We start from the raw sequence: 72,089 nt of genomic DNA, 5'->3' as shown, positions 1-72,089 counted from the left end.
CCTCTTTCGAGCATAAGAGCGATTAATTATAGGTTGATTAATTGAAATTTCTTTCTAATTAAAACCCCATATTATCACATTAACTCGTACGATGAATTCCCCTATTAAATTTTACTCTAATTCGATAGATTTATGTCATCCTATTTCTAGGATTGCATACAACTCCACTCAATTATGCAAGATTTAATCTTAAACAAAGTCTATTCAACCACTGATTTAAGCACATCAAACACGGATTAATACTCTAGAAATATCAAACTAAGAATTAAGCGACAGTATCCATCATATGGTTTATCTACCTTAGGTATTTAGAAAATTAGTTCATGCTTGAAAATAGAAAAAAACTCAAGATATAGTTTAACCGAAAGTAGTAAAGAAACTCATGATAACTTCCTAAGAATTCAACTAGAAATCTTCAATCTTGACGGAAATCTGCTTCAAAACCGCTTTAATGGTGTTTTTCGAGTTGTTTTCTTCATTATTCTTTTATAGCTCCCTCCTATCTTCTTATTTTTGTCATATATACTAAGTCTTAAAATGCTTGAAAAACTAAAAATCACGATTTTTCACTGTTCAGTACACAATCCCGTGAAATTGACATGACCTACAAGATGCTCACGATCGTGTGGTTTGGCAATGTGAAAATGTGTAGCTTGTATGGCTCCTTCAACTTGCTCCAATGCTTCGATTTTCGCTCCTTTTACTCCCAAGTGATCTATTAAGCATTAAAACATGAATTTAAAGGATTAGAAGTATAAAATTCACAATTAACATCGAGTAATTACCCAAAAACGTGTTAAGAATGAAGTTAAAACATATTACTTTTAGCACTTATCAAGAACCAATCTATGTTTTGTATTACATATAAGAAATGTATGATAGACATATATTAGCTAACAGTGTTGATTGAAAAAAAATTCAATTAAAGTATACTAAGTATGTCTTCACTCTGTAGGGGAATTTTGTTTTCAATCATACTAGTTTTTAGAGAGATAAGAAATGGCTTATCCAAGTTGGAATTGAGAATTTAATGTGAATAAGGATTAAGTATAATGATTTATTTGCCTCTCCAACTTTGTAAGAAGAAAAGCCATTTTAGTCTTCCATATATTTTATTTTTTATTTTTTATTTTTTATTTTAGTCCTTGAACTTGCAATATTATTAAATCTCTACAAAATAGATGGAAATATTAATGTTTGTTAATTTTGTAGACGTGGTGGTCCATGTGTATATCACATCAACAATTAATTAATCTTTTAAATATCAAAATTATTTTTATGCTTTTTACTTTTTAAATAATTTATTATGAATTTTTTGAATTTTTAAAATTTTAAATATTAATTAATTGTTGACGTGATAATTCACGTGTATGCTACATCAACAAAGTTAATAGACTTTAAATTTTTCATCCATTTTAGGGTGATTTGATAAATAACGTAAATTTAAAGGCTAAAAAGATGAAAAATTAAATGAATGGTTAAAATAAATTTTATGTTAGAGAGGATTATTATCTTAGTAACTAATTGATAAATGATAGTAACTTTTAGTATTATATGCATTACACAAGATTTTGTATATTTAATTTTAATTAATTAATTAATATATTCTTTTATATGCAATTAATGTAAAATTATTAAACATAATTAAAATATGACAACTATTTCGATAATTAATTCAAATCATACTTAAAAATTTAAATGAAGATAATAATGAAATTTTGATTTCTTTTAATTACTAATTGAATCAAAATATCTAAATGTAGAAGGTTGATGCATTCAGTTTATAGTGGGAAGTCAGGGGAGGCAGGGGTCACATAAGCACCTAATAAGTAAAATTCAATTTTTTCCTATAAAATAAATATTTAATTTAAATATTTTTAACATAATATATTTAGTTTTGTCTCTTCCCAAATTTTACAATTTTATTTTAATTTCCTAAATAAAATTCCTAGCTTGCTCCTTGAATAATTCTTAATTTTTTAAAAGGATAAATTTTAATTTTATAATATTGAAATATCAATAAAATGCACTTTGAGCAACTTAAATGATAGTGAAATTGTAATTTAATATATATAAGTGTAATTTCAATTTTATAAAATATTTTCCAATCTTCAAATTTTTGTAATAAAATAATATATTATTATGATCTAAACTTAGTTTCAAAATGGCCAATAAAAAACATTTTGTTGATTTAAAAGTTTTTTCAATCTCATGCTATATATATAATTAGATTTGATCATAGGTCGGGTTAACTTTTAAGTTCGAATACTCGCTCAAAAAGTGGGAAGATTTAAGCAAAAATATAGGCCTGAAAAATGAGCTTAAATAAAAGATAAGGCCCATTTTCTAAACGAGCTAAGCCTCAAGTAAGATTTTTTTGCTCGGCCTGACTTGAATTTGCCTAAAAAAATTTCACTACTATTTTTGTTGCCATTTTGGTGTTGTTTTGCTACAATTTTGCCATCATATTGCTACTATTTTATTATTATTATTTGGATATTATATAACTCTTATTTTATTATTAATTTTGTTACTATTTTAAATATTTTTGTTTGTTAAGTTGCAACTATCTTAATGTTATTTCAGTATAAATATTTTTAATGCTTTTTCAATTTGTTGGTAAATATTTATTTTAACATTTTTAGTGTATTTGATGTATTATATTTTTAAATTTATTTTATATTAAAAATTATATAAAAATTTAATACGGGTGGGTCAGTCGGGTCAAGCTCGAGTTTAACATTTTTTATCTAGTTTGGGCTTGAACAAAATTTTAGGCCCATTTTTTAGGGCTGAACCTAGAAAACGGGCCTCAAATTTTTCATTAGCTCAGTCCAACCCATGATCAGGTCTATATATAATCTATCCTTAAGATAAAATTCTTAACTGAGTTGTCTTGACTTGTATGGAACAATAATTAAAGTTCTTGTCAAACACTTATTTGCATGGGTTTGAACCGTATTACCCCTATCCCTACTCCTATTATTGTATAAAAAAGTTTTAACTAAGTATCATAAGTTAATTGAGTTCCATCTCAATAAAGGGAATGTAAAATAATAATAATAATAATAATAATAATAATAATAATAATAATAGATAAGTAAATACAAATATGATATTTTGGTAATTTAGTAGTTTCTATTAATTTTAAGGTAAACTTCACATATAGGGATTCAACTATAATTTTTTTTAGACACTAAAATAAAAAGTTTGTGAATCATATTTAAAATTTTAAATGAAAATTTGACATGACATTTTCGATTAAATTTTCATTTTCTACATAATTAAATTAAAATCGATGTCACTATTATTCATAGCAAAATTATCATTTTAATCACCCAAATTTCTAACTCATTTGAGAAGAAGCCCAAAGATCAAATTATTTGTTCAATTTGTGAGGTAAACGAAGGAAGTGAAATCAATGGCTTCTTCACGGCCTTCAAAGCGAAGGCGAAAAGGCAAACCGAAGACAAAAGAATCACCCTCGAAATCAGCGTTGATCCAAGACAATGCATCCCCTCTGGTAGTCTTCGCTCATGGCGCTGGTGCTCCTTCCTCTTCTGATTGGATGATTAGGTCCCCCTTCTCCCCCTTCTTCCTTCATAAGATTATATGTTTTTTTTTTTTTTAGTTTTTAAATGGTTAAGTGAGTGGAATTTATGCAGAGGGAAAGAAATGCTAAAGAAGGTTTTGAATGTTGTTGAAGTAGTGACATTTGATTATCCCTATAAGTTCACTTCTGAGTTAATTTTTTAAATATTTGATGTTGGGTATTTAAAATAAAAAACAAAAAAAAGGGGAGATCTTTTAATTTTTGAAATGTAAAACTTAAGGGTTTGTTGTGGTATTTGCAGATATGTCTGGGGAAAAAGGAAAGTCTCCACCAAGGCAGAAACTGACACTAGAGACCCACAAATGCAAATGTCCCAAATTTTTTAGGGTTAAATCTCATTTAAATTAAATTAAAAGTTTGGGTACTAAAATACTATTTTTTATGAATAGTAATGACATGGATTTTAATTTAATTAGGTGGAAAATAAAATTTAAAACAAAAATATTATGTAAGATTTTTGTTTGAGATTTTAATAAAAGTGTGATCAAAATGATCGAATTATATAATATGAATTTCTAAATTGTAAATTTTTTCATTTGAATGTCTAAATGTTTTTCTTATAATTAAATAAAATTTATCCTAAATTTTAAATAATAAAAGAGCTCTTTTAGGAAATTACTTATCTAATAAAAAACTACCCTAAATTCTCACAATTAGTCACTCCTTTTTTCTTCAAAATTTTCTTTAAACTATTTTTTGTTTAATACTTTTAAGAATGATGACTTTTTGGCCCTTTAACTTTATAAAAAATCATTTTAGCCCTTCATTTAATTTTCGCCTCTTTCAACTTTTGGATTTGGATTTTTTTTATCAAATCACCCTAAAATTAATGGAGAAATTAATATTTGTTAACTTTGTTGACGTAGCATATACGTAGACATAAGAAATTAATTAATTTTTCTAAATTAAAATATATTTTATAATATTATACTTTTTAATAATGTTAATAATTTTAAATTTTAAAATTTTTAAATTTAAAAATTAATTAATTATTAACATGGCAATCTATGTGCATATACCATGACAGAAAAGTAAACAAACATTAATAATTTCATCTATTTTGAAGTGATTTGAAAATAATACAAGTTTAATGCTAAAAAAGACGAAAGATTAAATGGAAGGTTAAAATGCTTTTTTTTTGTAAAATTAAAAGTCAAATAAATCTTTATGCCTATTTTTAAGTGCAAATAAGAAAACTAAAAAAATATATAAAAGAAATAATTATTTGAGCGTAAAAGACTATAACATGATTATTTTGTTTATTTTTTTGTAAATTTACAATTAAAGAGTTAATACTCACGCATCCATGGTAGGGACATACTCACATGACGTCCAACATAGAGTTGATCCGGCTCGACCCAAAGGCTCGTTTGAAAAATGGGAGAGTTTGGACAAAAATATAAACCCGAAAAATGAGCTTGAGTAAAAAAATAAGACCCGTTTAGAAAATGGATCAGGCCTCGGATAAGTTTTTTTTTTGCTCAACCCGACCTGAATTTGCAATAAAAAAAACCCTATTGTTTTGCTATTGTTTTTCCATTTTTTTTTTTACTTTTATCACTTTTTTGCTACCATTTCACTACTATATTGCTACTATTTTGTTGTTAATGTTTGAATATTGTATAACACTTATTTTATTGTTAATTTTGTTACTATTTTAGAGGTATTTGCTTGTTAAGTTGCACTTATTTTAATGTTATTTAAGTATAAAGATTTTTAATTTATTTTTAATTTATTAGAAAATATTTATTTTAATATTTTAATATATTCGTGTATTATATATTTTAAAATTTTTAAATAAAAATAAAAACTAAAAAAGTTAATACAAATGAGTTGAGTCGAGTTTGAGCAAAAATTTAAATTTAATTTTTGGGTCATGTCAAACTTAAATCTATTAATTAAGTCTAAAATTTTATTAGAGTCTAACCCGAATCGAACCCATGGACAACTAAGTATCCCAATATATGCTTACCATTACTCCCTTGGAGCAAGGGAAGTTCGAACCCTGAGTGAATTTTAAAACAACACTACAATAAGAGTAATGCAATTATTTTTAATTTAAAAGTAAATTTATGTTTGTCATTTTGTACCTTAGTTTTTATTATGGTTTTATATAATTTATTATATTTTTATAGATATTACATATTGTACGTTATTTTTGTTGTTTTTGTCATCATGTTTTACATTATTTTATATTCTTATATCACAACAATTTCAATTATTATTTATATTAGAAATTTTATTACACATATACATGGAAATTATAAATTTAAAATATAGATGTGTATTTAAAAATAACATAAAATAAATAATAAAACAAATACTTTGAAATTAATTAATCATAATAACACATAAAATATATACGCTATAAAATAAAACAATTAGATTAAATTGTTAGTTAAACAAAATTTAAATACATAAATACATCGATTAACAATACTAAATGCATTATAATTATTTATCATGGTATTGTGATTTATTGTAAGTTAATGTTGAGTTGATTGGTGGAGATACTAAATTGTGCATATTAAAAATGTAGAAAAAATATCAAAATAAAACTTTGGTTGAATGGTAAATTTAAAGTTTTATTAAATTAATTAACGCCAATTCAAATCTCACCGTATGCATATTTTTCTTGGTTTTTGTTAAAATAAAATGACTAAAATAACCTAAAAAAATATGACTTATTTTAATTACGAAAGAATATTTCTGTAATTTCTTAATTGAGTTGGTGCTCAATTAACCTATGACACTAACTTAATCAAAGATTTTATTAACAGTATAGATATCTATATATAAAAGGGAGATCATTTGCACCTTTCTTTTGTTGACACATGGCTTTCTCTATCTCATGCTTTCTTTTTCTTTTCATTTTAAAAAAATAGTTAAATTTCACCTTTGATCTCTCTAATATGTTTAAATTTGATATTTAATCTATATATTTTATAATCCTATTAATTAATCTAAAAGTTAATATCATTAACTTTTTAGTTAAAATATTACATGATTATATATAATTTGAATACTCTAAGAGTCTTAAAGACTTACATGTGGCCTTCTATTTCTTTTAGTTTCAGTGCTTGAACTGAAATTCTCCCACAAATGGCTAGAAAACAAACACACAACTAATGAACAAGTGGAGGTGAGGATGTTGAATAGGAGAAAGCACCACAGGCCTAAGAAGTACCAATTTCTTCAGGCCTCATGACCTCATTGCCTACATCAAAGAAAATGAGAGGCACATTGCCAAGTTAAAAGCACAGACCAAGGTTGTGAAGAAGATTCAAGACAAATAGAAGGCCTTGAGTGCTGATCTTTTGGCCCTTTCTGATGATAAATAACTTAGAAATATTGTTGATAAAAAAGGGGAGCAATGGTGCTGAAAGGGAGATGCTCGTACTAAGGGGGAGATACTAGTGTTGTGTTCTACCATGGCATATGTTGCTGATGATATTTTTTTTCGTCTTTTGAAAATTTTAGTGATTTTAGGAACTTATTGGTTTTTGAGGATTGTATTTTAACTTTGCTACTCTTGATGGTTGGATTTTATTTGATGGTGTTGGAACATTTTCAAATATTTATAATGTTCCAATAACTATAAATGAATGAGTGTAATTAATCAAAAGATAAATCTTTTGGTCATTAGTCAAAAGTTATATCATTTGATTTTTGAAAAAAATTATAACTATTTAAAAATATTATTTGAATAGTTATACTATTAAATGAATAATTATATGTTTTTGTAAAGACATTATTATTCGAAAGACGCCTATTGAAAGATGTCTCTATAAAGAGATATGAAAATTCCTATAAATAGGAGTGAGATTTCATTTGGAAATCACACCAACAAGTTCTAAAAGTTCTTTCTCTCCTTCCTCTTTTCCTAATATTATTAGATTGTTCTATAAAGAGTTACTGCAAAAATTCTTTATAGAAATTGAGTTTCCTATTATTCATTGCTCAGTGCTTAGTGGACTATTATAGTCAGTGCAAAACACAAATAGTCATTGGCTTCATTGTATCCTCGAGGTTAATTTACTTGAAACTCTTTTGCACACCGAATATAGGTAAGGACAAATTCAACCTTAAAGATAGTGACTTGATACACGCCTTAGAGCCTTGTCCTATTTCTTTATTTTCTATTCGAGTTCTGTTCGTGTGTTTGAGACTTTTCTCACCGGATATTTGTACTAACAATTTTAAGGTTATATAATTCATGATGACTTCCACAACAAATGAAATGGAACACTAAGAGAGAGTTGGCTTCCAACTTTGTCAAACTTGATCGTTTTGATAGTGATAATTTCTGACGATAACAGAAAAAGATGCAGTTCTTATTAACAACTTTGAAGATTGCCTATGTTTTGGATACACCAAGGCTTGAAGAAAATGAAACTGAATATGTTGCTGAAACCCAAAAAAGGAAAAAATAGGGCAATGTTTATTACATATGCATAGGCCACATATTCAATGGTTTATCTAATGGTTTGTTCGACACCTACCAAAACGAGGTCACCGCTAAGGAATTATGGGACAAATTGAAGACAAGATACATGATCGAAGATGCTACAAGTAAGAAATTTCTTGTCAGTCATTTCAATAGTTATCAAATGGTTGATGGTCATTCTGTTATGGAACAATTTCGTGATATTGAAAAAAATGTTAGATCAATTTATGCAATATAATATGAAAATGGATGAAATGATTGTTGTATCCTCCATAATAGACAAACTTCCTCCATCTTGGAAAGACTTTAAAAGAAGTCTAAAACATTAGAAAGAAGAAATATCTCTTGACGCTTTGGCAAATCATCTTCGTATTGAAGAAGAATATCGAAAGCAAGATTAGAACCTAAATTTGAAAATGCCAAAGTGCATGTTACGGAAGAAGTACAGACTACTAAACCATTCAAGAGAAAGTTCAAACAGACTGATAGAGCACCTATGTTCAAAAAGAAACAAAAGGGCTCATGTTATCATTGTGGTAAGCCAGGGCATTTCAAGAATAAATCTCGATTTTTAAAGAAGAAATCATCTTCTAAGGCTGATAATAACAAAAATTTTGTTGCATTGATATTTGAAATTAATATGGCAGAATATGATAATGCATGGTGGATTGATACTAGAGTAACGAAACATGTGTGCAAAGATAAAAGCATGTTCACAAGTTTACACAATGTGAAAATGGCAACAATGTCTTGTACATGGGAAATTCTTCCACCTCAACAATCAAAGGCAAAGGGTTTGTTGAACTACAATTCAATTCTGGAAAAGTTTTAATCTTGAATGATGTAATTTATGTGCCAGAAGTTAGGAAGAATTTAATGTATAGAAGTATGTTGAATAAATTTGGTTTCAAACTTATTTTTGAGGCAGATAAGTTTATTTTGTCTAAGAGAAGATTTTTTGTAGGAAAAAGATATATGTATGAGAGCATGTTCAAACTCAATATTATTAATAAAATTAAAATACCAATTATACTTATATGATTGAATCTTCTTATTGATCATTTTAATTATAGAAAATTGAATGACATGCATAACTTAGATTTAAATCCTATTTTAATAATAATATTGAAAATGCAATACATGTATGTTGACTAAAATCACAAGAAACCCTTTCCCTAAGGTTAAAAGGAAAACAAAGTTGTTTGATTTGATACATAGTGATTTATATGACATACATAATACTCCTTCATTAGGTGAAAATAAATATTTGTTACTTTTATTGATGATTGTTCTAGATATTGCTATGTATATTTATTATATTCAAAAGATGAAGAGTTTGATAAATTTAAAGTTTATAAATCTGAAGTTTAACATCAGTGTGAATCATTTATCAAGTGTTTAATATCGAATAGAGGTAGAGAATACTATAATCCAAGTTATTTTGAATCCACTAGATTATCCATCAAGTTTTAGCCCTTTATACACCACAAATAAATGGTGTAGCTGAAAGGAAAAATAGTCTTGATTGAAATGGTAAATTTAATATTATCATATACAGGTTTTGGACAAGGTTTTTGGCGAGAAGCTATTCTAACAGCTTGTCATATGTTGAATAGAGTTCCTAATAAGGAAACTAAAGTAACCCCCTATGAACAATGGAAGAAAAGGAAACCAAACCTTAATTATTTGAAGGTTTAGGGCTATAGAGCTATTGTCAAAGTTCCAACACCTAAACGTAAAAAGTTAGGTGAAAAAGGAATTAAATGCATATTTATAGGATATGCACATAATAACAAGGCATATAGGTTCATGGTAATTGAACCAAATGATTCAATTTTAATTAATACTTCTATTGAATCAAGAGATGTTATGTTTGATGAAAATAGATTTAATTATATTTCAAGACAATTATAACCACAACAATTGATTCATTCTTCAAATGAGAATGAGATTCCATTGGAACAAATTGATAATAATAATGAATCTTGTCAAGATTTAAAAAGTAAAAGGATTAAAAAGGTCAAAGATTTTGGATTAGATTTCATTATGTTTCTTGAAGAAGGAAAAGGTGAAAGTATATGTAATAAAATAACTTATTGTTATAATATGGAATTTGATCATATTACATTTGAAGAGGCAATGAAATCTCAAGACTCTGCTTTTTGGAAAGAAGCAATAAATGATGAGATGGATTCAATAATGAGAAATCAAACTTGGATCTTAGTTGATCTTCCACCGGGTTCCAAACCAATAGGTTGTAAATGGATCTTTAAAAAGAAAATGAAGGTCGATAGAACCATTGATAAATTTAAAACAAGGTTGGTAGCCAACGGTTCTACACAAAAATAATGTATTGATTACTTTGATACCTATGCTCCAGTAGCAATAATTGCTACAACTAGACTCTTAATATCACTTACCTCAAAATATAATTTGGTTGTTCACAAAATGAATGTTAAAATTGTATTTTTAAATGGTGAATTGAAAGAGGAAGTGTACATGGAACAACCAAAAGGATTTCTTGTTCAAGACAAGAGCATAAGGTATGTAAGCTTATTAAATCTCTATATGGACTTAAACAGGCACCAAAGTAATGGCACCAAAAGTTTGACAAGGTTGTTTTAGCTAATGGCTATAAAATAAATAAATCCGATAAATACATATATAGTAAATTTGAAAATGAAAAAGGTGTCATAATTTACTTATATATAGATGACATGTTCATTTTTGGCACGGATTTGGAACAAATAGAAAACACAAAGAAATTCTTGTCAAACAACTTTGCTATGAATGATATGGGTGTAGTAGATGTTATTCTTAGGATTGTGCTTAAAAAGTTTGATCTTTTCAATTGTATACCAGTATCTACACCCATGGATCCTCAAATAAAATTAGTATATAATGCTGGTAGGAAAATTGATCAATTGAAATATGCAAGTCTAATTGGTCGTCTTATGTACATAATGACTTGTACAAAGATCAAATATTGCATATACTATTGGAAAATTGAGTAAGTATACAAGTAATCCAAGTATTTTGCATTGACAAGCTTTTATTAGAGTTCTTAAGTACTTAAAAAAAACTATTAACTATGGATTGTGCTATAATGGATATCCTCCACTTTTAGAAGGGTATTCGAATGCTAGTTGGATTACAAGTTTGGAAGATCATGCATCAACTAGTGGATGATTCTTCATTCTTGGTGGATTAGCCATTTTTTGAGGTTTCAAGATACAAACATGCATTATTGATTCCACTATGACAGTAAAATTTATTGCATTAGCTGCTGCATCTAAAGAAGCAGAATGGTTAAGAAATTTACTTTATGATGTACCTTTATGGCTTAAGCCAATTTCACCTATTGATATTCGTTGTGATAGTAAGGCTACTCTAGCAAAGACATATAACCAAGTATAAAATGGAAAGTCTAGAAAAATTGAATTAAGACATAGTTATGTCCGACAATTAATATCTGATGAAGTGATCACTATTAATTATGTGAGGTCAAGTGAAAATTTGACGGATCGTTTGACAAAAAGTCTTGCTAGAAATGCAGTCAAAAAGACCTTTAAGGGGATGGGACTCAAGCCCATTAATTAGAGTGACCCATGATGGAAACTCGACTCAACGCTTGTTATAACATCAAGTTTTGAGTTCAATGAGATAAAATACATCATTAGTATGTGACTGTTAGCACTATAAATAAATCCATCCTAAAATTAAAGTGCTAGGTACCCGTAATGATAATGAAAGAATGAGTTATGTACTCTTAATGAATCCATAACATAAATATATTAGAGTGTTATAATTACAGGAACACTCTTGATGGGATTTACCTACTTGAGTGGAAGTGTGGCCGTTTCTAAGAGCTTAAGGGCTTGGCTCTGACAACACTTATGAAAAGAGGACAGAAACACATGGCCATAATAGTGTCTCTAGATACTATGCATTGACCGATGTTGAAATCATGTGTGAGATGTGTTCAATCAATCAAATGGAATAGTTGGTTCAAAGCTTAGTCTACCATGTAATTTCAATTAGCTTTAACATATTTTCACTAAGTGAAGGTTCAATGGTAAGACACTTTCATTTATACAAATTAATTTTCAAGAATATCAAAATCTAAAATATTTTGAAAATGGGGGGAGATTGTGGGAGAATTTTCAAATATTTATAGTGTTCCAATAACTATAAATGAATGGGTGTAATTAATCAAAAGATAAATCTTTTGGTCATTGGTCAAAAGTTATATCATTTGATTTTTGAAAAGAATTATAACTATTCAAATAATATTATTTAAATAGTTATAATATTAAATGAATAATTATATGTTTTTAAAGACATTATTATTCAGAAAGACACCAATTGAAAGATGTCTCTATGAAGAGATATGAAAATTCCTATAAATAGGAATGAGATTTCATTTGGAAATCACACCAACAAGTTCTAAAAGTTCTTTCTATCCTTCCTCATTTTCTAATATTATTAGATTGTTCTATAAAGAGTTATTGTAGAAATTCTTTGTAGAAATTAAGTTTCTTGTTATTCATTGCTCAGTGCTTAGTGGACTATTCTCGTTAGTGCAAAATGCAAATAGTCATTGGTTTCATTATATCATCAAGGTTAATTTGCTTGAAACTCTTTTGCACACCTAATATAGGTGGGGGCGAATATAGCCTTAAAGATAGTGGTTTGATACACACCTTGGAGCCTTATTCTATTTCTTCATTTTCTATTCGAGTTTTGTTCGTGTATTTAAGATTTTCCTCACCGAAGATTTGTATTAACAGATGGTTGAATTTTATTTGGTGAATGGATGGTGATTACTTGCATTGTATATTCTCTCCTTATTCATTGGCTTGCTTTGTTATAATTGTAGTTGGTTGATTATTGATGAAAATTTCAAATTTGGCATTAAGTTTAACATCCCAAAAGCCCTTTTAAGTTGAGAATAATGCTAATACGAGACAATACATGTTAGAATTTTTGAAATAAATAAACTAGGAATTATCAATGTTAAATAAGAAGGTAGTTGGATACAGAAAGGAATTGAAAAGACTCGTGTATTGAAATAAATAAATTTGAGGTATTGACTAAATTGTAAGAAAGTGAAAAATGTTGGGGCAGAAATGAGAAAATTAAAAGTATAAAGGATTAAATTTGTAATGACCCAAAATTTAGTGATGTGGAAAATGCGATTTTGAAACCCCATTTTCATAAACCGAGCCCATAAATATAAAATAAAAATATTTATGGAGTTATTATGAAAATATATTAAAGTTCGGTTAAGTAATTTAACAAAAAATATGATTAATTAAGGCTTAATAATTAAATTGTAAAAGTCTAATCACTATTAAATTTTAATCAACAAAATGCTTGAAGACCTAGGTAGCAATTACCCAAGGACCAAAATGATTATTTAACCATTTTATATAATGAGTGAGTGGATTATGATGTAGAATGGTTAGTTAAGTAAAATAAAACATTAATTTAATTAGTAATATAAAAAGCAAGTTCTTAAGGTTTTAAGGCCATAAGGGAACATAAGAAACATATGCATACCCAGAGTCGCTAAGATTTCCTCCCGTTAATTGTGATGATCCGACCCGTCGAGCAATATACACAAATCAAAATTATGTTGATTAAATTTAATTTGGGTGTGAATAGATAAAATTGAAAATGACGATGAGATTGAATCTTAAAAGAAACATAAAAGACTTTTATTTCAGGGTGATGTAAGAAAAAAGTAAACCACGTAATCTTGTGGTGTATTAAAAATGGTTGAACTTTGAAACTATTTTTTAATCTTGAAAATTATTAGGGTTTAAAACACCACAGTCCAATGGGCGTCAGCTTCCAACATGATATTTGATCAATCTTCCTCTGAACATGATCAGTATGAAACTAACATAGAGTCATTTTTAAAGGCTAATGACAGTACCTCTTTTTTGTTCTCCCGACAAAAATGATCCCTGTACGAACAAAGATATTTTCCTGACCGTACATGTTGGACTTTTCGCTTCTTTTTTTTTTTAAATTAACTTAAAAATTTTAATTAATTATATAAATGATATATTTTTTTATTAAAGATGTAAATGATTTAAAATTTACCGTAAAAATTAGTGGAGCTATAGAGTTTAGCACCACCAACAAACCAAAAAATTATTTTTTGATGAAACCATATAGAATACGCCAATACATATAGATATTAAATAAATATTATAATTTTGAAAAAATGAAAGGACTTAAAAAAATTTCTATTTTTGGTGGAGTCAAATAAATTAGCGCCACTAGTTTCCAACGTGAACTTTTTAAAAGTTTTTAAAATTTTAAATATATTAAAAATATTAAGTATAATTAATTTTAAATTTTTAATATATTAAAAATTTTAATATACTTAATATATATTTTTAATAGGTAAAGACAAAAAATTTCTTAATATATTTAAAATTTTAAAAACTTTAACAAATTAAATATATTAAAATTTTAAATATATTAAAAATGTTAAGTATAATCAATTTTAAAACTTTAATATATTTAATATATTTTAAAAATAAATATATTAAAAATATTAAGTATAACCAATTTTAAAATTTTAATATATTCAATATAGTTTTTAAAATATATTTTAAAATTTTAATATATTTAATATATTTTTTAATATGAAAAGAGAAAAAGATTTTTACTATATTTAAAATTCTAAAAACTTAAAAAAATTTAAAATTTAAATATGTTAAAGAAAATGTTGAGTATAACCAATTTTAAAATTTAAATATATTTAAATATATTAAAATATATTAAAATTTTGAACCTATTAAAAGATTTTAAGTATTAACTAATTTTAAAATTTTAATATATTTTAATAGGTAAAGACAAAAAAAAAAGGTTTTCTTAATATATTTAAAATTTTAAAAGGAAAAGGGTGGGCAACTTTAGAAATTGGTGGCACCAATTTATTTGGCTCCACTAAAAATAATTTTTTAAAGTACCTCCATTTTTCAGAAATTGTAGTATTTTCTTGGTATTTATACATGCGGTGTCATTCTACACGGTTTCACTAAAAAGTTGATTTTTTTATCCTGGTTGCTAACGTGGCATGTTGGTAGCGCCAAACTCTTTGGCTCCACCAACTTTCACTGTAGATTTTAGATTATTTACGTGTTTAATTTAAAAAATGAGTTATTTATGTAATTAATGAAAATTTTTGGGTTAATTTTATAAAAAAGCCTCGACTTTTTGATAGATCCGCTTCCAAGTTAAAAAGGTAGTTGGTAAACCATTCACATTTCTTGAGCTTTTTTATAAAAATAACCTAAAAAATTTAATTAATTACATAAATGACCCATTTTTTTAATTAAACACGTAAATAATCTAAAATCTACCGTGAAAGTTGGTGGAGTCAAAGAGTTTGGCGCCACTAATATGCCACGTTAGCAATCTACACTAAAAAATTAATTTTTTTGTGAAATCATGTAGAATGGTGCTACTTATATAAATACAAGGGAAATACTATAATTTTTAAAAGTATAAAGGAGACTTTAGCAATTTTACCTTTTTTTTGTGGAGCCATTGGCGCTACCAAATTTCGAAAATTTTCCTGAAACCCTATTACTTTGTTCTTTTTTTTTTTTACTTGTTTTAAGTTTTGTCCTATTACTTTATTCTATTACGTTAGATTTATCCTTATTTATTTTATTTATCCTATTCCTTTTTTATTTACTTTTTTAAGTTTTTATTTGTTCTTATTTATTTTATTTATTTTTATTATTGATTTTAAAAACTTGAAATGTATATTTGAAATGTTTTATATTATATTTTTAAAATTTTAAATATATATTTTTGAAATTATTTTTAAAATTTTAAATATATTTTTAATAATATAAAATATTTAAATATTTTAAAGGTATGACCTTTCAAATTTATTATTAGTTTTATAATATTTTAAATGTATATTTTAAATGTTAAATATTTTTATTTTAATTTATAATATTTTAAATTATGATTTTTAAATTATTTTTAAAGATATGACCTTTCAAATTTATTATTTTTATAATATTTTAAATTTATAATTTAAATATTTCTTAAATTTTAAATATAATTTTTATAAACTATTAATTTTAAAATTAATTTTAAAGATATTCAAACGTTTTTAAAATTAAATTTTAAATTTTAAAATTAATATTTTATTTGGTGGAGCCATTTAGAATGGCTCCATCACTTTATAGTGTACTTTTTATATGTTTTTAATATAAAAATTTAATATTTAATATTTTATTTTGGTGGAGTTATTCTTTATGGCTCCACCTCTTGGTTCTCTACCATATATAGAATGATCAAATTTTTGTGTTCATTAGGAGAGTTCAAAAAATCTATTCAAGGTGAATAATGAGGTGTTTTTGGTGTATGTTCTTTTTTATGGTGAAATTGTAGAAGGAGATGTTGGTTGTGTATTTCAAGGTCGACAAAGAGTAGGTTTGTGATTCAAAAAAACTGTGAAGTTAATAGAAATGAAAAGGAAGATCAATGCAGAAATAGCTATCTGTTGTGGAGGGGCGATATCCAAATTATTTTACAAGTTTCCAATCTTTACAGATCCGTTCAAATTTTGTGAGACGCAGCTGTTAGATGATGATGACTTGGGCACTATGATGGAAATATGGTGGTCGACTAGGAGTGAGAACCCCTAACCAGTTGAATTATTTGCCGAGTTAGCAGACTTAGAGCCTGTTGAGAATGTTAGTCCAATAAGTCAAAATCGCGAATTTGACTTTGATCTTAATGTTGGATGGACAGATCAATTAGAATGTGAAGGGACATCGCAGATACCCAAAAATCCTAACTATGGTGGAAGTTCGTATAATAACCCTACCCCTAGTCCCCATCTACAAATACATCCGGAGGTGATAATAAGCACAGAGGCAAATGTCAGAGAAATGACCAATAATGGTGAAGATTTTGATCAAGACGTTGAAGATTTTAGTGACCGGAGGAGGTTGAAGATGTTCACGGCCCTTCATTCAGTAACCTAAGTCGTGGCATTATTTTACGAAATGAACCTGGGGGCGACATGTTGAACGTAGATCCAGATACAACTCATTCATCCTTGAGTATGCCAATTTAGTACTTGCTCATAGATTGGTGTCAAATTCACAATTCGAGGAGTTGTTCGTTGGGTAACGTTCGAGAACAAGGCGGACTGTGTGTTTACCATTAAACAATACAGCATGAAGTTGTCGATTGATTAAAAGGTTGTCAAATCTACACCGACATTATATGTTGGGGAATGTTGGAAAGAACTGAGAGTGGTATCGTCGTTCGGGGTATAGCAGTTCACGGGCCTTCGTTGACAGGGTGGATATTGGGGTGTATTGTACACATCAGATGGATCGAGCGTGGCCTGAGGCAGAGTGGAGTACATGTTATTACCAAACATATCAAATGATATCGATGGTTACTTTGGGTGAAATGAACTCGAACCGCCTATATTCGGGTGATATGAACTCGAACTACCCATGTCCGGATGATATGAACTTGAACCGCCAATGTCCGAGTGATATGAACTTCTCTGCGACTCATCACAAAAAGCATCAACCCATTAGTCCGATGTGTTCAAAGGTTGGTCCTCCGAGTCAGGCTCCGCCATATGTTGATCCTCTAGCTCCCCCATAGGTTGATTTCCACGTTTGTAGCCGTGACTCGGTACTATCATAAGTTGTCCACCATATAAATAAACGTGCCATCGAGTCATGTACCACTGTATGTATTCAGTCGAGGGACTGAAGTCAAACATGCAGGAGTGCATCTTAGGCTACTTGTCGTACCGGACATTCCATAGTGCTATATAAGATTAATGTTCCACGCTCCAATCTGTTGTATGTTTCCCCCTCATGGTTTTACTATGGACATTAGCAAATTTTTGTCGCTCGACCAACACAAATTGTCTACACCTAAATTGTCGCATAACTCGATCACCGTTGTACCACTCAACGGTTGAGAAGTTAAGCATCGGCGTGTTAATGCACCACATATGGGCTTCAGCGTGAACCCGCTGAGGAATAAATGTTCAGTGTAGAATGCGGCGTCTACAAGAACTGCACAATATAAATAATGCAACAGTTTAATTTTAGTGAAATTGGAATAGTGGTTTCGGGACCACAAATTCGAGTCCGAAAAATGAAATTGTTTAAATTTCATAAAATGATAGGTATTATGATAGGAATATCATATGAAATTTTTTATAGAAAAATTTTATCAATTATGTGTCTAATTGCAAAAAGGACTGAATTGAATAAAATGTTAAAGTTGTATACTAATAGCTATAGGGATTATATAGCTAGAGAATTCAAAATGTGAGGTCCTTACATGGCAATTAGGCCATTGATAAAAAACATGTAGATATTTTTTAGTGACTCATCCATGGAAAATTGAAAAGATGCAAGGACAAAATTGGAAAGTGAATAAATTAATATATGATAAAAGATTAAATAGAATAAAACTTATTTTATATCATCATCTTCTCCATAAAATACATGGAAACCCTAGAAGAGAGAAAGGGAATTTCTCAAGCTTGAATTGGTAAGTTCTATGTCCCGTTTTTAGTGATTTTTATATTTTTAAGATCGGGAAAGATTAATCTCTTTATTTGGGGGATTAAATTTAAAAGAAATTAAAGTTTATAAAATTACCCATGGATGAATATGTTGTAAATTGAAAGTTTTTAATATAAAATGAAAGATTATTGATAGATAACCCACTTTTAGAAAGTGATTTTTAGTGAAAACATGTGCAGGGACTAAATTGCAAAGTAGTGAAATTCTTGGAAAAATTTTGAAATTTATGAAATACAGGTGCTATAAAAGTTATGTTGGAATTTTGAATAAGCTTGGAATAAGGAGTAAATTGCATGAATTTCAATTTCCGAACCTAGGGACGAAATTAGAATTAATTAGAAGTTTAGGGGCAAAATGGTACTTTTTCCTAAAATGTGAAATGGCCTTGATTGAATGTAAAAATCATAGAATTGATGATTAAATTTATTTATATAAATCTAGAAGTGTCGAACAAAGAAAAAGATCGAGGGAAAGAAAAAGTTTCCGATTAGTAGATACGATCAATTGTCAAGGTAAGTTCGTATAACTAAATTAAGCATGTAAATGTGTTGAATTGATTGTTGAATTATGTGCATCATGATTTGTAATTGGTATGTACATGAAATAAACCAATGTTGATTTGTGATTTACATGTAAATGATGAAATATTACATGAATCCGTTTGAATATTGATTTCCGATTGAACAGGTGATTACTGTGTATATGAGATCCTGCATATGTTGCAGTAAAGGTTGTTCCGAAAGGATAATCTTTTGATCTCATTATAAAAAGGAATGTAAACTGAAAGGGTAATACTTGAAAATGATTTGTATACCCAAATGGTACAACTTGAAAAGGTTATGTACACTTTGTGTGTACACTTGGAAAGGTTAGGTATACTTTGTGTATACCATATGAAAAGGAAAGGTATACTTTGTGTGTACCACTTGGAAAGGAATGTACACCTCAAGTGTACAACTGGAAAAGGAAAAGTCCATCGGAATTCAATAATTCAGCTGTAACGACATACATAGTGATATAAATAACGACATACATAGTGATATAAAGAGAAATGGCATGATGAGCTCATCTATGCATTTTAGTATTTTTGGAAACTAATCAATTGGTTGAATAATTGTGTATGGGCCTTAATTGCTAATTGACTAAGTTAATGGACATATTACTTAATGTATGAATTACTTGATGAACACGAATGGTAAGTGTAGTTTGGTTATATGAACTTACTAAGCATTAATGCTTACTAGGTTTATATTTTTTTTTCTGTTTTATAGTGCTCCAAGCTCGTGAAGGTTGGAATTGGGTCGGAGCTATCATCACATTATCAATCCCTTCATTTTGGTAAAAATGATAAATCTATTTTGTTATAATGGCACGTATAAGCTTTTGTGGCCAAATAACAACTTAATATTTTGGTTTGTAATCAAGTCATTAGAGTGACTAGTGGAGCATGTTTGATATTGGTATGTTGTGGATTAATATAAAAACATGTTGTTTTGAATGTTATAAATTTGTTGAATTGGTTGGTATATACTTATAAATTTTGGTACAGGAAAATGATTAAGTTTGGGGTGAGAAAAATGGCCTAAAATGGCATATTTTCATCCACATGGCTAGACACACGGGCGTGTGTCTAGGCCGTGTGTGACACACAGTAAGCCCACAGGCATGTGAAATGACCGTGTGTCCCCTGCATCCTTAAATATAAAGTCAGGATAGTACACGGGCAAAAGACACGGCCGTGTGTTTTGGTCGTGTGAATGACACGAGTTTCAAGCATGGTCGTGTGACAAAATCGTGTGAAAATAGCGTGAAAATGGTGAAAAATCAGTTTACCACACAGCCTAGCCACATGGACGTGTGCCCAGGCCGTGTGCCCCTTTGATGCTTAAGAAATTGCAAGTTAGAATTGCCCACGGGCTGGCCACAAGGCCGTAGGAGCCATACGGGCATGTGCCCCTAACTTCAAGAATTTTTTTTCAAAGTTTTTCAAAGTTACCGGTTTAGTTCCAAATCACTTCTAAATCATGTATTGGGCCCCATAGGCCCATATTAGGGACTTTATGGTGAAATTTGAAAAGTTTTGATTTGGAATGCAAATTTATGACTCGGTTATGTATAAATGCTAGTGTATAAGTTCGGTAATGCCTCGTAACTCTATTCTGGTGATGGATACGGGTTTGGAGTGTTACACATAAAGAGTCAAGTCACATTATATACTGCAAGTGGATAAGTTAAATCAACGTTACTTAAACCATATTAATATATATTACTTTCTCTCCGGCGTACGCCTCTATCATTTGACGGTAAATGATTAATGTTTGGCTCGCACTAATTCTCGGAGCCGTGGCCCATCTGAAACCGAAACAAACACGTTAGCAGCTAAACTTTAGAAAATATTATCCACACTTATGAGTCGTTAAATGTTAAGTATTATTTTGTTTTTACCTATTTATAAGTGGCCACGAATATGGTTGGTGTCTAACAGCCGCTAGAAATGACATCCTGTATAAAACCCAATACTGTAGTAGACCCAGACAACCAGCCATGTTACTAATCCCATGTTTTGTTGCTCGGCAAAGCTCATAGTACAATACAGCCAACACTACCGATCCCTAGCTATAACTACCGGCATGAGAAAAGTCCTCCAATAGAGGCAAGTACTTTAAGTAGACCCTATTAGACATGTTGTTAAGCATAAGTACCCCCGATCAGCTGTGTAATATAGGCTCGAGCAGCACACATCACCTCGTGCTTAGTGGCAGTGCTCGATAACTCCTTAAAATTTGCTCTCAACCATGCCAATGTCAAGCGCGTGAAATTTTGTTCCTCATCATTAGGGGACCATCCAAGCAATCTGTGGCATAGTACTGAAGGTTCCAACACTTTGCTTCGACTCGTGACCACAGCACCGTCAACTCGTAACCTAAGTTGTATAGCGACATCTTCCAATGTGATAGTGCACTCCCCGCACGACATAATGAAGGTATAGGTCTCCGTACACCACCGCTCAACAAAGGAGGATATTAAGTTCGCCCTCAGGTCAAACCTCTGGATCAATGCAACGTCCTTAAATCCCGCCAATTGTAAGTGTGACAAGATCTGCTCGTTTGGATCATACTTGGGAAAAATGAAACCACAACCTCAAAACCCGATAAATTTTTTTTAAAAATATGATAAATCAATTATCTATATAATTTAAACGTAAAATTATATATTGAAGACTAAAATTAAAAAAAAATCACACTTATACTATACTAACATAACCATTCTAAGTATTTTTTATTTAAGTTAAATTAAATAAGTAATAATATATTAATAATAGAATGAAAATTTGTCATAAAATATTAATAATAACACGTAGAAAACAAATGTGATTATTATGTCCTAATTAGAGGTGTGCATGGGTCGGGCTACCCGGCTCGGCCCAAAGGCCTGCCCGAAAAATGGGAGGATTCGGTAAAAATATAGGCCCGAAATATGAGTTTGGGCAAAAAAATGAGGCCTGTTTAGAAAACGGGCCGAGCTCGGGCAAAACTTTTTTGGCTCGGGCCCGAGCCCGGGCCCGGCCCGACCCGACCCAAATTATATACTAAATATATATATTTTTTATTTTTAATCATATTTATATTTTATTTTCAATTTTAATATAATCATTTTTTATTATATTTTCAATTTGTGTATTATTTTAAGAATTGTTTTAGTATCATTTTTTATTTGTTTCTTGTTTTAATATTTGTTTTAAATATATTTGATTTATTATATTTTAAAATTTTTTATTTAATGAAATAAGCTAAAAAAAATTAATATGGGTCGGGCCAGGCAGGGCTCGGGCTTAACAATTTTATTTCGGGCAGGGCTTGGATAAATTTTTTGGCCCATATTTCGAGCCGGGCCGGGCCCGGGCCTAGAAAGCGGGCCTAAAATTTTGTCTGGGCCTGGCCCAGCCCATGCACACCTCTAGTCCTAATCATAGTTAAACATTAAAACTAAAGGCAACTATATAACTACAAAAAGTACATAAAAATAATAATAATGTCCTAAAAACTATAGGTGGTATGGGTAAATATAAAAAAAAAGACTTATTTTTATTGAATTGATATCTATAATAATACATAGAGTTTTACATATAATATAAACTAGGCATATTCAAACTCAAAAATTTATCTTACATACGAGAACTTTTATAAAAATAAAATTCGACTTTTCTATAAAACTAACCTACAAATTTAAATTTATTACATAAATGATCCTTTTTTTTAATTAAACATGTAAATGACCTAAAATCTACAGTGAAAGTTGATAGAGCCAAAGAGTTTGGCGCCATCAACATGCCACGTCAGCAACCAAGATAAAAAAATCAATTTTTTAGTGAAGCCCTGTAAAATAGCTCCACCTGTATAAATATTAGAGAAATACTACAATTTCTAAAAAATAGAGGGACTTTAAAATAAAATTTCCCTTCTTTCGTGGAGCCAAATAAATTGGCGCCACCACTTTCTAAAGTTGCCCACCCCTTTTTCCTTTTAAAATTTAAATATATTAAAAACCTTTTTGGTCTTTACCTATTAAAAATATTTTAAAATTTTAAAATTGGTTATACTTAAAATTTTTGTTATACTTAAAATTTTTTAATATGTTCAAAATTTTAATATATTTAAATATATTAGGTTATTAAAATTTAAAATTGGTTATACTCAACATTTTCTTAACATATTTAAAATATTAATATATTTAAATTTTTTAAGTTTTGAAAATTTTAAATATATTAAAATTTTTTCTCTTTACTTATAGAAAAATATATTGAATATATTAAAATTTTAAAATTGGTTATACTTAACATATTTATAATATATTTAATTTTTTAAAATATATTAAATATATTAAAATTTTAAATTTAGTTATACTTAATATTTTTAATATATTTATTTTTTAAGTTTTTAAAATTTTAATATATTAAGAAAATCTTTTTGTCTTTACCTATTAAAAATATATATTAAGGATATTAAAATTTTTAATATATTAAACTTTAAAATTAATTATACTTAACATTTTTAATATATTTAAAATTTTAGAAAACTTAAAAAAATCACATTAGAAATTAGTGGCGCTAATTTATTTGGCTTCACCAGAAAATGGAAAATTTTTATTAAAGTTTCTCATTTTCTACATGGCTCCACCAAAAAATTAACTTTATAAAAAAGCCAAAAAATTCATTCGTTAAGGACAAATATAAATTTTTTGTACCCCATAAATGGAACCAAACACAGTAAAAAGTAAAATTAAGCAGAAAGGTCGTCATATTAAAAAATTAATATATAAATTTATGAATGTGTACTAAAATTAAAAAATTATAACTAACACGTAGAGATTAATTTCATGCAAAAAATAGTTAAAAAGGAATAATAACAACTAAATAGAGATCAATTTCATGCAATCAAAACACGTTGAGCAAAGTAGCGCTTAGAAAGAAAAAAAGAGAAACTAAAACGATTTTTTTATTTAATTTATAATTAATTTTCTTGTTTCATTGATCCTCGATGAATTGTGATCCGTATTTGTTCCAGAAAATATTTTAATATCTACATAATATAAAAAAAGCATAAATACAATATAATTAATTATTATATTACAATAACTATAAAATATAAAAATACAAAATAAAAATTTTAAATAACTTACTCTCCTTTTTTTCCCTCTTTTCTTCTTTTATTTGAAATGGGACCAAATCCCCTTATATAACATTTATCTTTTTTTAAATTAATATTTAATTTTATGACTGATCACATCATTGACACGATGTGACTAGTTATAATATATATTTTAATTTTTAATATACATTTAAAATTTTATTTTTAATATATATATTTTAAATAAAGTTATACTTTTAACAAATAAATCTTTTTAACAAATATTTTTTATTTTTCTAATTAATTCAAATTTCATTTTAAATAAATTATTATTGTTTAAATTTTAAATAGAATTTAAAAAATGTTTGAATATCTTTAAAATAATTTAAAATTATAATTTAAAATATTATAAAACAAATTAAAAATATTTAAAACTTAAAATATACATTTAAAATATTATAAACTAATAATAAATTTGAAAAGTCATATCTTTAAAATATTTAAATGTTTTATATTATTAAAAAATATATTTAATATTTAAAATTTAAAAAATAATTTCAAATATATATTTAAAATTTTAAAAAATATATTATAAAATATTTCAAATATATATTTTAAGTTTTCTAAAATCAATAAAAATAAATAAAATAAATAAAAATAAGAACAAATAAAATCTTAAAAAAGTAAATAAAAAAGTAATAAGATAAATAAAATAAATAAGGACAAATATGACGTAATAAAACAAAGTAATAGAAAAAGTAATAGTACAAAACTTAAAACAAGTAGAAAAAAGAATAAAGTAATAGAGTGTCAGGAAAATTTTTGAAATTTAATGGTGTCAATTTATCTAGCTCTACTAGAAAAGATAAAATTGTTATAGTCTTCTCTTATATTTTTAAAATTATAGTATTTTATTGGTATTTATATAAATAATGCCATTCTACATAGTTTTACCAAAAAATAAGTTTTTTAATGTAGATTACTGACGTGGCATGTTGGTGGGGCTAAACTCTTTGGCTCCACCAACTTCTATTGTAGATTTTAGGTTGTTTACGTGTTTAATTAAAAAAATAAGTCATTTATATAATTAATTAAATTTTTTGGATTATTTTTATAAAAAAGCCCATTTCTTGCTTCTTCTTTTTTTCTTAATTAGCCAATCAATGAGTTCTGAGTGTCAAAAACTGAAAATTGACTACAAATATAATATATTTATCCAGAAAGGGAACAACGTACTGATCTTTGTCTTGCATGCGGTTTGAAAATATAAAGTAACCTACCGTGTCAAAACGGCACACGTCCCTGAATTCCCATGAAAAATCACTGGAAAAATGCAAAGTTTGAGTTAGAATCAGACAAGGTATTTCAAAACCGTGGTTAGGTCAGGCTACGCGATAAGTGTGTGATGAAAGGTCAAGAATAATATTAATGGTGGCTACTTTCCTTGCAAGCAGTTTAACCGTTGACTAGTATAGCCATCTGCAATTTAGTCACAAGTTTACCCCGATCCATTACATAAAGTCAAACCAAAGGACTAGTTGTTTAAGAAAAAGGAACTGTACATAATCCCAGAAAAGTTTTCTGTTTGTTTTGCAGGAAAGCTTAACAGGAAGAGATGTTGATCAAGAGATTCAACACCCTGATTCTGCTATCATATTTACTAGCCTTGAGTTGGATTGGAACACATAAAGTTGAGGCTGCCACGCTGCCTGAAGATGAGGGTATGTTCTTCTTGTTGTTATGCTTTTTGGGATTTCTTTTTGATGGAATTGTGTTATTATACAGTGACAGTGCTGAATCAAATAGCCAGAACAATGGGAGCTATAAACTGGAATTTTGATGGAAATGTTTGCCAAGAGAATGACACAGCCACTGTAGATATAGGGTTTGTCCCTGAGAGAAATGTTACTTGCCACTGCGAGAATGATACCTGCCATGTCACACATTTGTAGGTTTTCCAAATTCTTTGGTTTTTAAAACGAGTTCCGGACTGTCAAAGGTGAGTTTGTGTACATGATTTCAGGATATTTAAGCGTCAGAACCTTCCTGGTGAACTTCCATCAGAGCTAGTAAATCTTCCTAACCTCAAAGAGATGTAAGCAACACAAACTCTTTTTTAATCTCTGACATGGTGTCACCTGCATAGATATAAATTTAGGTTGTATTGCAACAATCTTAATATTGCCTGCAGTGATTTTGCTTATAACTACCTCAATGGTTCCATACCAACTGAATGGGGTTCAATGCAGTTGGAGAAAATGTGAGTTAAACTCAGTTGCCTTCTAATTCACCGTAATTGGTTGTTATGGAGCTAACTGGATAATCTTCATGCAGCTCTGTCTTCGGAAACCGATTATTCGGATCAATTCCAAGCTCTCTGGGGAACATTAGCACCCTTAAGTACTTGTAAGCTTTTAAGTCTTCTAATTTTGAAACTGAAATCCATTTAGAGCCAAACCTGTTGTGAAAATTAACCTTAGCTTAAGTATCTTACAGGGACCTTGAAGTAAACAATATTTCAGGACAAGTCCCACAGGAGCTCAGGCAGTTGGTGAACTTGGAAACTTTGTAAGACATTGAAGACTTTGTATTTGAACTATACAGGATTGCTTTCTTTTCAGTTTTGAATATGTCTCTTAGTAGTCTTTGAACGATGTAATGCTTTTGTGTTTTTTCAGAAGATTGTCATCTAATAGATTGAGTGGAAATTTGCCATCAGAACTTGCGGATCTAAGGAACTTGAGGGACTTGTAAGCTTTTTATTCTAAGTTGAATTAAAACACAACAAAACGAAATGGGAAGAAGTTCTTTTAATCAACTTGTTAACATTAATTTTGTGAAATGCACAGTCGGATAAATGACAACAACTTCAATGGCAGTGTACCAGATTTCTTTCAGAACTGGAATAACCTTACAAGACTGTAAGATATCCACAACTTTCAAGAGGTTCTAAAGTGATTTCGAGTATCAAATTCTTATTTATTTTTCACTTGTTTGGGACAACCAGGGAAATTCAAGGTAGTGGACTTGAAGGACCTATTCCATCATCCATTTCTGCTTTGGAAAACTTGACAATTTTGTAAGTAAAAGCTTCTCAATATTACATCAATTTACTGAACTTTTGTTGGTGCTAAATGTTTTCTTCTCAATATTATACTTATTTACAGGATAATAAGTGATATAAATGGAGCAAACCAGCCATTTCCTGATGTGAGAAAGATGACACGCATCAAGCGAATGTAACTTTCAATGCAGATCTTCTAATAGTTTTTTTTAAAAAAAGGCATATGATTAAATCACTTCCAGATCATTATATTTGAAATGGCCAAAATCTTGGATGTAGAATTTTAAAGAAATGCAGCATTTCTGGGGAGATCCCTGAATATGTTTGGAAAATGACTGCACTGCGTGTTCTGTGAGTATTCTTAATGAAGTAGTAAAAAGTTTTGGATTTTTACGAGTTTTGGGTAACATAATGATGTTTTTTTTTGGCTATGATTGTGGACAGGGATCTCAGTTTTAACAGTATAAATGGAGAACTTGAAGGTGTCATACCCCCTGGAGAATTAAAATTCCTGTAAGTTTCATTTACTTCCCAAGAACTCATCTAATATCTTGTCAAGTTTATGATTTCTAAAGCTTGAAATATTGACTTGACATGATGAATCAGCTTTCTAACTGGAAACAATCTCACTGGAAATATACCACAATCAATCTTGAAGACAGGAACAACTGTGTATGCATCTATTTTCTACTGGAATATTTGTTGGTTACTTGAAACTGCACTAAGAAGATGATTCCAATTTCATATTTGCTGACAGGGATCTTTCTTACAATAGTTTCGCATGGCAAAGCCCTCAACAGCCTGCTTGTCAGCCACTGTTGGTTTTTTTCCTTTTAATTGCAGAGAAATGTTTACTTCCTATTTGCTTTTCTAATGCAGAATTACTGAATTTTACTGTGTTTTTTGTTTTTAAATAGGAGTAATGTCAATCTGTTCCACAGTTCCTCATCAAGTAATCTGTAAGTTGCCTTTCTTACTGCATCAACGAACATGAACATGTTGAAATCAATATAACATGAATTATTATCATGTCAAAATTTATATCTATCTATAACTCCTTAAGCATGAACACAACACGAATATATGGATCGCACAGTGTAGGCATAGTCCATCCTTAGTTCTTGATTAAATAGTTCAAAAGTTTAAGCTAAGTTGTTCTTAACATTAAGTAATTTTCCCCGAACTCTAAACCCTTTTGGAGCTAATCCATCATCCATTTTATATCTTCATAACAGGGAAGAAGTTTTTCAATGCGAGAATGATTTCAAATGTGAGGAATGTAAGTATGCAGAAAATGTTTCTTTCAGTAATAATTTTATTCACTCATTTTCCACTAGCATCTTCAATTGCAATCAGGGATTACATCTAACAAGACAGCGAGATCAATTTAAATCCCTGATTGTAACAGCGACTTTGGTAGCATCTGCCATGCTCTTCCCTGTGTAGTTTAGTGCTTAATTGTCTCCCATTTCAGATTCACACTCTTTGTACGTAAACTGTGGTGGCGATGATGTGTCAATAAATGGCAAAACTTATATAGGAGATAGAACGTTTGGATCTGGTGGTGCTGCAACATTATATCGGAATGGTGATAACTGGGGATTTAGTAACACCGGAGATTTTAGAGACGATGATGATGAAGTGAACTCACAATTACGCTTTACTAAAGCTGTCCAGTCAACAAACCTCTCTGAATTATACACTACAGCACGACTGTCTCCGTTATCGCTTACTTATTATCACTATTGTTTGGAGAATGGGAACTATAATGTGACGCTACATTTTGCTGAGATTCAATTCTCAAACAACGAAACCTATGCAAGCCTTGGAAGGCGATTATTTGATATCTATATTCAGGTAAAATGATCAAAACTGAGATGCATACTTGTATTAATAACTTTTCAACAGTAATGTAAGCCTGGATTGTTTTTAATGTGGCACTGGCACTGGCAGGATGAGGTTAAAGAGCAAGATTTCGATATAGAAGCTGAAGCTAAAGCAGCTCTTGTCCCATTTGCAAAATCATATAATGTTAGTGTAACAAATGGTAGACTAGAGATCCGTTTCTACTGGGGAGGCAAAGGAACTCAAGCAATCCCTGACAGAGGAACCCATGGCCCGCTCATTTCAGCAATCTCCTTGGAAAATCCAGCTTTCGATCAGTCAAAGAAGAAGAACAATGTTGTGCCAATCGTTGTCGGTATCGTAGGAGCTTTTCTCGTGGTCTTTGCATCAGGTATCCTTTTGTGGAGATACCATTTCAAAGCCAAGAACCAGCGAGAAAAAGGTTTGCATTGTTTCAGCTTTTGCCATTTTAAGACGAACAACTTATGTAGTTTGGTGCATAAGTCCTGTCTTCGTTTACAGATCCTGAAGGACTAGATGTTCAAATCATTTCTTTCACTTTAAAGCAAATTAAGGTTGCCACCAATAACTTTGATTCTGCAAACAAGATTGGAGAAGGTGGATTTGGACCTGTTTACAAGGTATAGAAACCAGATATAACATTGTATTTCAGTTTTAGGGTTTAGGCATCTGATTTTCATTGTTGGGTTGCAGGGTCAGCTTGCTGATGGAACCGTAATTGCAGTGAAACAGCTATCTTCAAAATCAACTCAGGGAAATCGCGAATTCATGAACGAGATCGGTATGGTATCGTGTTCACAACATCCGAATCTTGTCAAGCTTTATGGATCCTGCATTGAAGGGAATCAATTGTTGCTTGTATATGAGTACCTGGAAAATAATTGCCTTTCTCGGGCTTTGTTCGGTAAGTTCATCAATCATTTACCTGGATGGAAAACAAAAACCTTAGCAAGTGGACAACTGTCTGTCTAATATGTTCTGGGATTTTTGTTTAGGCCCTGAAAATAGTAAAATCAACCTGGAGTGGCCAACCAGGCACAAGATCTGTACTGGGATAGCCAAGGGTCTAGCATTTCTCCATGAAGAGTCTAGACTCAAAATTATTCATAGAGACATCAAAGGCACCAATGTTCTTCTTGATAGAGACCTCAATCCTAAAATATCCGACTTCGGATTGGCGAAGCTTCACGAGGAAGAAAAAACCCACATCAGCACACGAGTTGCCGGAACAATGTAAGCCCTTTTGAAATCTTGGTTCTAGTTGATGAATCTGTTCTGAACATGGAGTTTCTTAACACGTGATGTAATTTCAATGCAGAGGATATATTGCACCAGAGTATGCACTGTGGGGGTATTTGACATACAAGGCAGATGTTTACAGTTTTGGAATTCTTGCATTGGAAATTGCCAGTGGGAAGCACAATATGAGTTATGGACCAGAGAATAAATATACTTGCCTTCTTGATTGGGTAATCATTACTATATATACACACACACACATAACATGAAGTGTTTCAGATTTATTTTTTTGGAAAGACTCGGCAAACAACTTAGTTATTGTTATGTAATGTATGTTATAGGCCAGTAATTTACAGCAAAACGGGAAGCTATTAGAGTTGGTGGATGAAGAGCTGCGAGGTGAATATAACAAGGTAGAAGCAGAAGGGATGATTAAAATAGGACTTCAATGTACAAATGGATCGCCTTCGTTAAGACCAACTATGTCGGAAGTAGTAAGCATGCTAGAAGGAAGGAGTGGCATCCCGGAAATGGTCCCCGATCCTGGTAGTTACAATCAAGATTTGAGGTTTAAAGCCATTAGAGACCATCATAAGTCTATGAACAATAATAATAGTAAGTGGAGCAGCAGCTCAGCATCTGGTAATGAGATTGAGGAGTCCTACTTAAGGTTCAAAGCAATGGAAAGCCAGACATCAATGTCAGCTGCATCGTGGACCGCCTCTTCCACAATGTCTGTATAGCAGCATTCATAGTTGGATTTATTAATCTTCTTGTATGTACAGCCTATACTATTGACTCATGATTGTGAGGTTCCATTGAAACATGGTGTGAGGTAAGGTGGGATGTTTTTTTATTTATTTTGTACAAATTGAAGAACCTCACAAGATGGTAGTTGATTAGAGTCATCAAACTCATATGTAATGTTCCTGAAATTGATGGTCTCTTACGGAAACCACTGGCCCACCATGGAAATCAAACCAGAAGCGAAAGAAATTAAATGTTTTGTTCATTAATCTTCCTTTGTTTCACAAATTGTTAATGAGAGAGGAGACTTTTATGAGATCAAATAATATCAGCTTAGTAAATTTAGGATAAAATTATGGTTAGGGTTTTATTATTTAGTGAGTATTCTGTTTTCCTTTTACCTTTGTTTGGGTAAAAATTATTGAAGTAAGAAAAAAATGATGTAACAATATTTTGTCTGAATATTAATGATTTTATGTAAAAGTCAATGAGATAAAAATTGTAATTTCGTATCTTAGAAAAATATTACTTTCTGTTCTCTAGCATTAAGGCAAATAAAATAAATTAGGTAATTAAAGGAAAAGGAAAAGGAAAAGATATTCAGCCTTTTTTTTCCTTTATTTAAATAAAACAAACTAATCAAATAAGGAAAATTTTCCAAATGAGGGAAAGAGTGTTACTTTATTTTACTTTTCATACCTTTCTCTTATTTTGGTGTAATCCAAGCATAGGGTTAATTCATTTTTCGAATTTAATCCATTTAAATGGCGACCTTCAACATTAATTTAATCATTTGATTACCTTAAATCAATTGAATGTGAAATGATTAGCCAACTCTTTTATATATTTCATAAATATATTTAAAATAAATAAAATGATATATATTAAGTTTATAATTAATTTCCGCTAATCCTTAAAAAATAATAAAAATAGTAAGAAAAGAAATTAAAAAAAACACTATAGTCTAATCCTTAATTTAAAAAAATAATCAAATTAAGGTGTTTTCTAATTACAAAATTTCAAAGACTGGTGTGAATTACATTACATGCATATATGGTGGGGTGATGGCTCAACCTATGGATAGGAAGATCGAAGCATATGGTAAAACAATCGTGCAAATTTGTGGTAGTAAAAAAGGAAAAAGGACAAATGATAAATATGGAATTATATCCATCCCTTCCAGGCAAATTAATGAATTTGGGTTTGGGAAAACTAGAAGCAGCCCACCTATTTTGAACGTAATTCAAAGTCAACCGCCTTTCACTGTTTAGTCTGTGGGATCAACAGTTAATGAATCTAAATATTATGTGCCACTCCCAGCCCACTTTCAATATCAAATCCTATTTTTTTCTTTTCATTCAAGATGGAGTCCGAGTAGCAGCCAATTGCTATTAATGTTTGATAAAAAATTATATTATTAAGTAATTTTTCGTTTTAATTATTTGATTAAAAATTATAATTTATTTATTAAATTATTTAAAATTTTATTTAAATCACCGATATGTTAAAATCGATATTATATAACTTTCTTTATTTTAACTGTCTCTACCAATTAAAAGCTTAATTTTCTCATTTATTCTACTGTTTATTTTTTTTCATGAAATAACTTTAGATATCGTGAATCTGCGAATCAAAATTCAAACAACTTTCTTTGAATTGTCATTTGGAGCTTATTGGCGAAACATTAAAAAAAAACTTAATAATTTAGTAACTTATATAAATTTTTTTGAATTGTTTAGTAATTTAAATAAATTTTTTTAAATAATTCAGTGATTAAATTAAGATTTTTTTAATTAAGCAATTAAAACAAACACTTAGCGGGCAATGATGTAGTTAAAAAAAAAAAGTTTGGTAACAATCATCCTTGCCTAACTTTAGACCATATAATTCAAAGTACTAGCCTATTTTTCGACTTCTCTTCTCTTTAATTAATGGAGACAACAGACATACATAATTTAGTCCAAAGAAAAGGAAGCTTAGCAACCCCAAAAGGTGGTTTCGTGCTTAAAGACTCATTCATGGCTGCTGCTTTTAACTTAAACAGCAAATCTTTGTTATGGAAATATAAAAAACGTGAATTTACTGCAGCAAATAAAATAGAATAAATATCAATTAAAAACGATTAAGACATTCCTACCCTGTTAAAAAGATCCCAACATTTCCGGACAAAAAATTCCATTTTCATGTAATTAACAGTTCAGTATATACCAAATGTATTTTTTACTTTCCCAGTATCTACTTTCTATAATATACATCCCAGTATCTCGATTTCTGGGTTTTTTTTGGATTTATCAAGTCTCTAACTTTACTTGCACTATTATAATTACAAACACTAGCTTTTTATTCTACATTTTCAAGGGGGTCGAACTCTAATAGAGCTGCTTCTCATAGGTTCTTTAAAAGTTACGGTCATCATGGTTACCAGGAAGCTTTTTGTCTTCTGGATCATTGCAGTGGGTTGTTTCAGCTTGCTTAGATATTCTGAGTCGAAGGTGCCCGAAGAAGAAGGTGAGTCAGAGTTCAAGATTTGATTTTTAGTAGTGTAGTTTTTATTTGGTTGATGAGATAGTGTGGGAAAATGTTTTTTTATGGGGGGTTCGCTGGTTAAAATGAAAGGAAAGTGGAAATGGATTTAAGTTTTTACTTGGTTTAGTTTTTGTTGGATGTTCCTCAAATTAAAACCCATTGCAGGAACTTATCTCTAAACTGGAATCTTATAGGATCTTGCTGCTTTAAATTCCTTGGGTTCATTACGAAGTATATGATTATGGTGAAAGTAGGTGGTATTAACTACTGTTTTTCCGCTTAGGTACCCTTCTTTCATGCTCATAATGACACTAAAACTTCCATTTTTATTCAAAAGCTTATCTGTAAGTGATACTTGTGCCTGAGGTATTGAATTGTCTATAGTCCACAAGGAATCAAAGAGTCGTAAATATTGAGTCAATGATGAATAGTCTTTTGGTTTTGACCGCTGAGTGTGAACTAATGTTATGGGTGATTGAGATGTTTTGGTTTAAGCAGATAATCCTAATATTTTCCTTCCCTTCTTATCCAGTTTATAGGTTTACAAATTACAATGCTGATCCAATTAAGATGCTTTTGTTCATTTTTACATTCATATATATTGCTGCGATGCTTATGGAACTATGAATGTCTCCTAGTTGATGCTTTGGAAGAGATTACTACCGCAATGGGCTCCACATACTGGAAATTTATTGGTGATTCCTGTGAAATTGAAATGGTTGGGGTAACGCTAGTGCCACCAAAAAATTCCGAGCATGAGATCTCTTGCGAATGTGAGGCGGATGGCACTGTTTGTCATGTCGTAAGAATGTATTATTCCTTCATTTTGTTACTAGCTAATTTACTTTAATTCTTTGATCTGATTAAGGGTGATTTATTCCATGTGTCCAGTATGTTTATGCATGGTTATTTCTAACTAAAGTGAATCTGAGGGGGTTGTCAATGACAACATTTGAGGGTAGTTTTGGCTGTTGTAATCGAAGTAGCTTATATTTGCATGGATTCTCCTTTTGAGGCATGGTTTCGATATTCATATCTGCAGACACCCTTAAAATCAATGACCGCAGTAAAGCTATTTGAGTATCTATTTCAATAATTTATGTAGTTTATGGTTTCTTTAGTGAAGCTTTTAGGGCTATCAGTATCTGTGTCTTTTTGTTGTTGTTGTACTAATACATCTTGGCTTATGTATTTTAGAGCGATCAAAGGTTATAACCTTCCTGGAATACTTCCCCCTCAACTGGTTAAGCTTCCTTACCTTCGGGAAATGTAAGAGCTCTTGAAATGATTAACTATGATGTTTATATTGTACATACTGATTATATAATCTACAGCAATAGTAGATAACTGTACTAAGTAACCTTACTTTTTTATCAGTGACTTTGCTTACAACTACCTAAATGGTACCATTCCAATTGAATGGGCTTCAATGAAGTTGACTTCTATGTAAGTTTTTGAAACTTTTAACATAATTTTTTGTTCATGTGGTATATTAACCTGAAGTTTTTGTGCAGCTCTCTTCTAGTAAATCGCTTGTCAGGGGAAATTCCGAAGTACCTGGGAAATATTACCGCTCTCACATATCTGTATGTTCAGAACTTGAGTTTTTTGTATATTTTAGTTAATATTTTGAGGATGTTATGAAGATTGTAGTCCTAGAAAGAAGGTACAATGCAAAATCAAAATACCAAACTCTGCATTTTTTATATGTATAGCTATATATCCTACAAAATTATAGCTTTTTTCATCTTTCTTTTTCACTCAGTAGGAAATTTATGAAGGATGTTTGATGCTTTCTTAATCAGGAGTCTTGAAGCAAACCAATTTTCGGGTCCTGTACCACCTGAACTTGGGAATTTAGTGAACTTGACTACATTGTAAGGGAAAACCCAGTATTTCAGGATGCTCTTGTACAATCAGTTAATTACTTTACTTGCCCGTCATCAACATTAAATGATTTGTTTTCATTTTTTTTACGTTTATTTTAATTTCAGGATGCTCTCCTCCAATCAATTAACTGGAAATTTGCCAGTGACGTTTAGTCTACTAAAAAATCTAACTGATCTGTAAGTTTCTTCAAATTTGCCTGTACTTTAAACCATGTATCTCGATGTGATCATAGGACCAACAGCATTTTGTTGTCTATTGCAGTAGGATAAATGATAACAATTTTAATGGAACGATACCTGGTTTCATACAAAACTGGGAACAACTCAGCAGACTGTAAGTTTGTTAGTTAAAATAAAATTCAGATTTTTAATATATGTACATATGCATATATTCGTTTTCTTACATTTTTACTTGTTTATTTGGAATTATTGCAGAGAAATGCATGCAAGCGGGCTCAAGGGACCAATACCTGTGAATCTATCTCCTTTGAGAAATTTACTTGTGCTGTGAGTGTAATGTGTCCGTTACTTGCAGTCATTGACTTAATATTGCACAACTAGCTTTTTTTTTTCACTGATGGGTTTGTAAATGTTGTACTTATCTTTTGCGCAGGAGGATTAGTGATATAAATGGGCCAAGTCAGGATTTTCCTGTGCTCAGAGACATGAAAGGCCTAGTAACATTGTATGTTTAGTGTCACATTATCAAATATTTTGAAGGTGCCATCTATATAGGATCCATTTTGACTGAACCTAAGCCTGTTATATTTTTGCAGGGTTTTGAGGAGTTGCAACATTTCTGGAGAGATCCCTGATTACGTTTGGGCAATGAAGAATCTGGAAATGTTGTAAGTAAAACAAGTGCAAGGTTCTAGGGCATGAAGTGTCCTTGCCTTCCTCTATTTGCATTCACTTCCTTTTTAAGAAACTAAAGTTGTAATTGTTTTTTGGTTCTGGTAGATAAGTCCGTCATTCTCTTTTTAAGAAACTAAAACTATAGCCTCAGTAACATTTGGTTGACAGCCATAATTACATTGTTCTCTACCATCGTGCTGTAAAGTGGCCATTGTTCAAACTTCGGCTGCAGACATGTTATTCATTCTACACTTGAAGGACTGCAAATCTTCTGCTGAAAACGTCACGGTCTTTATGCTTAGAAATTTGTAGAGCATCAGGTTTATAAATAAGAATATATCACTTGGCCAAAGGGTGCTTAGTATTTAATTAACACTTAGATAATGAATTTGGCATGTCAGTTATAATGGTCTAAGATAGCTTAAAAGCCCAAAATTTCAGGCAGTTCTAGAATTGGTGGCATGTCAACAATAACATGTCTGGTTTCTTTGTTTCTTGGTTTTAGAACTAGTTTGCTTTTATTTTTAACTGAGGAAGATACATCTAGACATGTATATGAAAGTGAAGTTCATGCCTTAGTCCTGTTACTTCCTTTGGACGTAATATTCTGGAGTAGAGTTCTTTATTATTTATTTGGTTAAAGTCTACTTCAAGATCCTTCTTGAATAGATATTCTATCGCCAAGTTATTGCCTGCAATCAACTTGTATCCTTTTGATTCAAAAAGCAAGTTTGTAACTGATTCATTGAGACTCCTAGTTTGCAAAATCATGTTTGAAATTTTGGGCACTTTCTTGAAATTATCTCACCATTGCAACAGGGATCTCAGTTTCAACAAGTTAGTTGGGAAAATTCCAACCAGGATAAGTGCAGATCATCTAAGATTTGTGTAAGTATAAATTTGAAATTGTGGTTGCATTTTACTAACTTTTGGACTTCATTGCAGAAAAAGGATGGTTTTAAGATTCTGAATAAGCATTTTTAACTTCTTTATTGTAGAAGGTAGAAAATATAGGTGTATGCAAAATGATAGGATAAGAGCAATCATAACTGAGATCTAGTGTTAAATTTGTCCAGTCTCGAGTCATTTAAAAACTGACATTGATATGGGAAATTAAAATTTTATTTTGTTGGAATTCCTAAGATTAAGGACAGAAAACTTACCTTATTACTAGGAGTTTCCTTGTAAATAGAAACTAATCTCGACCACCGATTCTTAGGAAGTTCTTGTTTTTAGGATTGTTTTCCTTGTTTGTGTGAATTCCTCTCTTTATAGGTGTAAACTAATTAGCGAATGAATAATAATCTTTTTCTAAGTTTCTTCATGGTATCAGAGCTTTAGGATTCATTCGATCCTGCTCATTCGTCTTTAATCTCCCTCCCTAAAAATCCCTTCGGTTTTGTCCTCCTCCCATGGGTGACTTCAATGAAACTCTGTCTGAAACTGAGACTTCACAAATAACTCAGAATGTCAATCAGGGAATCACTCAAGGTGAACTTAATTCCTCCCTTGTAATCACCAATCATCGGCTAGATGGGAAGAACTTCTTGCAATGGTCTCAATCGGTCCTTATGGTGATTCGTGGTCGTGGCAAATTAGGATACATCAATGGAGAAATTCCACGACCAACCATAGCTGATCCGACTTATGCCACTTGGGAACTCAACAACTCAATTGTAATGGCTTGGCTAATTAATTCGATGGAAGGCCATATAAGCCGCACCTATCTCTTTTTCAAAACTGCAAAAGACACGTGGGATGCAGTCAAAGAAAACTACTCGGATCTTGGAAACGCCTCCCAAGTATTTGAGATCAAGCTTAAGTTAAAGGATATCCGACAAGGGACACTTGAAGTAACTCACAACTACAACAATCTGAAAATTTTGTGGCAGGAACTGGATATGTACTATGAGGCAGATTGGGGTGAAGGCTTGGAACACACAAGTTTATGACTCACCTCAACAATGAACGTCTTTATGAGTTTCTAGCAGGACTGAACCGTGAGTTAGATGAGGTCCGTGGCCGAATTCTGGGCAGATCACCTCTACCAACCATCGGTGAAGCATTTGCAGAAGTTCGAAGAGAAGAAAAGCGCCGTCTTGTCATGATGGGAGACTCAAAGGAACCTAAACATGTGACAACTCTTGGCAATCGGTCTCATCGAGACCTCGCCTCATCTCCAGAGGTCCACGACCACAAAAACCACGTCTTTGGAAATGATTACGGATCAACCAGCCATGGTGTAACCACTGCAACCGTGTTGATCATACAAAGGAAAAGTGCTTCAAACTTCATGGCTATCTTGAAAAAAAACCGAAGGATAATAAGACTGCCCTGTTATCCTCCACTGCTGCAGATGATGTTCTCGATGTTCGCCTAACCAAAACCCAACTTGAGACTCTCCATAAGATACTTGGTACTTCCACTGCTCATGGATCTCTAGCCACCCAAGGTACTGCCCTCAATATTGCCTTTGAATTAAATAATCAATCCTCTTGGATACTCGATTCGGGTGCCTCCGATCACATGACAGGTAACTCCACTTTGTTTCACACGTACACCCCTTGTCATGACAAGTTCCGAATCCGCATAGCTGATGGTTCTTACTCACCTGTGGCTGGAGTAGGAGAAGTACAAATAACAGAGAATTTTTCTCTCGATAAAGTCCTACATGTCCCAAACTTGTCCTGCAATTTACTTTCAATTAGTAAACTTACTAAGGATGAAAAACTTCTTGCTGAATTTTACGCAATTGGTTGTGTGATCTGAGAAGTAAATCGGGAGGATGATTGGCCTTGCTAAAGTTGATGATGGACTATATGTTTGGAATAAAGACAACACACAAGGAGGATTGGCTCTATCCACTTCAAAAGAGGACACGATTATGTTATGGCACCGTAGGTTAGGGCATTCAAACTTTTTGTATTTGAAGAAACATCTTCCGCTGTTATTTCGAAATAAAAGTACTAATTCCTTGAAGCGTGAAATTTGCCAATTATCCAAACATACCCGTATGCCATACCCATTAAAACCATATATCCAGTCCCAACCATTTTCATTAATCCATAGTGATCTATGGGGAGCTAGCCGAGTGAAAAATATTACAGGGGCTAGGTGGTTTATAACATTCATTGATGATCACACTAGGGTTTGTTGGGTCTATCTCCTCAAAGAAAAATTTGAAACACCCAAATTATTCTAAAATTTTCACTCAATGGTTCGAACGCAGTTCAACTCTACCATGCATACTTTCCACACTGACAATGGGAGAGAATACTTTAACTCTGTCCTAAGCCCATAGCTTTCTGACCAAGGCATTATACACCAAAGCTCTTGTCCTGACACTCCTCAACAAAACGGGATCTCTGAGAGAAAAAATCGACATCTTCTTGCTGTAGCTCGAGCCATAATGTTCACCATGAATGTTCCAAAATACTTGTGGGGAGAGGCTTTCCTCACTGCCTGCTATCTCATAAACCGAATGCCATCAAAGGTCCTTAATTTCCAAACACCTCTAAATACCCTTCTAAAGTCCTTTCCTCTATTTCGTGTTCCTAATCTTCCAGCCAAAATATTCAGTTGCAAAGTTTTTGTCCATAACCATCAACCAAATCAATCCAAACTTGATCCTCGAGCCTACACCTGCATCTTCATTGGATATTCCCCCACACAAAAAGGCTATAAGTGTTACTCACTAACCTTGCGCCGAATGTTTGTCTCTCGGGATGTTACCTTCTTTGAAAATGAACCATACTTTGCAGCATCTCATCTTCAGGGGAGACTTTCAATGAAGATGAGACCCTTAATACTCTCCTCATTATACCTCATGATCCTACAACTACTATCACAAACAAGCCTAACAACCAAGGTGCTATGGTAATCCCAGATTTAGAGACTTTTTCCCCTGTACAGCAAGAAATTAGCCCGATCCTTCCCAATAACAATACCACCACCGAAGTACAACAGCCCTCTGATCAAGAAAAACAACAAAAACAGGTTCCCGAAATCCAGGTTTACTCTCGACGGAATCGTTCTCCTGAAACTGATACAGCAGTGCCAATTGCATCCCCAACCGAGGACTGTTCTGAAACAGAAGTCTCACCTCCGTCACCATCCATCTATCTTCCAATTGCAGTTCGAAAGGGCACAAGGAGTTGCACTCAACACCCTATTTCTCGGTTTGTATCCTATGGAAATTTATCTAAGTCTTACAAAGCTTTTGTGACTAATATTGATTCTGTAAAAACTCCATAGAAGAGGCTCTTGAATCAGCTGAGTGGAGACAAGCTGTGATGGAAGAAATGAAGGCCCTCAAAAACAATGAAACATGGGAAGTCTCGGATCTACCTAAGGGAAAAAAAACAGTAGGATGCAAATGGATCTTCACTATGAAATTTAAACCCGATGGCCGTATTGATCGATACAAGGCTCGACTTGTGGCTAAGGGTTTTACTCAAACTTATGGTCTTGACTACGACGAGATGTTTGCACCAGTTGCCAAGCTAAACACCATTCGAGTCCTCTTATCTCTTGCTGCCAACCTTGATTGGCACTTGACTCAATTGGATGTAAAAAATGCTTTCCTCAACGGAGAATTAAGTGAGGAAGTGTACATGAATTTCTCACTCGGGTTTGAAGAAAGCAAGGGCCAAGTGTGTAAGTTGAAGAAGTCCTTGTATGGGCTGAAACAATCTCCACGGGTGTGGTTCAGCCGATTTGCAGAAGCTATGACCAGCAGAAATTACATTCAAGGGCAAGCAGACCACACCATGTTCTACAAGCATTCGGAAAAGGGAAAATGCTGCATCCTCATCGTTTATGTGGATGATATAATATTAACAGGAGATGACTCAAGCGAAATTGTGAGGTTGAAAGAATTTCTTGGTACAGAGTTCGAGCTTAAAGACTTGGGGAATCTTAAATACTTTCTTGGTATGGAGGTAGCAAGGTCCCAAACAGGTATTTCCATCTCTCAAAGGAAATATGTTCTTGATCTATTGTCAGAAGTTGGTTTGATGGGCTGCAAACCAGCTGAAACTCCTATGGAATTTCACTTTAAATTGGGAATTGATGAGGATGGAGAAGAAATCGACAGGGGGAGATATCAACGACTAGTAGGAAGACTCATCTACCTATCTCACACCCGTCCAGACATTGTAACACCCCGTACCCGAGACCGTTGCCGGAGTCGAACACGAGGTGCTAACCGACTTAATTCATTTACTCTCACAGTCCATTTAAAAATTTTCCAGACGGTTGGTGATTGCGTCACTTGTCACTTTAAAAATCATAACTTGAGTTCCACAACTCGAAAATCAGTTTGAAATTTTTCCCGAAACTAGACTCATATATCCATCTCGATTTTTTCTAGAATTTTGGTCGGGCCAATTAGTACAGTTTATTAGTTAAAGCCTCCCGGTTCATGTGGTGCGACTACACTGACCTTCATGCATTACGATTTGGATATCTCCTGTCAGGCTTCAATATTAATGCCGTTTGTTTCTATAGAAACTAGACTCAAAAAGGAATCTATACATATATGGCATGACTTCTAAATGTCTCGGTTAATTTATAATGAATTTCCAAAGTCGATCGGGGATCTAGAAACCGTTCTGCCCTGTCTCACGAAAACTTTAACATCTCATAATATACTGTTCATATGAACGTTTCGTTACTTTCCTATGAAAATAGATTCATCAAGGTTCGATTACATAATTTATTCGCTATTTAATTCCATTCCTACTATTTTTAGAGATTTTTCACATCCACATCACTGTTGCTGCCAGCATCTATTTTTAAGGTAAACTTTACTTATTTCATGATCCTCCATGGATCAACTAGAGTTTGTCATACATATACCAAAAGTGATCATGAATAACCATTCCCATGACTAACCGTTACCAACATTTCCATACCTCTCGACGGTCGATATACAAAATGATTATAATGCTATGATCAAAGTATACTTAAGGCATTTTCGCATGGCTATCCAAATTTACACAAAACCGAAAGGTACATGACCTACAACAAAAGGGTAGTCCTATACATTAACCAAAATATCCTCTCACTACTAGTCTATTCTATACATGCCATAAGATATTCCAAAACGTAGCAGTACCAAACAGTGGATGGTGATAATGTGACTAGTTGCTGACGATCCCCGAGCCTGTAGCTTCTAAATGAGATCTATAAAACAGAGGAAACAAAGTACACGGAGTAAACATTACAATGCTTAGTAAGTTTCAAGCAGTATCAACAAATAACAATCAAATTATAACATAGTTGTTCGTATTTTTATTTCACTCTTCCTTCGGGCATACCATCCCCTTTTCCGAATATGCACGTCTCATCATATGTAATAGGCAGATAAATTCTCACTTGATGGCGACCGCTTATGATCATAGGTACATTACATATTTTTACCTGACTTTCCACATTGACCAAATGCACAATAATCATAGAACAGTCTTATTGTTTTACTCACATGTGCATCACATAACGACCTTGTGATTTAGTTTAAATCAAACTTAAATATAATCTCAAATACATACCTGACCAACTTAACGCATTGAATGTATTTATTACTAATTGTCTTTGTGAAGTCACATAATCTTACGCTTTACTTGAATCTTCAAAAAACCTTTAGTTCGGGCTTACCGGAAAAAATCTCCACACGTAGTCATCGGGTCATTAGAGCTCGGATATAGTACGAGCACGAAGCCTCTGATCATTAATCGGTGATAATATTCTCGCATAAGGCTGCGGGTTTTAACCGGATATAATCTTGACACAAATGCCGCCGGGACTTATCACATTTATACACTTTCACATCCATCACGTTGGCCACTCGGCCCTATCACATATATACACTTTCACATTTATCACATTGGCCATTCGGCCTTATCACATATATACACCTTCACATTCATCACATCGACCATTAGGCCTTATCACATATATACACTTTCAAAATTCATCACATCGGCCATTAGGCCTTATCACATATATATACACTTTCACATTCATCACATCGGCCATTAGGCCTTATCACATATATATATATACACTTTCACATTCATCACATCGGCCATTAGGCCTTATCACATATATATACACTTTCACATTCATCACTTTGGCCATTAGGCCTTATCACATATATACACTTTCACATTCATCACATCAGCCATTAGGCCTTATCTCATATTTATACACATTCACATTCATCGCGTAAAATCTTAAATCAAAATATAAATTTTCATGTATTCACATCACAATTATTCAAATATACTTCACATACCACATATACTATCATGTACAGACTTGGTCTTGGCCGAATCTAAATCAATCATTTTCTAATGAATAATTCAATTTCACGCCATACTATCATTTCATATTCGAATACTCATAAACTTACAATTTCACAAATTTTAATATCAAAGATCCATCTAACACTCATATATCATTTTACAGTATCACGAATTAGAATTCAAGTATGGGTTTAATCAATAGCTTATGAGCAACTAAAATAAGTTTTATCCATGTTTACAACAAAATCACATATTCACTACAAGCTATTTTTCCTGAGCAATGGTCACTAAATTATTTATAACCGGAGCTACAAGGCTCCAAATCACTTGCCGTTAATTTTCCCGAATATAGACTCGTATATCTTCCATCCATAAATTTTTCAGAATTTTAGGTTTGGCCAATCAATACCAGATTTTTCTTAAAGTTTCCCTGTTTCCTTTGTTTGACTAACTTGACCAGTCTTCACTACTGAATCAAAATTATCATTGTACAGAATTCAAAGTATGTTCTATTTGATTTCATTTGAAACTAGACTCATTAAGGAGTCTAAGCATATAAATTTTATCTTGTAACCATTTTGTACAAATTATAGTGATTTTCTTAAAAGCGAGCAGGGATTTTTGAGTCATTTCGACCTGTCCCACACAACTTTAAATATCTCTTTATAGGAAATTTCTTTGCTTCCACGGTCTCTTTTATAGGAAACTAGACCAACTAAGCTTTGATTACATATTTTATTCAGCCTATACTTCCACACCAACAATTTATAGTGATTTTCTAAAATCACATTACTGCTGCTGTCCAAGCAAATTATTACAATTTGCTCTTAAATTTACAAGTCCAAACACATATGAACTTACCATTTGAGTTTAAGACATATCATGGCCACATCATATCTTATTAAATCAACTCATTATGTCCTATTATGGTTGAATTTACTCAATGTTCAATCGCTTAAAACTTACCTTGGAAGTGGTCGACGATTAGATGTCCACGGCTATTCGTTTACTTCCTCTTTTCTCCTATCCGACTTTGATCCTCTTTGCTCTTAAGCTAATTCAAACAAATATAACTTATTAAAGTCTCATTATGCTAGCTTATGGCCGAATATGACAAGGAGTTTGATAGGTCATATGGCCACCTTTAGCTCAAACACAAAATGGTCATACGCATTTTTAATCACATTGAGCAATTTAATACAATTAATCTAACATTTCCTCATGTGCACCTTTATGACCGAATACATGCAACACCAAGCTATCTATTCATTCATGTGTGCATCTTATTTAAGCATGTATATCCACAATCAATTCATCATATAAATATCTATGATTTCACTCAAATAATCTCATTACAACACATGGTGCTCCAACCATTATTTAAATTCAAAGCTCGGCTAGTACACATATATACACTAGCAATCCATTACTAACATTTGCACTTCATCTTGATAGCTAGCTTAGCAAACCTTAATTTAACACATAATTCATACATATCACATTCCAAGCATTCACTCAATTCTATCACTTAAAACACACACATTACTCAATAACTTCATAGTTCAAATTCGGCAACTACACCACTAATATTCAAAATCATATTCGGCCTTAGTACTCCCTTGTTAGCCGATTTTTCTTCATTTAGCAACTAAAATATAATAAACCACAACATTTAAATTCATCTCATTCTTCTCCCATTTGACCGAATGAACATTTATCAAATGAAAATTCAACTAAACAACATCTTTCTTTCTAAAATGTATATACACTCACACGGCAACTTTTAATTTATACTTTTCAACCATGAACTCTACTCATTCAAACATCATTTAAGCCACTTAACAATTAATTAACATCTTTCAAAAAAACTTATCAAAATGACACCAATTTAGCACTTGCCGAATGGACATTTGTCTATTGATGCATGAAATTAAACCATGGGTTAAATAAGCTATGCACTTATCAATCTAATCTCATAGTCAATTAAAAAGAAAATCACAAGTCATACCTTAAACTAGGATAGCCATGGCCGACTACCTTGGTTTTTCCTCTTCAATATTCCCTTTCCCACATTCGGCAATCAAAAAGAAGGATGAGCATGCATTTTTTTGTTTCTTTTTTGTTATCTTTCTTCAACCCAAGGCAATGGAGGGGGGGAGAACATGGATGAGACAACCTTGTTTTCATCACCCCTCCCTTTTCATTTCTTTATTACTAACGTTTTTTTCTTTTATTGTTTCCTACATACCCCATTATCACAAAGTGTTTATAATATGGTTAATCCCATAGCATGGCCGGCCACTAGTTCATCTTTTGGGTATTTTGACATGCAAGGACAACATTTTCTAAGATGCATCAATAGGCCACTTTAACATTTGCCTAGCACATTTCTAAATTTTCTCACACAAATCCTATTTAGCAAAATTCACTTACAATTAACAAAATTCAAATATGAAATTTTCACACATGCCTATATACATATAATAAGCATCAAATATAATGGTTAATTATTTTATGACTCGATTTTGTGGTCCGAAACCACTTTCCATTGGGGTCACTTTAGGGTGTCACAGACATAGCCTTGATGTAAGTGTTATCGGTCGAAGACATGCATGCCCGAGGAGAAGCACACGGAAGCTGCATATAGAATATTAAGGTATCTAAAAGGACTCCGGTAAAGGCACGCATTTCAAGAAAAGCGCCAACTAGAATGTGGAAGTCTACACTTGATGCAGATAGGGTGTTCTCATTAACGATAGGCGCTCTACAAGTGGCTATTGTAGTTATGTTTGGGGTAACCTCGTGACGTGGAGAAGCAAAAACAGTCTGTTGTAGCACGCAGCAGTCAGAGGCGAGTATCGAGCACTATCTCATGGTATATGCGAAGGAGTTTGGATCTGAAGACTTATGGGGAACTAAAAGTGCCTTACACGTGCCTATGAAGATGTCTTTGTGACAACTAGGCAGTTGTCGGCATAGCACATAATCACATGCATCATGATCGCACCAAACATGTGGAAATAGATCGCCACTTTATAAAAGAAAAAATACACTCAGGAAAAGTGTGCATCACCTACCTACCTACTAGACAACAAGTTGCAGACGTATTAACTAAAAGTTTGAACAGAAACATGTTTGAAGAACTTATTGGCAAGCTGGGTTTGATAAACATCTACACTCTAGCTTGAGGGGGAGTGTTGGAATTCCTAAGATTAAGGACAAAAAACTTACCTTATTACTAGGAGTTCCCTTGTAAATAGAAACTAATCTCAGTCACTGATTCTTAGGAAGTTACTGTTTTTTAGGGATTGTTTTCCTTGTTTGTGTGAATTCCTCTCTTTATAGGTGTAAACTAATTAGCAGAATGAATAATAATCTTTTTCTAAGTTTCTTCATATTTTGAAGTTGATTCTTTTCTCTTATCATGATTGATAGGAAATACTGACCATCTGGTGTGGTTTTTTATTAGCTTTTTAAGTGGCAATATGCTAAGCGGAGATGTGCCAGATTCTATACTGAAGCAAGGAAGTAGCATGTATGTTTCTGCCTATGATACTTCTTATCACATTTCCGTTTATTCCCTTGTCTGAGGGCAAAAAGAAGAATCTCTGAATAATCAAATAGTGTTATTTAAGTTCATTCTGATCTTTTCTTTGGAAATTTATACTAATTCTCCATGCTTGGATGCAGCGATCTTTCATACAATAACTTTGAATGGCAAGGCCCTGAGAAACCTGTTTGTCAGGAGAACATGTCAGACTACTTTTGTTTTAGTCTTTCCTTTATACTTTCATCTTTGATATGATGTAGAACTAACAAATATCTCGTCTTTTTTCCTTAGGAATCTGAACTTAAACTTGTTTCGTAGTTCTTCGTCAAGGAACAACTTGTAAGAGTTTTCTTTCCCTTTCTTCCCTTTTTCTTATTTTTCCCTTAAAATGTTTGGTGGCTTCAAGATCTTTTGTTTGTACTGTTCAAACATCGTGCTAATTATTTTCAGTTCTCAAATTCTTTAACAGGAGGGGAGCTCTTCCATGCAAGAAGGATTTCACGTGTCCTCAATGTAAGTTGTCTCCTTCAGGAGTAGGAAATAGGTGAACTGCCAGTAATTTAGTCCGCTCAACCCTTTACTTTATTGGATTGACCATGTGTATTTTAGCTCTTTACCCAGGTTTCTTTCATATGAAGTGAATCAGTGTTGTGATGATTAGTGTCATCTCTCTCTTAGCGTTTCTTATCTTATTTTCAGCAAGATGTACAAAAATTAGTTTATAACTTATATGCATCCTATTAACTTTTATTGATAAATAAGTAAATTTTGTCACATAATTGTATGAGTTGGAAAGTTGGATAATGGATACGAAAAATAGTTATTTGTTTTGAGGTTACTGAGTTTCTAAGTTAAGGTTTTTGAAAAGTCATCAGTAAACTTTATCCTGGAATTTCTTTATACTTTATCTGGACATAGTATTAATAAAGAAAGTGTTATACATTGTTGGTTTAGCAAAGAACTAATTGAAGCATAGAACAAAATATGAATGAAGGGATGATTTAATTGATTAACAAAGCAACCTTTATATACAAGTCCCAAATAACAACCTCAACAAAAAATAAATTCAAATTGCTATTCCTACTAACAAGCTAACAATTCTTACTCCTACTAACTATCTAACAAATCCCCTTATGACTTAGTCTTATTTTTTTTAAAAAAATAATTGCAGCCTTGAAACACTAACATTCTCCTCCTGACTCAAGTGCTGCAAACATCAAATTTGTTCCTAAAAACTCAAATTGACTAACATGGAAAGACTTGGTAAAAATATCTTCCACCTGGTCTTCTGATATGCAATAAACCAGCTTTACTTGACTTGTCTTCTGTACTTCCCTCAGCATATAATACTTGTTCTTCCATGAAATACAGGATTAAGTGAAATAGCTAGAGTAGCTTGATTATCCAAAAACACTTCTATACTCCCCTCTTGCTTCAAATGCAGATCATCCATTAGCTTTTTTAGCCACAAGGCTTGGTTCACAGCAGTTGTAGCTGTAATGAATTCAGCTTCCACAGTTGATTGAGCCACCATCTCTTGCTTTCTTAAACACCAAGAGAAACAACCTGAGCCAAACGTGAAGCGATACCCTAAAGTACTTCTCATATTTTCTAGTTATCTGAACCAATCACTATCAGAATAACCCCATAGCTTGAACTTCTCAACTTTGCTAAAATTGATTCCATATGCAAGTGTCCCCTTCAAATATCTTAATACCCTTTTTGCAGCAATCATATGAATTTCACTTGCACAATGGAGAAATCTGGACAAAACACTTACAGTGCACATGATGTCTGGCCTAGTGGATGTGAGGTATATAAGACACCCAACAAGACTCTTATACACTTTCTCATTTGCAGGATCTGCCCCATCCATCTTTTGAAGTTTTTCTTTCTGATTCATTGGAGTGTTCACACTCTTGCACTCTTCTATATGGAACCTCTTCAGAATCTCCTTCATGTATTTCTTTTGGCAAAGAAACACCTTATTTTGACTTTGCTTGATCTCTATTCCCAGAAAGTAATGCATCTTACTAAGATCAGTCATCGTAAATACCTCCATCATATCCTTCTTGAATAGTTCAATTTGAGTTGCATCATTTCCTATCACCAACATGTCATCTAGATAGAGAGATACAATGATTAAATTTGTACCTAACTTCTTTAAAAAGAGAGTGGATTCACTCAAACTCTTTACAAAGCCTAAGTTTAGCAAATATTCATCTATCTAGCTGTACCATTCTCTGGAAGCTTGTTTCAACCTATAGAGAGCCTAACCTTCCCTTATTGACCTGGTCTGATGAAGCCCTCTGGTTGCTAAACATATATTTCTTCGCTCAATGCTCCGTTCAAGAATGCTGACTTCACATCTAACTGAAACACCTTCCAACCTTGTTGAGTCTCCGTGCAAAAGTTTCAGAAAAATCAACTCCCCAAACTTGTGCATATCCCTTCACTGCCAACCTGGCCTTATACTTGTTCATTGAGCCATCAGGATTAAGTTTGGTCCTAAAAACCAACTTAACTCCAATCACCTTTCTGTTTGCAAGCCTCTAAACTAGTTCCCATGTTTGGTTTTTCTCTATCATACCCAACTCTTCCTTTATTGCCTCCATCCACTCCTTATCATCTTTGGCTTCCTCATACCCTGCAGGTTCAAAAATAGCTACACTGCACCTTTGATAAACTTCGCTCAATGATCTTGTACCTTTAATTGGTGTATCATCCACCAGTTCATTAGGATTAAGAGAGAACTCTTATTTTCGTTCTTCTGCATCACTTGTCCAATCCCACTGCTCATATTCTAGGAATTGAATATCTTTACTCACAATCATCTTCCGTGAGGTTGATAGATTCTATAGGCTTTTGACACCAAACTATAACCAACAAATATTCCATGCTCAGATTTTTCTCCCAACTTGTCCTTCTTAATTTGTGGAACATGATAGAAACATAAACAACCAAATACCTTCAAATTCTTCAAAGTTAGCTTCATTTCAATCCAAGCTTCATAGGGTTTTTTTTCTCCAATACCCTTGTAGGCAATCTATTTAGCAAAAATACAGCTGTGTTAGCTGCTTTCGCCCAAAACTCCTTAGGTAGGGACTTCTCATGCAGCATGCACCTAGTCATTTCCATAATGGTCCTATTTTTCCTCTCACTAACTCTGTTATATTGTGGGGAGTAGGGAGCAGTGAGTTGATGCTCTACCCCAGCTTCACACAGAAAGTATTGAACCTTTGTGAGGTATATTCTGTCCCATTATCAGATTTGACAACCTGAACCTTACAACCAGTTTGATTCTCAACTCATCTTTTATACTTAAAAAACACATCAGCAACATCAGATTTTTGCTTCATAAAATAAAACCAACACATTCTGGTAAAATCATCAATAAATATAATGAAATACTTGCTACCATTAAATGAAGGAGTTGCTTGTGGATCGCACAGATCAGTGTGAATCAATTGCAACTTCTTTTTGGCTCTGCAAGTTGAGTTTTTGAAAGGCAACCTTGTTTGTTTGCCAGTCAAGCAAGCTTTGCAGCTCAAATTTAACTCCTCCAAAACTGGTAGCCCAATTGCCATATCATTTTTCTGCATGAACTGCAAACCTTTGTGATGAAATTGTCCTAACCTCTTATGCCACAATTCAAAGTCATTGACTTGACACTTGAATGCCACTTGCTCATCATCGAGTGGATTCAATGAGAAACTCTTCTTTTGCACTTGATCTTCAACAATATATTGCCACAAGAGTCAAGGATTAGACGCATTCCTTTTTCAAACATTACCTTGAATCCCTTTTCTACCAATTGCCCCACACTTAACAAGTTTTGATCATTCTCAGGCATGAACAAAACATCTAAAATCAACCTAGTTCCAGCACAGCTCTCAATTGCTATTGTGCCTTTTCCTTTCATTTCTAGGTATTCTCCATTTCCTATCTTTACTCTTGACTTTAATGACCTGTCAAGAACTTTAAACAGCTTCTCATCACAAGTCATGTGATTGGTGCAACCACTATCAACTAACCAATTTTCACATGGAGTACTTGATGAGAAGCAAGAGACAACAAATAGTTGTTCCTCTTCTTCTTTAACTGCAACGTGTGCTCCACTTTGTTGCTGATTTTTTGATTCCTTGCAAAACCTCTCAATGTGCCCCATCGAGTTAGACCTTCTGCACTTTACATCTGGCCTTTTCCAACACCTGAAATGAGGATGATTCTGTTTTCCACAAAACTTACATGAAGAATAATTGTGAGAATTTCCAGTACCATTACCTTTTGCAGCAGTTTTTGAACCACTACCGCCACCACTCTTCTTTCCATTCCACTTTTGATCCTTTCTTCTTTCACTCTGTTGCATCTTAGTCTTCAAAGCTCCTTCTATGCTTCCTTCCTGCTTCATTAGTCTCCTCTGCTCTTGTGCCTGTAAAGCACTGATTAGCTCCATTACTCTCAACTGATTCAAGTTCTTAGTGTTCTCAAAAGAGGCAATAGTTGCTTCATATTTCTCAGGCACAGAGACAAGTATTTTTTGCACTAGTCTAGAATCAGAGAGATCAGTCCCAAGAGCTCTTACCCTGTTGGCAATATCTATCAGCTTGTTCGAGTATTCTTAGATTGATTCAGACTCCTTCATTTGTAGCCTATTGAATTCTCTGATCAAGTTCAACAACTTCATGCTCTTGATCCTCTCATCTCCTTGATACTCAGCCTTGAGGTAGTCCCATATCTCCTTCGCTGATCCAAAAGCCATAATTCTATTAAATATGGCTTGTGAAACTGAAGCATAAAGACAAGACTTTGCCTTAGCCTTCCTAGTTTTTCTCTCCTTGTGCATTTTGATCTGGTTCATGGATTGTTGGGAAGTGGAGCCACCTTATAGTCTTCCTCGATAGCTTCCTAATAATCACAACCCTCCATGTAGCCATGCTTGATAATTCTCTCCATCAAACACAAGTGGGGTTAAGATGGACAGGTTACTCGATCCCGATTCCATTAAATTTTCTCTCAAAACTTTCACAAAACTTTTTTCACAGGTCTCTCAAGAAAAATAGCTCTTGATACCATTGTTGGTTTAGCAAAGAACTAATTGAAGCATAGAACAAAATATGAATGAAGGGATGATTTAATTGATAAACAAAGCAGCCCTTATATACAAAATAAATTCAAATTGCTACTCCTACTAACAAGCTAACAAATCTCCCTAGCACTTAGTCTTATTTTTTTTGTAAAAATAGTTGCAGCCTTGAAACACTAACATACATGAAGAACACAGTAAAATAAACTAATAGATAATTGATTAGTCCAAGTTCATATTCACCAAGGAGCAATGTATTTATGGAACAATCAGATTAAAGATTCACAATGGTGCTGAGTTTGGTACAAAATTTCATGACAGTACCATAGCTGTAAAAGAATGGCTTTATGTTGTATTCCTTAAATATATTACTTACCTTATTTCTTTCTTTAATACTGATTATTTGCTTTGTAGCAGATTCAAATTGTTTACATGTTAATTGTGGTGGAAAGGGCACAAGGATCAAGGAACATAAAACAAACATATTATATGAAGGAGATGGTGATGTTGAAGGTGGTGCAGCAAAATATTATATTAAAGAAGATAGTTATTGGGGATTTAGTAGCACTGGAGACTTCATGGATGACAATGATTTCCAAAATACACGTTACACCGTATCAAAGCCATTGTCAAACATCTCAGAACTGTACACAACAGCTCGCAGAGCTCCAATATCGCTCACTTATTTCCATTATTGCTTAGAGAATGGAAATTACACCATAACTTTCAATTTTGCAGAGTTACAGTTTACTCCAGATGAAGCATATAACAGCCTTGGTAGGCGCATATTTGACATTTATGTTCAGGTGATCAGTTAAACATGCTTATGAAGACCCTTTTTTTTTTTTTTTTTTTTTTTTCCTTTTTTGGAGTAAATTGTGGGTACATTAACCTCAATCGTCACAGGAAAAATTAGTGTGGAAAGACTTCAATATTGAATCAGAGGCAAAGGGTTCACTAAAGCCTTTAGTTAAACAAATTTCAAATGTAAGTGTGACAACTAATTTCTTGGAGATTCGATTCTTCTGGGATGGCAAAGGAACAACAAGGATTCCTCAAAGAAGTGCCTATGGGCCACTTGTATCAGCTATTTCTGTAATATCTGGTATACCTGCTTGTATAGTCTTTCCTCGCCCCTTCAGCACTTGCATTTTTTAATTTGAGACCCCATTCCCTGAAAAACATAAATGAACACAAACTTTCTTTAAAAGATTTCTGCTAGGCCTTTTTTCCGTTCTGCGTTATTAATTAACATTGCTGTGTTGGGCAGATTCTAAACCTTGCTCAAAAAGAAAAAACAATGGATCTTCATATGCCATTGTTGTTGGGGTTCTAGGATCATGCCTTGTCCTCTTCACACTTGGAATTCTTTGGTGGAAAGGCCATTTGCTTGTGAAATATTGGTGGAAAGAAGGTACATCCTCTAATTCTGTTGGTGATGTGTTATTTAGAAATTAATTCTTTGCATTTACAGACTTTCTACATTTCTGCTGGTCGAACTCTCTTTTATATTTCCCAGTTAAGTGGAGTGTACATCCTCTAATTCTGTTGGTGATGTGTTATTTAGAAATTAATTCTTTGCATTTACAGACTTTCTACATTTCTGCTGGTCGAACTCTCTTGTATATTTCCCAGTTAAGTGGAGTTATTCCACCTTTTCCCCGTTTCCTTTTAAATAAATCAATTGCAGGAACAGTGAGTGCAATAGCAAGGTCCTTCATCCGTTCGATTTAGTGTAGCTTTTTCGTCAATGATGCAATTAAATTACCTGTCATGAAAATGATAGAATTAGATAGTAAGCAACTGAAAGTCGAAAGGAAGTTCTTTTTGTAGTCAATACATGTGTAGATAAGAAGGAACTTTTTTTTGGACAGATACCAAAGAAGACTCGTCATTGGGGAATTTCACTTTGAAACAGATTAAAGTTGCCACTGATGACTTTGATCCTGCTAACAAGATTGGAGAAGGAGGTTTTGGTCCCGTGTTCAAGGTGCCTAGCTAAATGCTATATGACGATCCTGTTATTACTAATATTTACTTTATTCTAATAAAGTTCGGGATTCAGGGTCAGTTATCTGATGGAACCAGGATTGCAGTAAAGCAGCTGTCCTCTAAATCACGGCAAGGAAATTGTGAATTTCTGAATGAGATTGGGATGATATCGTGTTTACAACACCCGAATCTTGTCAAGCTTCATGGATTTTGTGTTGAAGGGGATCAATTGCTACTGGTGTATGAGTACATGGAAAACAATAGCCTTGCTCGTGCTTTGTTTGGTGAGTCCTGCATCATGCTCTCATCCTTTTTTTCACTCTTTGTAACTATTAAAGAATTAAGACATTATTAACTAATGTCGTGTTTCACATGGATAAAATTTAATACAAGTTATACCTTCTTGGCATGATATGTAGGTTCAGAAAATAATCAGCTTGAACTAGACTGGCCTACGAGGCTTCGGATCTGTATTGGTATAGCTAAAGGTCTGGCTTTTCTGCATGAAGAATCAAGACTCAAGATTGTTCACAGAGACATTAAAGCTACTAATGTGCTTCTCGATAGTGACTTAAACCCTAAAATATCAGACTTTGGATTGGCTAGGCTCGATGAAGAGGAGAAGACCCACATCACCACCCGAGTTGCTGGAACCATGTGAGTTCCCTAATTTTTGGTAGTCAACAAACTTCCTCCTCTTTATGTCTACTAAGTGACTTGCGTAGAAACCGTGCTTTGCATAAAACATCACAATTTTATTGTGCAGAGGATATATGGCACCAGAATATGCATTATGGGGCCACCTGACACACAAAGCAGATGTATATAGTTTCGGAGTTCTAACAATGGAACTCGTTAGTGGGAAGAACACCAATAACTTCATGCCAAGCGAAAAGTTTGTTTGTCTCTTGGATTGGGTACTTGCCTTCTTTCTTCTTTTGATGGACCACTTTGTGTACTAGTTTGCAGATTTCTTCTATACTGGAATGTAACACCAAATATCCGGATATTATTCTGTATTGCAGGCATGCCATTTGCAACAATCGGGAAACTTTATAGCACTTCTTGATGAGAGGTTAAGGTCCGAAGTCAAAAAAGAAGAAGTGCAACTCATGGTTAAAGTAGCTCTGTTCTGCACAAATGCATCTGCATCACTTAGGCCTACAATGTCCGAGGTGGTAAACATGCTTGAAGGGCGAATGAGGGTTCCTGACTCAATACCAGAACCAAGCAGCTTTACTGAAGCTTTAAGGTTCAAGGCCATGAGAGATCTGCAGCAACAGAAGGAAGATCACAGTTCAAGTAGAAGCCAGACCCAAAATTCAACCAGTGTTCATTCCTTCTACTCTTCATCTACATCTAATAACTCCAATGAAATCAAACCAGATTCAGGATTTTGTCAATAGTAGTGAGCACCCCTTAGCAGTTGCATGCTAGTTGAACGACTTTTCTTGCCAAGAGCTACCTACCTTGATCTACAGGTCTGTTGCCTGCAAGAATCCGGAAGCCCTTAGAATGTAAATAGTCCCATTCATTCTTTCTGGTTGTGACAGTTTCAGTGTCACCTTATGAATTTGATTGATTTAATATAATTTTATGAATTCAATTGACAAATGTGATGCATGGTGCTCTTCTAGTTTTAATTTCCCCCTCCCCCCGCCCAATTAAAGAACATCAACATTGTAGTTGGCCGTCCTGGTAACTAGAAATTTCAAGGAAACTCATTGCTGCATATCCATTTTTCACTTGATGCACAATTCCATTGATTTGACATTTGAAGTTTTGAATTTTTATGAGCCCCCATAAAAGATAAAACAGTATGGATCTCTTTGATCAGCTTTACGACTTATAGGGGAACCGACTAGTATTCAATGACCTTTGTAAGAAATATCTTAGTGGGGATAGCATTTTAAATTAGATCTCATTTATGTTTTTCAGAAAAGTTCTGTTTGACAACCTGTTAAGAGTAGTACTCCATTTGACTTCAAAAAGCATCAATTATTTATGAAAACACACACACCAAGATATTTAGATAAAAAGGAGACGAAGGAGAAGTTCAACATCTAAACTTAGATTGTTAGGGTTGTGATCTAGATTTTTATTAAAATAAAATATAAGTGATAAGAGAGAGATTTACGAGAGTGAAAGTCGCAGTCCATCGTAGATCCCTAATAAGTAAGATATAGGACTAGGGTTGTAATTGGGTTTTGCCCTCGCGGTATGATACAGGCTGCACAAGAAGAATCCATATAGAAGTTTACTTCCTCTATTTGATATTGATTTGAATAAGGTGTTTCAATTTTACTACATTACTTTTATTAAATGTTAATTAGAATAAGTTTTTCTAAACCTATAAATAGACGCAGTTTATATTCCTTGTAATCATTCGAATTTGACTTGGTAAATTTCATCTCTTCTACCTGTGATTTTTTTCCTGAAAGGGTTTTCATGTAAAATCTACGTTCAATTTTTCTTTCTTTTCTTTGCGATATATTGTCATTATCGACATTCTATTTTACATAGGTAAAAAAAAGGGTAGAATCACTTACTTTCAAACCTTTTATATCTTTGGCTTTTAGCTGTCGACGTCATTAAATATAAATTTCTTATGCTCTAACTAAATTAAACAGTAGTATAGAAAATTAAGACCGATTCCATAGAGGCTGGATTCCTAATATCGTTTTTTGCGTGACCAGATTCCAAAGTCATGGCAGCTGTCGTACCCACAACTTATAACGTGCTGTGCTAAAAATAACACGAAGGGGGTTTTAGTTGGTTAGGGTTAAAATAGAAAAAGAACAAAATAGTAATTGAATTATAAATGCAAAATTAAATAACTGAAATTAAATTAGATAATCAAATGTGCCAATTCTTAGCCTTAGACTTAGAATATTCTAGACTTGAGTTGATCCTTGAAAGTGAAAATTTCCTTCCAAATGATAAGCTGGTTATAGCGATCAATGACACCTTAACCTCCACCTCTTCCTTATGTAGTTGATTTCGGTACGCCCTGTAAACCAACCCTTATTGACTATCTAACCAAGTAACACGTGTCTTGATGAGTGATTCACTAACATTAACTAAAATCACGACAAAGGCAAGCGCACCTATCGAATAGTAGTATAGCTATAGTAAGTTGGGAATATCGTATCCACGAGGACTAAAAGTATTTGTAATTACTATCTTTTTATTATCTAGCCTATAAACTAAAGGGGATGTTTTTAATCTAAATTTAACTAAACTAATTATTAAGAACACGACAGAGAATAGGATGAGAAAATACTTGAATATAACCAAAGAGAAAGACAATACCCAGGAAAAAATCCACCTAGACATCACTTATTATTTTGAATCTGAATTAGATGATTTATTCACTTGTATTGATCCATAGAAATTCCTAAATTATGTTAATATCTCTTTCGAGAATAAGAACAACTGACTCTAGGTTGATTAATTGAAATATCTTTCTAATTAAAACCCTTATTGTCGCATAACTCGATCTATGGATTCCCCTATTAGATTTGACTTTAATCCGGTAGATTTATGTCGTCCTATTTCTAAGATTGCATGCAACTCCACCCAATTATGCTAGATTTGACTTTTGCTCCACTAAAATAAGCACATCACACTTGATTTAATATCCTGAAAATATTAAAGCAAGAAATAAGTACACATAATTGAGAACAAGAAACAAGTATTTATCATGTAATTCAGAAAATCAAATAATAAGATCCATATTAGGTTTCATCTTCCCTAGGTATCTAGGGAATTTAGTTCATAATTTGAAAGGAAAACATCTCAAAATTAGGAAAACAACAAGACATAAAGAAACTCAAACACTTCTAGAGAAATTGAATGGAGATTTTCAATCTTAAAGGAGATCCTGCTTCTGAGTTGAATCCGTTGGCATTTTTTGAGTAGAATCTTCGTTCTTCTCCTCGTGCTTCCTTTAGGTCTTCAACTAGTGTGTATTTATAAACTTTGGAATGCTCAGAAACCCTAAAAATTGGCTTTTTTTGCATGTCAGGGAAACAGTATTTAAAATCAACATGGGCTGGCACACGGGCGTGTGCTCAGCCCGTGTGGAAATGCTCAGGTTGTGTGGTTCCTGAAAATAGCTTGTTTTGTCTGATTTTCGCCTATTTTTCCCTCTTTTTGCTCCTTTATGCTCTCCTAAGTGTAGAAACATGAAGTTAAATGATTAGGAGCATCAAATTCACTAAATTATATAATAAATCATCCAAAAACGCATCAAGAATGGGATTGAAACATGTTACTTTTATGGCTTATCAAATATCCTCACACTTAAGCGTTTGCTTGTCCTCAAGCAAAATCCTCAACTCATAATTAAAACTAATCTTTCCCAACTCATAATTCTCATTGATAATGTTTTATTATAATTCACAAATAATCACATATTGATAATTCAACTAAAAGAGCACAAAAGACATAAGCAATCCAAGTCGAACATTTTTAAAGCACGAAAACATAGGTATTTCCCTTTATCTAAGTAATTATTTTTAATTCAAAAATCATCAAGAATTGATATCCTCACTAAAGATTTACTCAAATCACTCAAAGTGTTTAAGGTTCAAAAATAAGCACTCAATCGTCAAACATGAAAACTCATTACCATAAGCTTGCATGAAAATCAAATCCCCACCACTATAAAATGAGATGATACACAAATCAAAAGGTCATTAACAAGTTCTAATGGGGCTTGGATTAAAGGTGTGGATAAAGCTGAAAAAGAGGGTTAGAATCAAGATCGAATTGATAAATTACCAATCTAGAAAAATAAACAAATGTTGGATTACATCAATCGAAACTATTCAATAAAATACAAACTTCTTCTCAAAATATGAATATAACTGTTCAAGCTCAATCAACATAGAACTACGTAATAATCAATAACTATAAATGTATATGTATATAATTTTTTTTCATTTTTTTAGAACAATAATATATAACTCATCAAACAAAGCAAAAGAACATAGCTAGGAAACTAATCAAATCAAATTTCGACAAAAAAAGGGGGTTAATAAAATGAGAAAAATTCTCAATGAATAATAAAAAAAAAAGAGTTATGGGTTAAGGTTAATGGGTAAATCAATAATGGTGTTTTAGGCACAAAGGGGTTCACTAATGATTAATTATGAAGGTAGGCTTTTCATGGGATAAGTGGGTTAAAACCTAAGTGCCTTTATCATCTTAGTATATCAAATCAAAAGTGTAGTCTCGACATGTATAATCGAAGTAAATTCTAGAATAACAAATCAATATTGACACACTCATAACCAATAATAGAATGAGCAAGAAAAGTGTATGCTTTATAGGCTCAAAATCTTACAAAAATTATGGTTTTTGATATTAATCTTACAATTTTCAAACTTCAAGGTAATACCTCAATTTAGGGAAACAACCTAAAAATTTTTAATTCTGAAAATAGACTTATCATGCTTGGTTCTCTCATGTCTTAAAATTTAAACAATCAATGCAAAAATATCTATGAATTTAATCTAAAACATATCAATGAAAATCACAAATCGATAAGAATTCATTCTAATAGTAATTTGAGAAAATTACTTGAACACAAGACATAATTCAGGGATTTTCTAATAATCATATAAATAACTTGCCCACACTTAAGATGTACATTGTCCTCAATGTACAAACATAGATAATCATAGTAGAGATAGAATATCATAAGAGAGGGAGAGAATTGAAACTGCCCTGAATAATGGATGAAATCCCCAAAATAGTGAAAAGCGAAATTGTAGATAAATGTAGATGTAGTGCATGATTCTGAGCAACTGATAAGAAAATAAACACAATGCTAAAGAAGATTAAAGCGTTTGGAACCCAATTAGAAACAACCATAATAAATAAAATATAGTTTAAAATATAAAAGCTTAAAAGTCTAGGAAAATACAAATAAACAGAAAAATAAAAATAAAAACTAACAATAAAAATAAAAATAAAAGAAAATAAAAACAAATGGACTCAATGGTCCTCATCATCAAACGCATTAGCATTGTAAGTCGTCGGCGCTGGAGGAGAAATATGAAATGCTGACAAATCTGCTACAATGTTACATCAATACTGTCGAATCGCTGAATACAGTACTGATGGAAGCTAGTGAACTCCTCAGTGGATACTCCTCAGAAGTTACTAGCAGAAGGAACAGGTCGGTGACTTGAAAGTGGAGGCTATGGTAGGTCCTTGTGATAGGGAGGAACATCATCAGTGAAGTCCTCGGGTTCATTCTGAGTGTTAAAATGAAACAATTGGTACTGAAGGGGGTCCATTCCACGACGCCGCTCGATCATCCCCATGTGTATCATGATTGAGATGCCCTGTGGGGACATCTAGGTGACAAGTGTGAGTGTGGAGGACTACTTCGGTGTGTCTAAGAGACCAAAGTGACGGTCGAGGCTAGTCACGTAAGGGCCTAAACAAATGGGGCCCTTCCTATGGCGGTCAGTCTGATGGTAGAAGGATAGAGTGCTGAAGTATGGCAAGTCAAATATATGCCTGTGCGCCATGCTCCATAGAAAATAAGTGTCATGAGTGCTAACGACTCTGATGCTCTCTCTCCGACCTGTTAAAGTGTGAGCTAAAAGTGAGTGAATGTACTGTAATGCCGGAAAGAGAGAAGTCGCCTTCGAGTGACTCACATTATATGGTGTCTGGCTCGCTGTAAGATCGGCCTAGCAACATGATGGCGAATGATGGATATGCCGATGAAGTTGAAGAAAGTCTTTGGCGCTCATGAACTCCTCAGTGTAGAGTCCCATAGCAGTACCAAACTCGGGGACGCTCATATGTCGCATTAAACCACCAAGTTGAAAACTGATGGTAACTGGCCTGCTGTACCAGAATGTCGTGCAAAACTCAAAGGTAAGCTCTACGTAGGTGGGCTCGATAATGGAAAGAATTTGTCCCACGGAGTTGTGGCAATAATGGCGCACACGTCATCAGCGAGTCAGACCTGCTCCAAAATAGCCCAATCAATGCAGCGGCCTAGACTGAGTGGGCCGTATTCGATGGAGCTGATATAAATCCTCCTGGGGGCCCGTCGAAAATTGAAGATAGGGATGATGGGCCTCGGCAAAAACGCTCGAGGAGAAAGTCCCACCGGAGTAGTCTTGGACTTGCCACATGTGTTCGTCATAATGAATCTGCAAGAAAGCAATTAAGAAAAAATAAAATGGACGAACAATCATTATAGAGGCATGCTAAAAAATCTGAGTGAAGCTCATCAATTTGACTAATAATGAAATAGACTGGAAACATAAGAATACTACTAAATAAAATGTTACCATCAAAATAGAAGTCAGTAATAATAAAAAATACTAATAATGGTCAACAAGAAACATGAATGAATAAGACTAGCAAGAAGAAAAATAAAATCAACTAAAACTAACTACATGTACAATACTACTGAAGAAAGAATAAACTAAAAGTGAATAAATAAAATAAAATCAGATCAAATGGTAAAAGTGTTCAGAACTCAAGAATAAACACAAAAAAATCATCAGTAAAGAATCTGAATCAACAAGAACAAATAAATAAAATCAGTGAAACTAAGAAAAAGAACAGAATCATAATAGAGAAAGAACTAATAATAATAATAATAATAAAATAGAGCAAGGGTGAAGAGGAGGACCGTTGGCGGTATGGGGTGCGCGCGGGGAAAGGTTGAGTGCGAGAGGGTGAGGGGCGGACAAGGGAGAGAAGAGGAGAGGGAAGAGTGGCTAGCGGTTTAAGGGAGGGAAAGAAGAGAAATGAAAGAGGAGAGAGGGGTACTTGGCTGTTGCGGGCGGTTTGTGGGTGTGGGGGTTGGGGAAAAGATGGGGAAAGAAAGGAAAGAAAGGAGAAGGGTAAAGGGTGGCTCGTACGAGGGAAAAGATAAGGGAGTTTGGGGCTAGGGTGCACGGGCGTGGGAAGGACAGTGGTCGAAGAGTTCGTCGGAAGTAAGAGCGGTGGTTTAAGAGAGGATTAGTTGAAGAAGAAGACAAAAGTAATAAAAAAAAATTAGGGTTTAATTTTAAAGAGATGACACGGTCATGTTAGGCCTGTGCTGGGCTACACGACCGTGTCACATGCTCATATGGTCTTCTGTTCAGCCTGTGTCAATTAAAAATGGAAGCCTAGCCTTCACATGGCCTTGGACACACCTGTGTGTCCAGGCCGTATGGTTCACACGGCCGTGTCCCACGGCGTGTGCAATCTCCTTCGCTTCTCCCACTCCCGTGTGACCTCTCATACGCCTTGTGACGTCATACACGACCATGTGCCTTGTCCGTGTAACTCTCTAACTTGTTTTAGAATTGAAAATTTGGGCTCCAGGTTTCACACGTGTGTCCAGGCTGTGCAGTTGATCGTGTGATTTCGTTATAAGTTTTAAATATTTATAATTAATTGTTCTTAAAACTAACTATTATCACGATGTAGGCAAGTGTACCTATTGAACAGTAGTATAATTTTAGTAAGACCGGATTGTCAAACCCGAAGGAACTAAAAGTACTAGTAATGACAGTCTTTTTATTATCTAGCCTAAGAACAAAGAATTTTTTTTAACTAACTAATTATCTAAACTAAGAATTCACAGAGAATAGAATTAAGGAATTGCTTTTGGGAAAATCGATTGAATTAGGGCAATACCTAAGGAAAAATCCACCTAAACTGTACTCGTTATTCTGGCTCCGAATTGGATGATTTATTCACTTAACTTGTTCCGTAGAGATCCCTAAGTTATGTTATTATTCCTATTCAAGACTAATAACGTCTAATCCCTAGATTGAATAATTGAGACCTTTCTCTAATTAACACCCTAGGGTTGCATGAACTCGATCTATGGATCCCCTTATTAGGTTTCACCCTAATTCGAAAAAATCTTGTTACCCTATGTCTAGGCGCGCAAACAACTCCGCTTAATTATGACAAATGTACTCTTAGACAGGGTCTATTCCTCCTCTGAATAAGAGCATATCTTGAATTAGTAACCTGGGATATCAAACTAATAATTAAGAACAAGTTAAATATTTATCATACAATTCAGAAAATAATAATAAGATTCATCTTAGGTTTCATTCCCCTTAGGTATTTAGGGGTTTTAATTCATAACGAAATAAGAAAACATCTTAGAATAATAAAGAATACAAAACATAAAGAAAACCCAAAACTCCTGAAGGGGAAATTTAGGAGAGATCTTCAATCTTGATGGTGAATTCGGCTTCTAAGATGGATCAATCGGCTTTCTTGGAGCAATTCCTTACTCCCTATTCTCTGTCCCCCTTTTCTTTCTCCTTTAGGGTGTATTTATAGGCTTTGGAATGCCTAAGAGCCCTCAAAAATTAGCCTTTTCTGAATTGGACTCAACTTGGGCTCGGCAGGGACATGCCTGTGTGACACGCCCGTGTACAATTACTTTGGGCCATGCTCGAGCCTGTCAAATTGACACGACCGTATGGTCTGCCCGTGTGAGGAGGTCCAGGTGTGTTGATTTCGTACTTTGGCCCATTTTCTTTGTGTTTGACCCGTTTCTCGTTTCTTTCACTCTCTTATGCTCTCCTAAGTATAGAACATGAAATTAAAGCATTAGGAGCATCGAATTCACCAATTCTAATGGGAAATCATCCATAAAATGCGTTAAACATGGGGTAAAAATATGTATAAATTACGGTTTATCAAATATCCCCACACTTAAGCATTTGCTTGTCCTCAAGCAAAATTCTCAACTCATAATCAAAATAAATTCTTCTCAACTTATAATTTCTATCGATAATATCTCAAAATAAACCATAGGTAATCATACATTGAGAATTCAACTAAAAGAACATAAAAGTTTCAAACATTCCAAGTTGAGTATGTAATCATGCAAACATTGGTATCTCCCCTCATCTAAGTAATTACCTTTGATTTAGAATATCACAGAGTTTCACATTCTCACTAAAGATTCACTCAAATCACTCGAGGTGTTTAATGACAATAAATGAAGCACTCAATAGTCAATAATGAAAAGTCATTACCATAGGCTTGCATGAAAATCAAATCTCCACCACTATAATTTAAGATGATACATCAATCAAAAGGTCTTTAGAGGGTTGCAATGAGGCTTGGTTAGGGGGTGTGGTCACAAGCTGAAAGAAAGGGTTAGAATCGAGATTGAGTTGAAAAATTACTTAACTAGAAAAAATATTTAATCATCACTTACGTACAACATAACTCCTTCTCTGACTATGAAATTTAAATACTGAAGCTTACAAACAGAAGATCACTACTAATATGTATACATTTTTTTAAGAACAAGTTAAATAACAAGTTAAATAACATAGACTAACTATTAAGAACAAGACATAACTAAGTGATTTATTCAACTCAGATCTCGACAAAAATAGGGATTAATTTAGGGGATTTCAACAATAATGGGTTAAGGGTTAATATCAAGGGTAATACAAGAAATGGCTTGTAGGCTCAAGAGGATTTACTAGACGTTAATCGTGGAGGTAGGCTTTTCATGGCATGAGTGGGTTAATCCTAAGTGCCTTAATCATTTTGACATATCAAATCAAATGGCGTGGTCTCGACATGCATAATCAAGCAAGTTCTAGAATAACAGTTCAATACTGACGCACTCAAAGCAATAATAAAAGTGAGCATGAAAGAATTAATAGATGCTCAAAAGGCTCAAAAATCTCACAAAAATTATGGCTTTTTGATGTTTAAAACTTGTGAATTCCAACTCAATGTAATACCTAAACTTTGGGGAAACAACCTAAGATTTTAAATTCTTAAAAATCAACTTATCATGCTTGATTCTCTAATGTCTTAAAGTTTAAACAATCAATGCACAAATGCCTATGTTTTAATTCAAGATATGTCAATCACAATCATAAATCAATCAAAATTTATCCTAAATATGATATGAGAGCTTTTCAAGAGAACAAGAAAGTCATTCAGGGATTTTTCTGATAATGGAATAAATAGCCTCCCACACTTAGGATGTACATTGCCCTCAATGTACAAATATAGATATAAGAATATAAAAATAAGATAGGGAGAGAAGTGAAACTTCCTGAGTTAAAAATGGATGAAATTCCTGGATTAGCGAGAGTGAGTTGTTGGAAATAAAGTTGGAGGACAAACATGATTCTGAAGAACAGAAGGAGAATTGGGGGAATAATTTGGTAGTAATCATAAAGATAAGCCGTGTTTAAAAACAAAAGAATCTTCAAAAATTAATGAAAGAAAAATAAAAGAAGATAGATAATCTAATTTTTCAAGTGGCATGGCCAGTTTACACGCCCGTGTGGTTCGTGTCCAGCCCATGTTTGTCGCAAAGTGAGATATCGTCACAGCCTTCGGGCACGCCCGTGTGTCTAGGCCATGTGGCTATATGATCATGTTACATGACCGTGTGTGATGTGATTCGCTTCTCCCACGGTCGTGTAGCTCTGCACACACTCGTGTTATTTTGATAGTGTTGTCCACGGGTACTAGACACGGGCGTGTCGCACACCGTGCTGTTTTAACAGGTTCGCCCATGGTTCTTCCACATGGGCGTGTCGCACGCTCGTATTGTTTTGACAGGTTCGACCACGGCCATGTCGGACGGTCGTGGCATTTTATCGTAGCTCGTGTTTGGGGAAATCTTTGCCCTATTTTTACACGGCCCTAAGCACGCCCGTGTGCTTGGCCGTGTCTCTGTGGAAAACCTGTATTCAAGAGCTCCGTTAGTAAGTTAGGTGTTGAAGACTAAATTTTAAAGAAGTTAATACAGTTAGTGCTCGGGTTGCCTTCCGAGAAGCGCTTATTTATAGTCTAAGCTCAACTTACCTCTCCGTTGAATGATCATGGTGGTTTGAGGAGTTTATACTCCTCATTCCTGCTATCAATCTCATCAAAATAAGGTTTTAAACGGGTGTTGTTTACCTTAAAAGTGCCGAACTTGGGATGACTCACCTCGACCGTACTGAATGGGAAAATGTTAAGTACCGTAAGAGGGATTTCTTCATTCGGTGTGATAGCGACAATATGGGGATCTGCGGTATCTAATAAGACTCTATCTCCAACCTTAAGTTGATTTGGAAAGGTATTGAGCTCGTTCTATCGTAGATTCAGTTTGTCGTGTGTTCTTGATTTATGCGTCCGCCATTCATCTAGCTCCTCGATTTGTAGCCTTCGATCTTCATGAATAGGTCCTATACTATTGCTTGAGAATGGCTCATGTAATTCCTTCAGACTCATTTCCTGCAAAAAAGGTTGCAATGTGTTTAGACGATCACCTTTGATTTCCAATGTGTTGTCGGAATTGCGAGCTTGAAGGATGATTGTTTCATCTCCCACACAGAGTGTGAGTTTACTTGTGCCAACATCAATAATTGTTTTAGCAGTTGCTAAAAAAGGCCTTTTTAGAATTAAAGGAGTGTTGCTATCCTCCTCTATGTCTAGAACAATGAAGTAAACGGGAAATATAAATTTATCGATTTTAACTAGGACATCTTCAATAATACCCCTAGGGAATCTTATAGTTTTATCTACTAATTGAATGCTGATCCTAGTCTGTTTGGGTTTCCAGAGACCTAGTTGCTTAAACATTTTGTAAGGCATGACGTTGATATTAGCCCCTAAATCAGCTAATGCATTATTAACATCTAAACTACCAATTAAGCAAGGAATCGTAAAACTCTCTGGATCTTTGAATTTGTTTGGTAGCTTATTTTGCAGAATAGTTGAGCACACTGCGTTTAGCTCCATATGCAATGCCTCATCCAGCTTCCTCTTATTTGCTAAAAGTTCCTTTAAAAATTTCATTACATTTGGCATCTCCGATAGCGTTTCAATAAATGGTAAGTTAATATGTAATTTTTTTAAGAGTTTAAGGAATTTACCAAATTGTTCATCTGAGCGGTCTTTCCTTGTCGCGTTGGGGTATGGCACACGAGGTTTATATTCGACATTCACTGATTTGTTTTTATTGTGACCTACCTTACCTTGACCTTTGCTTACCATAGTTTCTTGCCTCGGTTCTGGCTTAGGCTCAACAAATCCTTCTTTATCTTGAACATCAATCGCGTTGAGTTGTTCCCTTGGGTTGGGTTCAGTATTACTTGGCAAGCTACCTTGTGGTCGTTCGGAGATTAGTTTGGAAAGCTGGCCTATCTGAGTTTCGAGCCCTTGGATCGACGCTTGTTGATTTTTAAGTGCCATCTCGGTGTTCTAGAAATGGGTTTCTGACACTGCGATAAATTTAGACAGCATGTCTTCAAGGTTTAGCTTCTTTTCCTGTTGGTAGGGTGGTTGTTGGTAGCCTGAAGGTGGTTTTTGATTTCCTTGACCTCCCCTTGAGAAATTTGGGTGGTTCCTCCAACTTGCATTGTAAGTGTTACTATATGGGTTATTTTGGGATCGAGAGTTATTGTTACCCATATATTGGACTTGTTCCTCCTTGATGCTAGGGTTGAAGGGTTGATACTTTATGCATGCTCCTCCTCCATTCGTCTCGCACCTCATTACTGGATGTACCTGAATAGAACCAAGTAAACCATCAATCTTTTTATTTAGAAGTTCTACCTGATTTGACAGCATTGTAACTGAATCGACGTTATAAACGCCTGCTTTTTTAGTTGGCTTAGTCCTCATGACTTGCCACTAATAGTTATTCAGTGACATCTCCTCTATAAACTCATAGGCATCTTCAGGTATTTTATTATTGATGGTTCCGCCAGCTGCTGCGTCAACCATTTGTCGAGTCGAAGGATTCAAGCCATTATGGAACATTTGAACCTGTAGCCAAAACGGTAACCCATGGTGAGGGCACCTTCTCAGTAAGTCTTTGTATCTCTCCCATGCATTGTAAAGAGTTTCTAAGTCCATCTGCACAAACGAAGAGATATCATTACATAATTTAGCCATTTTAGTCGGCAAAAAATATTTTAATAGAAATTTTTCGGTCATTTGTTCCCAAGTAGTGATTTACCCTCGTGGTAATGAGTTCAACCATTGTTTAGCTTTTTTTCTCAATGAATAAGGGAATAACCGAAGACGAATGGCATCATCAAAAACACCATTAATTTTAAATGTATCGCATAGTTCTAAGAAGTTTGCTAAGTGAGCGTTGGGATCCTCATCCTGCAAACCATCAAACTGAACAAATTACTGTATCATTTGAATAGTGTTAGGTTTTAGTTCAAAAGTATTTGCAGCTACACCAGGTCTAACTATGCTTGATTCAGTTTTTGTTAAAGAAGGTTTAGCATAATCATACATAGTGCATGGAGCAGGATTTTGATTAACCGCAATTGTAGGAGGTAGCTGATTGTCTTGGTTTTTAGCCATCTCTTCAGTTGTGGGTCCAGTATTGTCCTCTTTCTCGTTCTCTGTGTATCTTAAGCTTCGCCTTATTTCTCATTGGTTTCTGCAAATTGTGCGATCGATTTCTTCGTCAAAAAGTAGTGGTCCTAACGGGTTTCTTCTAGTCATAAACTATAAAAACCTGCCAATAATAAAAAATAAAATAAAATTAAATTGCAAGAAAAATAAATGGCTAAAGTAATAAAAATTGAGTGTTCCTAATATCTTAGTTCCCTGGTAACGGCGCCAAAAACTTGATCGCGTGATTTCGTGATAGGTTTTAAATATTTATAATTAATCATTTTTAAAACTAACTATTATCGCGATGTAGGAAAGTGTACCTATCGAACAGTAGTATAGTTTTAGCAAGACCGGATTGTCGAACCCAAAGGAACTAAAAGTACTAGTAATGACTGTCTTTTTATTATCTAGCCTAAGAACAAAGAGGTTTTGTTTTAACTAACTAATTATCTAAACTAAGAATTCACAGAGAATAGAATTGGGGAATTGCTTTTGGGAAAATTGATTGAATTAAGACAATACCTAAGGAAAAATCCACCTAGACTGTACTTGTTATTCTGGCTCCGAATCGGACGATTTATTCACTTAACTTATTCCATAGAGATCCCTAAGTTATGTTATTATCCCTATTCAAGACTAATAATGTCTAATCCCTAGATTGAATAATAGAGACCTTTCTCTAATTAACACCCTAGGGTTGCATTAACTCGATCTATGGATCCCCTTATTAGGTTTCACCCTAATCCAGCAAAATCTTGTCACCCTATGTCTAGGCGCGCAAACAACTCCTCTTAATTATGACAAATGTGCTCTTAGACAGGGTCTATTCCTCCTCTGAATAAGAGCTTATATTGAATCAGTATCCTAGGATATCAAACCAAGAATTAAGAACAAGTTAAATATTTATCATACAATTCAGAAAATAATAACAAGATTCATCTTAGGTTTCATTCCCCTTAGGTGTTTAGGGGTTTTAACTCATAACTAAATAAGAAAACATCTCAGAATAATAAAGAATACAAAACATAAAGAAAACCCAAAACTCCTGAAGGGGAAATTTAGGAGAGATCTTCAATCTTGATAGTGAATCCAGCTTCTGAGATGGATCAATCGGTTTCCTTGGAGTAATTCCTTACTCCCTATTCTCTGTCCCCCTTTTCTTTCTCCTTTAGGGTGTATTTATAGGCTTTGGAATGCCTAAGAGCCCTCAAAATTAGCCTTTTCCGAATTGGACTCAACTTGGGCTCGGCAGGGACACGACCGTGTGCGATTACTTCAGGCCGTGCTTGAGCCTGCCAAATTGACACGGCCATGTGGTCTGCCCGTATGAGGAGGTCCAGGCCGTGTTGATTTCGTACTTTGGCCCATTTTCTCTATTTTTGACCCGTTTCTCGTTCCTTTCGCTCTCCTATGTCCTCTTAAGTATAAAACATGAAATTAAAGCATTAGGAGCATCGAATTCACCAATTCTAATGGGAAATCATCCATAAAATGCGTTAAGCATGGGGTAAAAATATGTATAAATTACGGTTTATCAGCGGTCCACACTACCGTGTCACACACTCATGTGGACTGTTTTAGGCCGTATCTATCAATTTTTAGAAAAATTAAGTCCTAGGCTCCACACAGCCGTGTAACTCGCTGCTGATTTTTTTCAAATTTTAAAGCTAATTCAAAAGATCCATACTGCCAAGGAGATGCCCGTGTGGGTTTTAAAAAATATTTTTTTAAAAAATTAATTAATTTTAAAAATATGATGAGATAAAATTAGTAATTTAGGAATGTTAACACTCGGGTTACCTCCCGAGAAGCGCTTATTTAAAATCTAAGCTCGACTTACCTCAGATTTGCATGTTATGGTGGTTCGCAAAGTCGAAACTCCTCTTTCTTGCTGTCAATTCTATTATTAAAATAAGGTTTGAGTCGAGTGATATTTACCTTAAAAGTGCCGAATTCAGAATGATTTACCTCGACTGTACTGTATGGAAAGAATTTAAGTACCGTTTCATCTAACAGTACCTGGTCCCCAACCTTGAAGTGGTTTCTTTCATCCTTAAGCTCGTCATGGAGTCGCTTCAGTTTTGCATCGTGTATTCTTGGTTTCTCCTTGACATGTGACCGCCATTCGTCTAGTTCATCGATTTTCAACATTCGTTCTTCATAAGTTGACCTACTTTTGTCATATAAGTTAGACTGTGGCTCTATCTCACTTTTTCACGGAGTTTCCTGCAAAGAATGTTGAGCCACAAGGTTACTTGTACTAATAGAATTCGTATAATCAACTCGATCATCTTAGCAGAATCAGGAGATTGGAGTTTAATCATGTCATCATCTACACGAAGAAGGAGTTGACCTGTACCAACAATAATAATAGTTCTGACAGTTGCTAAAAATGGTCCTTGTAAAATTAAAGGCATATCACTATCCTCATCCATGTCTAAAACAACAAATTCAACTGGGAATATGAATTTATCAATTTTAACAAGAACGTCTTCAACAATATCCCTAGGAAATCTAATAGTTCTATCTGCTAATTGAATACTCATCCTAGTTTGTTTGGGTTTCCCAAGACCTAGTTGTTTAAACATTTTATAGGGCATGACATTAATACTAGCCCCTAAATCAGCCAAAGCATTATTAACACTTAAACTACCAATTAAACAAAGAATAGTAAAAATCCCTAGATCTTTCAACTTATTGGATAGTTTAATTATTAAGATAGCTGAGCAAATTGCATTTAGCTCCACGTTCAACGAATCATCTAACTTCTATTTGTTTGCTAAAAGCTTCTTTAAAAATTTTATGGAATTGGGCATCTGCGAAAGTGCTTCAATAAACACTAAATTAATATGCAACTTTTTCAAAAGTTTAAAAAATTTACCAAGTTGTTCGTTTTTGTAGCCTTTCTTTGTCGCAATGGGATATGAAACTGAGGTTTATACTCTTTACTTTCCGGTTTTTGTTTACTGTGGCTCACCTCAACCTTACCTTGACTTACCACACTTTCTTGCTTTAGTTTTGGTTCAAGTTCAACTAACACTTCTTCATCTCTCACAGTAATTGCATGAAGCTGCTCCCTCGGGTTAGTTCCGGTATTACTCGGCAAGCTATCTTGTGGTCTGTCTGAAATCAACTTAGCCAACTAACCTATTTGATTCTCGAGCACTTGAATTGATGCTTGTTGATTTTTAAGTGTTGTCTCGGTGTTTTGGAAATGGGTTTCTGACACCGAAATAAATTTCGTCAACATCTCCTCAAAGTTCGGCTTATTCTCTTGCTAGTAAGGTGGTTG

At 33.2% G+C, this 72,089-nt stretch overlaps 2 protein-coding genes and 1 non-coding gene across 6 annotated transcripts; all 3 read left to right on the top strand.

The window, feature by feature from the left end:
• The first annotated feature begins 25,508 nt into the window (after positions 1-25,508).
• LOC108486237 (probable LRR receptor-like serine/threonine-protein kinase RFK1) lies at positions 25,509-31,421 on the top strand. Its single transcript, XM_017790175.2, has 24 exons — positions 25,509-25,709; positions 25,894-26,018; positions 26,083-26,245; positions 26,321-26,392; positions 26,489-26,557; positions 26,632-26,703; positions 26,794-26,865; positions 26,976-27,047; positions 27,147-27,218; positions 27,305-27,376; positions 27,465-27,536; positions 27,641-27,712; positions 27,806-27,874; positions 27,968-28,033; positions 28,119-28,178; positions 28,279-28,320; positions 28,597-28,640; positions 28,836-29,218; positions 29,315-29,648; positions 29,729-29,847; positions 29,921-30,131; positions 30,223-30,460; positions 30,546-30,696; positions 30,808-31,421. The coding sequence occupies exons 2-24, from the start codon at positions 25,913-25,915 to the stop codon at positions 31,207-31,209; spliced, it is 3,033 nt and encodes a 1,010-aa protein (XP_017645664.1). The 5' UTR covers positions 25,509-25,709; positions 25,894-25,912; the 3' UTR covers positions 31,210-31,421.
• Positions 31,422-33,254: 1,833 nt separating this feature from the next.
• Positions 33,255-56,138, top strand: LOC108486238 (probable LRR receptor-like serine/threonine-protein kinase RFK1). 4 transcript variants are annotated; one of them, XM_053029432.1, is made up of 25 exons: positions 33,255-33,398; positions 33,605-33,721; positions 34,378-34,549; positions 34,937-35,008; positions 35,117-35,185; positions 35,254-35,325; positions 35,545-35,616; positions 35,734-35,805; positions 35,891-35,962; positions 36,064-36,135; positions 36,242-36,313; positions 36,405-36,476; positions 37,303-37,371; positions 47,260-47,325; positions 47,481-47,543; positions 47,632-47,679; positions 47,810-47,853; positions 52,844-53,232; positions 53,333-53,531; positions 53,697-53,840; positions 54,301-54,416; positions 54,492-54,702; positions 54,838-55,075; positions 55,185-55,335; positions 55,444-56,138. In XM_053029432.1, exons 2-25 carry the CDS (start codon positions 33,628-33,630, stop codon positions 55,822-55,824), a joined length of 3,030 nt encoding a protein of 1,009 aa, XP_052885392.1. In that variant the 5' UTR covers positions 33,255-33,398; positions 33,605-33,627; the 3' UTR covers positions 55,825-56,138. The 4 variants fall into 4 exon arrangements, with proteins under 4 accessions (XP_052885392.1, XP_017645666.1, XP_017645669.1 ...); XM_017790177.2 differs by having other exon boundaries at positions 33,352-33,721; XM_053029433.1 differs by lacking the exon at positions 33,255-33,398 and having other exon boundaries at positions 33,625-33,721; positions 34,272-34,549.
• Positions 56,139-68,225: 12,087 nt separating this feature from the next.
• On the top strand, positions 68,226-68,332 carry LOC128294493 (small nucleolar RNA R71). The gene has a single exon (XR_008284802.1). It is a non-coding gene; the product is annotated as a small nucleolar RNA R71 (small nucleolar RNA).
• The last annotated feature ends 3,757 nt before the right edge of the window (positions 68,333-72,089 follow it).

This window comes from Gossypium arboreum, chromosome 6, assembly GCF_025698485.1.
Source record: "Gossypium arboreum isolate Shixiya-1 chromosome 6, ASM2569848v2, whole genome shotgun sequence".
In the NCBI taxonomy this organism is placed as follows: Eukaryota; Viridiplantae; Streptophyta; class Magnoliopsida; order Malvales; family Malvaceae; genus Gossypium; species Gossypium arboreum.
This window is presented reverse-complemented; position numbering and strand designations above follow the sequence as displayed.

Excerpts from the sequence above, each read along its gene's own strand:
- LOC108486237 (XM_017790175.2), top strand. The coding sequence starts at position 25,913 with ATGTTGATCAAGAGATTCAACACCCTGATTCTGCTATCATATTTACTA. Across the intron at positions 28,641-28,835 it reads TGATTTCAAATGTGAGGAAT|ATTCACACTCTTTGTACGTA; the intron begins GTAAGTATGCAG and ends CTCCCATTTCAG. Across the intron at positions 30,132-30,222 it reads CCTTTCTCGGGCTTTGTTCG|GCCCTGAAAATAGTAAAATC; the intron begins GTAAGTTCATCA and ends ATTTTTGTTTAG.
- LOC108486238 (XM_053029432.1), top strand. The coding sequence starts at position 33,628 with ATGGTTACCAGGAAGCTTTTTGTCTTCTGGATCATTGCAGTGGGTTGT. Across the intron at positions 34,550-34,936 it reads GTTTGTCATGTCGTAAGAAT|AGCGATCAAAGGTTATAACC; the intron begins GTATTATTCCTT and ends TATGTATTTTAG. Across the intron at positions 35,186-35,253 it reads TCAATGAAGTTGACTTCTAT|CTCTCTTCTAGTAAATCGCT; the intron begins GTAAGTTTTTGA and ends GTTTTTGTGCAG.